General features: G+C 30.5%; 5 protein-coding genes and 1 non-coding gene across 6 annotated transcripts; 4 read left to right on the top strand and 2 right to left on the bottom strand.

The window, feature by feature from the left end:
- The first annotated feature begins 17,660 nt into the window (after positions 1-17,660).
- Positions 17,661-20,197, top strand: LOC115697611 (transcription factor TCP4). The gene has a single exon (XM_030624683.2). It carries the CDS (start codon positions 18,534-18,536, stop codon positions 19,695-19,697), a length of 1,164 nt encoding a protein of 387 aa, XP_030480543.2. The 5' UTR covers positions 17,661-18,533; the 3' UTR covers positions 19,698-20,197.
- A 5,102-nt stretch (positions 20,198-25,299) lies between these two features.
- On the bottom strand, positions 25,300-30,357 carry LOC115696251 (protein IQ-DOMAIN 10). The gene is made up of 6 exons (XM_030623160.2): positions 30,274-30,357; positions 29,830-29,911; positions 29,330-29,434; positions 28,541-28,855; positions 26,093-26,206; positions 25,300-25,977 (listed from the first exon to the last, which is right to left on the bottom strand). Exons 2-6 carry the CDS (start codon positions 29,878-29,880, stop codon positions 25,696-25,698), a joined length of 867 nt encoding a protein of 288 aa, XP_030479020.2. The 5' UTR covers positions 29,881-29,911; positions 30,274-30,357; the 3' UTR covers positions 25,300-25,695.
- A 963-nt stretch (positions 30,358-31,320) lies between these two features.
- Positions 31,321-31,394, bottom strand: TRNAI-UAU (transfer RNA isoleucine (anticodon UAU)). The gene has a single exon. It is a non-coding gene; the product is annotated as a tRNA-Ile (tRNA).
- Positions 31,395-33,726: 2,332 nt separating this feature from the next.
- Positions 33,727-35,819, top strand: LOC115696900 (sterol carrier protein 2). Its single transcript, XM_030623786.2, has 4 exons — positions 33,727-34,030; positions 34,121-34,181; positions 35,342-35,447; positions 35,534-35,819. The coding sequence occupies exons 1-4, from the start codon at positions 33,902-33,904 to the stop codon at positions 35,619-35,621; spliced, it is 384 nt and encodes a 127-aa protein (XP_030479646.1). The 5' UTR covers positions 33,727-33,901; the 3' UTR covers positions 35,622-35,819.
- A 3,089-nt stretch (positions 35,820-38,908) lies between these two features.
- LOC115697448 (T-complex protein 1 subunit eta) lies at positions 38,909-45,545 on the top strand. Its single transcript, XM_030624459.2, has 14 exons — positions 38,909-39,172; positions 39,296-39,556; positions 41,396-41,521; positions 41,607-41,810; positions 42,293-42,462; positions 42,553-42,688; positions 43,131-43,247; positions 43,349-43,468; positions 43,558-43,656; positions 43,761-43,850; positions 44,371-44,458; positions 44,681-44,769; positions 44,933-45,007; positions 45,206-45,545. Exons 1-14 carry the CDS (start codon positions 39,158-39,160, stop codon positions 45,305-45,307), a joined length of 1,692 nt encoding a protein of 563 aa, XP_030480319.1. The 5' UTR covers positions 38,909-39,157; the 3' UTR covers positions 45,308-45,545.
- A 2,573-nt stretch (positions 45,546-48,118) lies between these two features.
- Positions 48,119-53,260, top strand: LOC115698055 (protein SEEDLING PLASTID DEVELOPMENT 1). The gene is made up of 9 exons (XM_030625238.2): positions 48,119-48,649; positions 49,508-49,722; positions 49,871-50,021; positions 50,135-50,326; positions 50,562-50,724; positions 50,813-51,048; positions 51,368-51,550; positions 51,635-51,757; positions 52,757-53,260. Exons 1-9 carry the CDS (start codon positions 48,242-48,244, stop codon positions 53,081-53,083), a joined length of 1,998 nt encoding a protein of 665 aa, XP_030481098.2. The 5' UTR covers positions 48,119-48,241; the 3' UTR covers positions 53,084-53,260.
- Positions 53,261-72,089: the final 18,829 nt, after the last annotated feature.

The following is a 72,089-nucleotide window of genomic DNA, read 5'->3' as shown; positions in this document are numbered from 1 at the left end:
GTGTATGTGGAACAACCTAAAGGGTTTGAGGATCCACATTTTCTGATCATGTTTATAGGTTAGACAAGGCTTTGTATGGTCTAAAACAAGCACCACGTGCTTGGTATGAGCGTCTAACTGAATTCTTGCTTTCTCATGATTACAAGAGAGGAAATGTTGATAAAACACTTTTCATCAAAAACATTAACTCTGATGTGATTGTTGCTCAAATATATGTTGATGATATTGTGTTTGGCTCTACTTCTAACTACGAAGTGCGGGTTTTTGTTTCCCAAATGCAAAAGGAGTTCGAAATGAGTATGGTAGGTGAACTCACTTATTTTCTCGGTCTTCAAGTGAAGCAATCAGATGAGGGAACTTTTGTCACTCAAAGCAAGTATGCAAAGAATTTGGTGAAAAAGTTTGGCCTTGAGAAAGCCAAACATACCAACACTCCCATGAGCACAACTTTGAAATTAAGCAAAGATGAACAAGGAGTAAAGGTAGATCAAACTTTGTATCGAAGTATGATAGGAAGTTTGCTTTATCTTACTGCTAGTCGTCCTGATATTTGCTATAGTGTTGGTGTTTGTGCACGTTATCAGGCTAATCCCATGGAATCCCATCTTTCTGCTGTGAAAAGAATCATTCGCTATGTAAATAGCACTATTGATTTTGGGATTTGGTTTTCAAAAGACACTAATTCTAACCTTGTTTGCTTTAGTGATGCTTGATTGGGCGAGTAATGCCGATGATAGAAAAAGTACTAGTGGTGGATGTTTCTATCTTGGAAACAATTTGGTTTCATGGCATAGCAAGAAGCAAAACTCAATCTCTCCGTCCACAAGCAGAGGCCGAGTACATTGCGCGGTAGTTGTTGTACCCAATTGTTATGGATGAAACAAATGATGGCAGATTATGGGTTTGATTTGAAAACTTTAACCATCTTTTGTGATAACACTAGTGCTATAAACATTTCTAAGAATCCTGTTCAACACTCTCGCACTAAGCACATAGACATTCGTCATCACTTTATTAGAGAGCTTGTGGAAAATAAAATTCTTGTCTTAGAATATGTTGAAACTAGCAAACAAATTGCAGATATTTTTACTAAAGCTCTTGACTCGGTCCGATTTATTTCTCTAAGGAAATCCTTAGGGGTTTGTACTGTTTAATGCTTTTATTTTTCCATAATCCTTGATATTTGAGTTGTCTTAGAGTTCATAATGTCTTGTCCTTGTCCTAGAAGAAATTTTCAACCTTATAAGAATTTCAGTCATTATTTTATTGCTAATGTTGTAATATTATGATGTCATACAGGTTTGTCAGGAAAATTGTCCACTCCTCACAGGAATATTCAGGTTCATCAAACAGTGTTATGTAAGCTACCATTTTCGAATGTTGTTGTTCAAAAACTGTGTGTTCAAGCTCCATTGGATGAATAGAGCTACCTATCTCAATGTGTGAAAGCCATCTCTGAGTAAGTTGGAACTATGTAATTAGGAGTTATGTAGAAGATACGCTACCATTGAAAAGGGCTACCATTGAGGTAGTGTGACAGCGTCTCCTATGGGTACAATTTATCAGAAAAAGTCTTTTTGACAAATTGGGCAATGTTCCCCGCTTACACTTTCACACACTAATGCTTGACACAGTTTGTGGTAAAATTTGTTTATTCTCGAAAATGGTGTTATAAAGCTATTACATACTGTTTGATGTGCTTTAATATTCTTGGTGATGGAGTCAATTTTTCCTGTGAACCGGTATGACGTCATTCTATTACTTCATTAGTTTGATAAATTAATTTCTGATTATTCTTATGAGTTTGATTTTTTCATCAGGGACAAAGACAAATGGACATTGTGAATTCTAGTTGCAAAAATATCAAGGTTATTCTATTTTTCTGTCATTTAATCAAAAAATACAAAAAAAAAAAAAAAAAAGGTTCGTGATCGAGTAGTCAAGTGAGCTTTGTTAAAAATTTTGTTATTTTTTTTGTTATGTTTCATTATGTTCTTAGACACATTTTTCTGCTCTTAAGTGGTGATTAGTGCTTTTGTGTCTTGGTGTGTTCTCTTGTTCCTTATTTGCAATTTTTTCTTTGGGGGGCATTTTCTGAAAAAATAAAAGAAAAAGGGGGGCATATTTTTTCGAATTCATTTTCGAATCCTTGTATATATTTTTTCTTTTATTTTTTTTTATTTTATGGAAACATGTTTTAATTGTATTTATTTATTTAGAATGTTTCCTTTATTTGTGGAGATTTGGTCTTTTTGGTGCATATAGGAAACTTGTTCTTAAATAATTAATTTTATTTTTGGTTTCCTTTTTGGTGGCATTTTCGGATTTGGTGGGGTATTATTTCTTGGATTTTGTGGGAATATATGGTTTCCTTTTTCATTTAAGGAAACATTGACCACATTTGAAAAACCTTTCTTTGGTTTCCTTTTTTTCTTTCCACACGTGGGTCAAAGGTAAGGAAGTTACCTTCCTTTTCAGTTTTCTTTTTTAAATTTGGGCATTTAAAATTGGAAGTTATATATTCTCAACTTCCCATTATCCCACGATCACATCTCTCTCTTCTCTTTTTATTGTTTTCTCTCAAAGGTCTAACATTGTTCAAAGTAAGAGGGTTTGTGTTCTAGGGTTTCAAAGAAAAATGGCCAAAACTAAGAATGCCCAACCATCCAAGAAGCCCACTCGTGGATCTGCATCTGCTTCACCGGTGTCACCGCCTGCGCCGCCTGCTCCAGCAACCGGAGCTTCTGGTTCGTCTTCTGCTCCGACGAAGTCTGCCAAGAAATCGAAGACCCAAGCTCGAAAATCAGTGGCAAAATTCTCATCTCCTCTTGTTGGTGCCTCTCCTATTGCTTCTCCAACACCTGGGTTGGGTGATCATGATGAATCCCATTCATCCGATCACACATTGTCGAAGTCCTCTTCTTCGAATGGTGCTCCTAATGTCGACCAAGCTTTGGTGACTTTGCCCACGGTGAGTTCTCGAACAAGGTCCAAGGTTTCCACTCCTTCAAAGCCTCAAGTGGTTAAACCTAAAATTGCTTCCAAAGGGAAAAAGGTGGTTTCTTCATCTTCAAAGGCCAAAAATCTCAAGGAGAATCCCCCTTCGGTCTCTTCCTCGGATTCTGAACCAGAAGAAAGTGAGGAAGATCATGATTCAGAGGGCTTGTCCGATTCAAGTGAAGAATTTGTGCCCAAAGATCTTCCTGTTGTTGATGATTCTGGATCCGAGAGTGAAGAACCAGAAACTGAGCCTGTCACTACGAGAATGCCGCTCCGGTGCCTCCCGCTCGTTCCAAAGAAGGACAAAGGAAAAAGGCCCATTGTCTCTAATCTGTTCTTCCACGTAAAAGAAAGAGGCCCTCTGGTATTTCTCTTGATAACTTCAAGCCTCACTCTCATTATTTTTGTTATAATGATCATGCTAGAGATATGAAATTCTATGAGAATAGGAATTTTACTGTGGAGAAAAATTTTAATGTTATTGCTCATAAGCCTTTTGGAGTGTATAACATGTTGAAAGAAAGACAATGGGTAGATACCTTGATCGGTTTTGATGGGTATGTGGATAGAATTGTGAAGGAATTTTATGCTAACATCACTGATGAGTTTCTCGATGAGGACTCTTTCATGTTTGGCAAAGTTTTTGTCAGAGGACACTGGTATTCCTTCACTGTGAAGGATGTTGCTGAGGCTCTCAATTTGCCTATGGGAATTGAGCCAACTGATGTGGAGTTTGATCGTCAAAAGGTGTTCGGTTATCTCTCTGGTGATGATGAAATTGAACTTTCCGACACCATGCACATGTCTCAACTCACCTATCAACATGCTGCTCTCATGAGGTTTGCACTATCCAATTGGTTTCCTTGCTCCAATCCGGTAAATGTTTCAAATGAACTTGCTTTCTTTTTGTATAAAGTTTCAATTGGTGCTAAAATTGATTTGGCTGACATGATTTGGGAGCAAATTGTCTCTCTTCGAAAGGGTAAGAAACCTAGGCTCAATCTCATTTTTCCTCACTTAATCTATAAAATTTTATCTGATCAAGAGGAATTGATTCTTGAGAATGAATCAATTGAGATGCCTGCTGTTGGAACCTCTTTCAAAATTCCTGAGAAGCCTCCTCAAGGAAAAGCTGCTCAAAGAAAGGCTCGGTCTGCTTCCCCTGGTCTTACAAATGATCCCGTCGTCCGGATGCTTCCACTTCGCTCCTACGTAAATGGCGAGAATTCAACTTGCGTTTGGGAAGAATGGAGACCGGAGCCTTGCTTCTTAGGAAGATGGACAGCATCATGAAGTACTTCCGACCCAATGATGATGAATAAGTGGTTCAATCTTTTATCTTTTGCTTTTTATTAATGTTTATTTGAATTTATGACTTTGTTCTTGTTTGTTTTTGTTATCTTTGGCTCCTTGATAGACAAAAAGGGGGAGTAGTCATATTTTTTTGGATTCATTGAACTCTTTGTTACAACTCTGGACCCTTGGTTTTAGGGGGAGTTGCTTGTTTGTGGTTTAACACTTTTCCGTTTAAAAAGTTGTTTGTGGTTTAACACTTTTCCATTTAAAAAGTTGTGTTCTTCGGTTTGTAAGCTTTTCCGTCCAAAAAAAGTTAATTGTTTTATGTGTTAGAGAGCCTTCATGCAGGGGGAGTATTTTCTATACTCTTGTATCTTTAAAAAGCTATTTGCTTTGGTTTCTAACACTTGATGCAGGTTTTCTCATAATAAAATATTTTGTCAATCAAAGTGCCAAAGGGGGAGATTGTTAATTCCATTTTTGGCATATTTAATTGACAAAAATATTTTATTATTCATTGTATATTTTCAATTTGGTATACATTAATATGGTTTCCTATTTGGTGTATTCAAACTTGAAAGGAAAGTTGTCTAGCTTTCCTATTTTTGGAAAAAAGGTAAAAATGGTAAGTTTGGTTACCCATTTCGTTTTTATCTAACCAGCTGTATAATCTGATCTTGTGTTGAGTTTCCCATTTTCTTAGATCAGGTTTCTTGAAGAGAAAACCGGAGCTAGACTTTCCTTTTCTATAAAAGGAAAGTTGTAGTTACTGCCCACGATTCTGTATGTACAGAAACGGAAATTCCTGGACTGTTTGAAGAATTATTTTAGGGAAGTTTCTAGTGGGTTGAGGTCTTGTTCAGACCGAATGTAAGCTGTCTATGAGATGTATATTCATTATAAATACATCTCATAGCTGCTAGGCTTTGTATCTCTTTCATACACTTAGAATAACTTTCATATCTTAAGGAAAGAGTGTCTTTGTTTAGTACCTCTCTTGGTACCTCTCTTGTGTCTTTGAATTTCATTCATATCTTTAGAAAAGAGAGTCTTTGATTTGTAGAGAAGAGTTGTTCTACTCTTACTCTGTTTATTTGTTGTTTGTATTGTCTTGAGTCTGTATTCAAGTCTACAACGAAGAAGAACATCAGTGCACCTTCGGGAGAAGGGTATTTACAAGCTTTCGGGAGATTGCTTTTGAAGTCTTGCATCGGGAGGATACAAGCACACAACCTTCGGGAGATGGTTGTATAGGCTTTCGGGAGATAGCCTTTAAGCCTTGAATCGGGAGGATTCAAGCACTCTTCAAGGTGATCGAAGGGAGTTCGAGCACTTGGAGTTTTATCAAGATTCGGTTAGTAGGTGGAATACATCAAGCTTGCGGCATACAATAAGAGGGAGTCTATTTATGCATAAGTCAATTACTTTGTATTTTTGATACCGATCTAATGAATCTTATCTCTGGGCGTGGCCCCGTGGACTAGTAACAATCTGAAAGGATTGTTGAAACCACGTACAAAAATCTTGTGTGTTTTTACTTTTATGCACTGTTTGTTTTTCTGGGTTTCTCTGGAGTTACGGAGTTGCATTCTGTAACTACAGAAAACTGTTTTCAGTACCAGTTTTATTATTCCGCATTTAATTAATCATTTAATTAAATAATCAAACTGGGAATATTAAAATACGGAATTTCATTATTAATAGGTAAAAATTTAATTTTTAAACTTAAAATAATTATATACTTAAAGTAAATTAATTTTTTTTATTAAAATATTTTTTGCAACTAATATTTATAAATATTTTTTATTTTTATTTATAAAAGAATAAATAAAATCATGTTAGTATCAGATTACATGCAATTTATTAATTATTTTTATTTAATTTTTAAAATAATAATAATAATTCAACAATTAAAATAAATGTAACTATCGTAATTATATATTTAATATAACTATTGAAACCTAATCATAAAAAATGTAAAAGATTATTTAATGGATCCAATAATCCATACTCTTAGTTGCAAATAAGTATTGGCTAAAAAATAAGTATTATTAGATCTTATATATTTAAAGGTAAATACTATTTCAGACTTTGTATTTTTTAAAAAATAGTACTCTAAGTTAATTTGTTGTCAAAATAAAAATTAATAATAATCTGATTTAGAGATATTACGATAAGACTGATTATATTTTCTACATATGTTCATACTAGAAATTATCTTTAAGTTGGTTATATTAAAAAAAATATCTAAAATTGAGTTTATAGTACTTTTTGTACCATTTTAAAAAGAGGAGTATTACTGTTCGCATCCTGTTATAACCTCTTAGTCAACGTTTACTTTAAATTTTTTCATGAGGGTGTTCGTTATGCTTACAACATCATCCCTGTACATTTTGTAAAATTTTCGAATAGTTTACAGTGTTGAAAATACGTTTGAAGTTTTTTAAACACGCGTGGTAAACTGGAATATCAGGAACTCTGTTTTCAGTATTGTAAACTATTCAAAAATTTTCAAAAATTTACAAGAATGATACTGTAACTATAACGAATACCGCTATGAAAAAAAAAACTTAAAAAAAATATTTTGATATGTGATTTCGGACATAAAGTTTGTAATTAACTCTCCTCTTTTAAAAAATTACAAGGTTCAATTTATTATTTAACAAAACAAATAGTCAAATCGACAACTCTTATTAAATGCATGGTTCAAAATAGTTTTAACCCTATATTTAAATTCAAATTAAGTTCAATTAAAACATTATAAAGGTAACTAAGTGAAATTGTGCTTCTTAGGTGGAACCACTATAAATTTGATTCTCATTCTTTAATTCTCTACTTATTATCTTGTTAGAATGAGTTTATGAAAAATTACGTCAATAATTTTAATTATAAATAATATATATTAGGATCTTGTTTAACTTATAGCTTTGAAAAATAAAATTAGGGCTTTGTGGAATAGGAAGATCTTGTTCAATACACTTTCTTTTCTTAATAAAAAATGTTTTTTTTTTTTTTTTGTAACTTTTTTGGTATTTGAAAAATTGAATGAATTTCTATTTTTTTATTAATAAAATACATATTTGGTACTAATTTTAAAAATTGAGTAAACATTAGTAACAAACTAAAAAAATATAGTATTTATGTTGTAATCTTTTTACAATAAAATTTTACTTTTATTAATTGAAGGGATTGTCAAAGTATTTGTTTTTAGCATAATAATAAAAATTTAGGTGTGAAAATACTTTTTTTTTTAATTTTTTTAAATGAATGGTCTAATGTAGACCCAACATACATAGAAAAGTTTTTGTAGTTATCTATAAAAATTAGTACTTTTTATGGCACACAACTAATTGATATAGTACATATCTTTAAAATAATAAGGTTATTATATTATATTTTTTTATCAATTTTTTTATATTATATTGGATTAAGTAAAGATAATCCAAATCATAATTAATTAAAAAAAACAAAAATAAAAGAAGAAGAAGAAGAATAAAAGAAAGCATAATAAGTTTTGAGTGAGAAAAAGATTGAGGAAAACAAAAGCAAAAAATAAAATTAAAAAGAAAAAAAGAAAGAAAAGTGTTGAGATGCCAATTGAGTAATAATCAAACCAAGTCAGAAAAAGATGGTTTGAAATAAGATGATGTTGTTTCTTTTTAAGCAAAAGACAATGAAATAAGAGAAAAAAAAATAAAGTTATATATTTATTTATTGATATATTTAAAGGGTCATTTTCAAAAATAAAAAATAAAAATAAATAAAAAATGAAGGTCATGCATGGACTCATCTCTATCTCATTACTCATTTTTCCATATGTAAAAAGAAAAAGGAAAAAAATCTAAACATTATTATATAATAACTAAACATAATAACATCAGAAGAAGAAAAAAATAATCTATAGTGTAAATGCTCTCCATTTTTATCCTGTTGTCTTGACTAGTTTTATAAATAATAATAATTAAATTTTTATTATTTAATTTTTCACAATTTTTGTTAATTTATTTTATATTAACATATAATTTTTTTGGAGACCTATATAAAATTTTCATTATTAAAATATGTATATTTAATTTTTTTAAAAGTCTATATTTGAAAAAATTCTATTAATTCCAATGAAATCAGCACTATGTAAGCTGTTGGAGGCAAAAAGCTGGAACTCGATACTATTCTGAACTAAGTGGCACCACGTGAATTATTGGAGGCCTATAAAAAAAAGTTGTTAATCGCACTTGTAAACGAAAAAAGTTAAAGTTCGGTAGACAAATTGTAAAAAAAAATTATTTGAGAGGTAAATATAAAATAATTTTATATATTTTTTTTTTGCATATATATATATAAATAAATGAGGGAGGGCTATAACCCCCTTATGTGTGTGACTGGCTACTCGATAACTTTTGCATGCTTTCAATTACTCACGTGGTGCCATTTAGTTCGGTTTAATTTAATCGTGACCCAATACATTGTTTTAGCATTAAGTTTGTAACGCCCGCATTTGATAATAATAAACTCGGAAATTAATTTTAATAATTTATATATTAATAAACATGCGGATCGGGATCCCGAGTATCAAAATACTAGTTTAAAATATTTTACTAATATGTACATATACATATATTTTTTTAAAAGTTTAGCGGACATGCATTTCCAAAATACAGACTCAAAATAATATAAGATCGAAACCCTCCGGGTTGCACTGCCGCGATATGTACAATCATGTCGAGTCCCGCCTCACTGTTCCTCCAGCTTTGCCTTTCCTTTACCTACACAAGGTAGCAAACTGATGAGTCAACAGACTCAGTAAGATATGCAAGAAAAACATGAAAGTAACATGTTGTCAGCTTTATGATCAAGCTGCCCTGAGCTTAACAACGAAGCTCCCCAAATGGTTAAGAACGTTCTTAAGGGTAGCACGACTACTGTACCATATGCACTAAAGTACCAAATTTGTACTTGTGTTGGTAAAGTCCTAACTGTACTCCCGAGAATTTACTAAGTGTTGTACCACGATCTCGACGTACCCTGGGTACTCGTGATGGTAACACCGTAATTATATTAACATCCAAAGCAAGCATAAACATTCATATATATATTCTTACGCTATCTTACCTCGTTCCGTGCTCAAGTGTGCCGGTCAGCCTGAGTGGAAGTGCAGCTCGACGTATAACAGGGCCCTTGATTCAAAGTGTTCAATATCTTGCTGAGATTAGAAGACTTAAGCAGAGAACAATCCTCTCCTTGCTGGGATGATTCGAAAGAAAGAGAGGGAGAATTGAGGATTTCCTTTTAATTTTCTAACTTTCCTTTCACCATATATCTTGCTCAAGCCTCATTCTCTAACTTAAGATAATATATGGCTGCATCAAGAGCCTACTACAAGCCAAAATAAAGAGGAAAAGACTTAAATGCCCCTTGACCCTAATAAAATAATTATAAACCCTCAAGGGCAAAATGGTCCAATATTAATCCCCGAACATTCTAACGCCTCTACCATATAACGATAATATCCCGATAATAAACTAAATTATAAAATGCAACTCTCTAGGCCCAACGTCGCTTTCCACAGCTTCCGAACACAATCACAGAAATTAGGTAATTAAGTATAAAATAGCATAAAAACATATATGATATATAAAATATATTTCTAAAACATGCATTCCATAATTATTAATACATAAACCTTAAATAATTAATAATATAAAGTACTATTCATAGGCGGTCTTTACAATTATCCCCCCGTTAAAAAGGATTTCGCCCCCGAAATCTACCTGAATAACTCAGGATGTTGAGTCCTCATATCAGATTCAAGTTCCCAAGTGGCCTCTTTCACTTTACTGTTTCTCCAAAGTACCTTGACCAAAGATATGGTTTTGGTTCGGAGAACCTTTTCCTTTTTATCCAGAATTTGCACTGGTTGTTCGTCATATGATAAATCAGGTTGCAATTCCAATGCTTCGTAACTCAAAATATGCATTGGATCAGACACGTACTTCCTCAGCATAGAAACATGAAATACATTATGTACTGCTGATAATGCTGGAGGTAAGGCTAACCTATAAGCCACTTGCCCAACTCTTTCCAGAATTTCAAAAGGTCCAATAAATCTAGGGCTCAGTTTACCTTTCTTTCCAAAACGTCTGACTCCCTTCATCGGGGATACACGCAAAAAGACATGATCACCAGGTTGGAATGTAACATCCCGTCGCTTGGGGTCTGCATAACTTTTCTGCCTGCTTTGAGAAGTAAGCATTCGAGCTTTGATCTTGTCTATTGCTTCATTCGTTTTCTGGACTAATTCAGGGCCCAAGTATTTCCGTTCTCCTGTTTCGTCCCAATGAATTGGGGAACGGCATTTTCTTCCATAGAGCAGCTCATAGGGAGCTATGGTACTTTGATAGCTATTATTATAGGAGAATTCAATCAGGGGCAAATACTTACTCCATGACCCTCCAAAATCCATAACACAAGCTCGTAGCAAGTCTTCAAGTATCTGGATGGTTCGTTCGGATTGACCATCTGTTTGAGGATGAAAGGCTGTGCTGAACTTCAAATTAGTTCCCATAGCCTTTTGCAAACTCATCCAAAACTTCGAGGTAAATTTGGGGTCCCTATCTGAAATGATTGACTTCGGTACCCCATGAAGACGAACAATTTCTTTCACATACAAATCAGCATACTGATCCACTGAATAGGTTACCTTAACAGGTAAGAAATGTGCTGACTTTGTAAAACGATCCACCACAACCCAAACTGAGTCGTACATTCCTGTGGTTCTAGGCAAGCCAACCACAAAATCCATCGCAATGTCTTCCCACTTCCATTCCGGAAGCGTTAACGGTTGAAGTAACCCTGCCGGTCGCTGATGCTCGGCTTTGATTTGCTGACAGGTTAGGCATTTAGTGACATAGTCCACTACATCCCTCTTCATCCCGTACCACCAGAAATAGGGCTTCAGATCTTGATACATTTTGGTGGTTCCCGGATGTAATGAGTAAGGGGTAGTATGAGCTTCTTCTAAAATTTCTTTCTTAAGCTCAATGAAATCAGGGACACACACCCGTGCCTTAAACAACAGCATTCCATTGTCAGCAATGGAGAAGTCCTTAGCTTTGCCCGCTAAGACATCTTCTCGAATCTTAGTCAATTCTGAATCTTCTAACTGAGCCATTCTGATTCTTTCCAACAAATCTGACTGAAGTGTCAGATTAAATAATTCCTCAATCACCAACTCAATGTTTGCTCTAATCATTTCCGAGGCTAGCTGTGAGGAAATCATAACCATGTTGGCTATTTGATCAGGTCCTTTTCTACTTAAGGCATCAGCCACAACATTTGCCTTTCCAGGATGATACAAGATTTCACAGTCATAGTCTTTTACCAATTCTAACCACCTTCTCTGTCTCATATTCAAATCCTTCTGAGTGAAGAAATACTTGAGACTCTTGTGATCAGTGTAAATCTCACACCTTTCACCATATAAGTAATGTCGCCAAATTTTCAAGGCGAACACCACTGCTGCAAGTTCTAGGTCGTGAGTTGGGTAACGCTGCTCATAATCTTTCAGTTGCCGAGAAGCATAAGCTATGACTTTATCTGCTTGCATTAACACACAGCCTAAACCCTGCCTTGAAGCGTCACAATACACCACAAACTTTTCTTGATCAGAAGGCAAGGCTAGAACAGGAGCTGTAATCAATCGTTGCTTCAGCTCTTGAAAACTCCTTTCACACTTATCTGACCATATAAATCGCTGATTCTTCCTAGTTAACTCAGATAACGGCATGGCAATTTTGGAAAATCCTTCCACAAAACGCCGATAATAACCCGCCAAACCGAGAAAACTTCGAATTTCAGTGACTGTTTTAGGTCTAGGCCAATTCTTCACTGCTTCAATCTTTCCTGGATCAACCATAATTCCATCTTTTCCAACAATATGCCCCAGGAAAGACACTTGTGACAGCCAAAACTCACACTTTTTGAACTTTGCATAAAGTTTATGATCTCTAAGTCGCTGCAGAACCATTCGAAGATGTTGCTCATGCTCTGCTTCTGACCGAGAGTACACAAGAATATCATCGATAAATACAATTACAAAATTATCGAGGAAATCCTTGAATACCCTATTCATGAGATCCATAAAAGCTGCCGGGGCATTTGTTAACCCAAAAGACATAACCAGGAATTCATAGTGACCATACCTGGTTCGAAAAGTTGTCTTCGGGATATCCTCTTCTCGAATTCTCAATTGATGATACCCAGACCTCAAGTCAATTTTAGAGAATACAGTCTTGCCCTGAAGTTGGTCAAACAAATCATCAATTCTGGGCAGAGGATACTTGTTCTTAATGGTTAACTTATTCAGCTCCCGATAATCAATACACATACGAAGAGTTCCATCTTTCTTCTTCACGAATAGCACAGGGGCTCCCCAAGGTGACACACTAGGCCGAGTAAACCCTAGATCCAACATCCCTTGGAGTTGTATCTTTAGTTCTTTTAATTCAGCAGGTGCCATTCGGTAGGGTGCTTTTGAAACAGGTTCTGCCTCAGGGATTAAATCAATGATGAAATCTATCTCACGATGAGGTGGTAATCCCAGCAATTCCTCTGGAAATACATCCAGGAATTCCTTAACCACATTAACTTCTTCTGGCCCAAGTAACACAGGTTTACTGGAATCCACCACCACTGCGAGAAATCCAACACATCCATCTCGTAATAAATCCCTAGCTTTCAATGCTGAGATTCTAGGGACACGAGAACCTTGAACCGAACCAACAAAAACAAAAGGTTCCTCATTTTCCGGTTCAAAAGTCACCATTTTCCGTTTACAATCAATACTAGCAGAGTATTTAGACAAAAAGTCCATACCAAGTATAATGTCAAATTCGGCCAATGGCAACTCCACGAGATCAGCACTCAATTCTCTATCTTCAATTCTAATTATTACGGATCTAATCCACTTTCTTGAAATAATCAATTCCCCATTAGGCAACAGGGTTCCAAACCCCGTCTCGAGAATCTCACTAGGTCTAACAAACTGATCTAAAAGTCTTGATGATACATAAGACCGAGTAGCACCCGAATCAAATAAAACAGTGTAAACAAAACCATTGATTAGAAGCTGACCTGCAACTACTGAAGGACGCGGCGGAAGATCCGCCCGAGTAATAGCAAAGACGCGTGCGGGGCAGTATGTGTCTGACCTCAGGCTTTGGTTCCTCTTTCTTCAACTGAGGACAGTCTTTCCTGAGATGTCCCACCGAACCACACTGAAAACAAGCTCTCCGGTTACAAACCCCGGGATGATGCTTCTTGCAACGCGGGCACTCAGGATAAGAATAAGTCTGACGTCCTCCTCTATTCTGGTTTCCTCGAAACCTTTTACCTTGCCCTGAACTTCCCAAAGATGGAAAAGTTCTTTTCTTCTGTTCAAAGGTAGAACCCCCACTCTCTTTCTCAGGACCCGACATAGGGAGAGTAGTAGCCCCACCAACACCAGAAGACTCTCGGGTTTCTTGTAAAAATTTGACTGCTCCTTCAGCTCGAAGAGCCTTATCAACCATTTCTGCATAGGTTGTGGTATCACTTGTTGTAATAACCAAGTCATGTCTGATTTTGGCATTCAGCCCAGCCAAATATTTTTCTTTCTTGCTGAAATCCGTTGGTACAATTCCGGAGGCCAACTTGGCCAAGCGATCAAACTTGGTGGTATATTCGGTCACTGACATATTCTCACCTTGTACCAACTCAATAAATTCCTTCCGCTTTGCACTGCGGACTGCCTCGTTGTAATACTTGGCATTAAACAATTCTCGAAACTCTTCCCAGGTCATTCTAGTTACATCTCTGGTGAGGGATACCATTTCCCACCAGATCAGGGCATCTTCTTGAAATTGAAATGTGGCACACGCCACCCTATCATTTCCAGCTACTCCCATAAAGTTCAATATTTTCTCAATAACGGTCAACCACTGCTCAGCTTTTACCACATCAGGGCCTCCCAGAAATACCGGAGGCGCTTGCTTTCTGAACCTTTCATACAAAGGTTCCATGCGGTTACCAGCAACATCTTGCTCGAGTCGGCACCGCAGGGGCTGCAGGAACTGCAACAGCCGGTTGCAGGGGAGGCTCAACAGGGGCATCCCGTTGCCTGAGTCGCCGGATCTCTTCTTCTTGTTGCTCAATTCTAGTTTGCATCTCAGCAAACCTTTGTTCCCAATCAACAGGGGCCTGAGGTGGATTCCCCTGTCCACCTCTAGGGACTCGACCGCGGCCTCTACCGCGTCCACGGGGGTTTTGGGGATTTCTACCACCCCGACCACCTCCGGTCTCAACCAATTCACCCTGCCTTCTAACGTTTCGCTGGTCGTCCATTATTTAGGACTTAGCCTGCGAACCCACAAGGCACGTAGGTCAGACAGTGGTCAAATATTTCAGGACCGCAATTAATATTTATTTAATCATATACACAGCACCACATATCTTAAAACAGTTTGCAAAAAGAAATAAAGCTTACGGAACCGTGAGTTGAACTCGACACTGGCCTTGATTGTACATATCTTGACGGTCATCAGTGAACAACCCGGTGGCTCTGATACCAAACTGTAACGCCCGCATTTGATAATAATAAACTCGGAAATTAATTTTAATAATTTATATATTAATAAACATGCGGATCGGGATCCCGAGTATCAAAATACTAGTTTAAAATATTTTACTAATATGTACATATACATATATTTTTTTAAAAGTTTAGCGGACATGCATTTCCAAAATACAGACTCAAAATAATATAAGATCGAAACCCTCCGGGTTGCACTGCCGCGATATGTACAATCATGTCGAGTCCCGCCTCACTGTTCCTCCAGCTTTGCCTTTCCTTTACCTACACAAGGTAGCAAACTGATGAGTCACCGTACTCGCAAGATATGCAAGAAAAACATGAAAGTAACATGTTGTCGGCTTTATGATCGTTCGCCCGAGCTTAACAACGAAGCTCCCCAAATGGTTAAGAACGTTCTTAAGGGTAGCACGACTACTGTACCATATGCACTAAAGTACCAAATTTGTACTTGTGTTGGTAGAGTCCTAACTGTACTCCCGAGAATTTACTAAGTGTTGTACCACGATCTCGACGTACCCTGGGTACTCGTGATGGTAACACCGTAATTATATTAACATCCAAAGCAAGCATAAACATTCATATATATATATATTCTTACGCTATCTTACCTCGTTCCGTGCTCAAGTGTGCCGGTCAGCCTGAGTGGAAGTGCAGCTCGACGTATAACAGGGCCCTTGATTCAAAGTGTTCAATATCTTGCTGAGATTAGAAGACTTAAGCAGAGAACAATCCTCTCCTTGCTGGGATGATTCGAAAGAAAGAGAGGGAGAATTGAGGATTTCCTTTTAATTTTCTAACTTTCCTTTCACCATATATCTTGCTCAAGCCTCATTCTCTAACTTAAGATAATATATGGCTGCATCAAGAGCCTACTACAAGCCAAAATAAAGAGGAAAAGACTTAAATGCCCCTTGACCCTAATAAAATAATTATAAACCCTCAAGGGCAAAATGGTCCAATATTAATCCCCGAACATTCTAACGCCTCTACCATATAACGATAATATCCCGATAATAAACTAAATTATAAAATGCAACTCTCTAGGCCCAACGTCGCTTTCCACAGCTTCCGAACACAATCACAGAAATTAGGTAATTAAGTATAAAATAGCATAAAAACATATATGATATATAAAATATATTTCTAAAACATGCATTCCATAATTATTAATACATAAACCTTAAATAATTAATAATATAAAGTACTATTCATAGGCGGTCTTTACAAAGTTAAAAAAAAATTGCGGCTAAATTTTGTAAACTAACATTCCACTTGCAAGTAACCATCCAAGCTCAAATTTTAGTACTAAAACTCTCAAAATTATTGAATTGTTAGCAAATTTAAGATGTCATCTAGTTTTCACAGTTAACTGTCAATATGAACGGCTTATGTGTACACTCTTGTACACGTGGCACATTTATATTAGTACACCTAATATTATTATTTAAAATCATAAAAAAATTATTTCAAAATTTATAATATTTTTTATTTTTTAAATATTTTATAATTTTATCTAATTTTGAAATAATAATATTAGGTATACAATATAAAAGTGTCACGTGTACAAGATTGTACACATAAACAGTCTATAGTGACTGTTAACCAGATGCCACCTTAAATTTACTAATAAGGTTCAGTAGTTTAGAAAGTTTACCACCAAAATTTGAGCTTGAAGGGTTAAAGCATGCATATCCAACCATGCTCTTTAAACATATTTTTTTAACTAAAATAAAGTGATGCTTAAAAAAATAATCTCCAATCATACAAAAAATAATTCTCTATAGTAGAAAATGAATACGAAACTCTCTAAATATAAGAAGCTCTCTACTTTTTTGCTTATATTTTTTTAGAGTAAATAGCGGCATAAGTACCCAAAGTTTTAAGTTTGTAAGTGGCATAAACTCAATGTTTATTTTTAGCGGTATAAGTATCCAATGTTTGTAAAACTATAATTTTCCTCCAGTTTTACGAGTACAGACTCTGTTTTGAATATATTAAAGGAACATTTGGAAGTTACTGATACTATATGTTTTATGTCTAGACCCAATGATCAAGAATCTGGACATTATATGTAGCATGTTTAAGAAAATAATAGAGCTTGTACTGACAAAATTAGAAAAAAATTTACAGTTTTACAAACATTGGGTACTTATGCCGCTAAAAATAAACATTGAGATTATGCCACTTACAAACTTAAAACTTTGAGTACTTATGCCACTATTTACTCCTTTTTTAATATTATTGTAATTAAAAAAATAATTATTTTTTTAATAAATTTAAATTATAAAATATTATTAAAATAATTAAATATAAATTAAAATAAAAAATACCATTCGAAAAACAATAAAAGTAACTCTCTATTTTAATTTTTTAATTATTTTATTTATAAAAATAAAATAAAACGATAATTATAGAGTTTAGCCAGTAAAAACTCATTTTCTTAACTAAAAACTCAAAATCTAAAATGTAACCTACCAACAAAAAAACACAACAAGTTAAGTCACAACTCAACTCCACTAACTAACCAATAGTTTCAACTTGTTTTTGTTGTAACTACAAAAGTAAAGAAAGAACAATTAAAAAAATAGACTAGACTAGACTACTACTAGAGTGAAAACTGTGAAAAAGTATCAAAAAAAGTGGATTAAATAAATATTTATTATTTTTCAATTTTTTTAAATAATAATAATAATAATAATACAAAAAAAAATTAGTACTGAAAATGCAGTGATGAGGTCACAGAGATCTTTAATCCCCTTTCTGACCAAACACTGTCACACCCTCTTACCACTGCCATCATCAACACTCCTTCTTCTATACCCCAAAATTAAACTATTTCTCTTTCTCTCTCTATATATATATATTTATCTCTTTCTCTTTCTCTCTCTATATTTTTTTATATATATATTTACTATTTTGCCATTTCTCAACACACTAAACAAAAAACACTCTTTCTTTCTCTTTTCTCTGAATTTTTTTTGGGTTTGGGAAACAGAGAAAAAGATCAAAACTTTACTCTCAAAACAAACCTAAAAACCTAAAGAGTGTTTTTTTGCTTTAGTTGGGTCAAGTGGGCATTTACTTATCTGAACCAATATACAACCTAGAGAGAGAAACTAAAGAGGAGAGAGAGAGAGAGTGAAATGGGTTAGGCTGATTTTTTTTTTTTTTTTTTTTTTGGTGAGTGAAAATGGAAGTGAAAATTTTGATTTGGAAAGAAGAAGAAGAAGAAGAAGAAGATTATTCAGCTGAGAATTATTGTTATTTATAAGTAATTATAATAATAAAGCTGGAGGAAGAAGAAGAAGAAGAAGAAAAGCAAAGAAGAAGAAGAAGAAGATTGAGTCTGGATTCTCATAATAATCATCATCAATATTTTCAACATCTTCACTATAATAATTACCTAAATCAAACCCAAAATCCATTTTTTCAGCTAAACCCAATATTAAATCATGTAAGAGAAGAAGAAGAAGAAGAAAAGGAAGAATCTTTTGGGGTTATAAATACCCAAACTCAAAAAAAGCATACATCTTTATCACACAACAACTTTCAACCTTCTTCTTCTTCTTGTTTAAACTCAGGTGAAAATCGAATCGAATATGCAAGAAAAATGGAGGACTACCCTCCTTCTTCTTCACAAAAATCAGTCATTCCAATAACACCATCAAGATTAGGAACACGTGGTGGCAGTGGTGTTGGTGGTGGTGTTGGTGGTGAGATTGTGGAAGTTCAAGGAGGACACATTGTAAGATCAACAGGAAGAAAAGACAGGCATAGCAAGGTGTGTACAGCTAAAGGACCAAGAGATAGAAGAGTGAGACTTTCAGCTCATACAGCTATTCAATTCTATGATGTTCAAGACAGATTGGGTTATGACAGACCAAGTAAAGCTGTCGATTGGCTTATAAAAAAGGCAAAAGCCGCCATTGATGAACTCGATGAGCTTCCCGCGTGGAATCCCTTAATAACTTGTCAAGCGGTAACTACAGAGAATGCCCAGACGATTGTTACAACTGGTGATGTTAGGCGTTTGGATTCTAATTCAGTAACGGCGGCTGCTGATATGGTTGAAGTTGGTGGTGGAGGGTTTCTTCCACCGTCTTTGGATTCTGATTCAATTGCTGATACTATCAAATCTTTCTTTCCAGATCAACCCCATCAACAACTCTGTTCATCGGTTAATCAATTCTATAATAATCCACCGGATTTGCTTTCCAGAACAAGTAGTCAGAATCAAGATCTGAGGCTTTCTCTTCAGTCTTTTCAAGACCCAATTTTTAATCATCATCAACAACAACAGCAACAGCAACAACAACAAGGGTTTTACTCACCTGGGTTTTCGAGTTGGTTAGAGCATCATAACCAACCCCAACAACAAAACCCGAGTGGTTTTCATATCAATGGCGATAACAACAACAACAACAACACCACTGGGTTTGTTTTCAACTCATTCCCTGTGGTGAATCCACAGCCGTTTTTCGGCCGTGGGAATAATCACCAGTTTTTTACACAACAACAGAGGGGACCCCTTCAGTCCAGTAACACGCCCTCGGTTCGGGCTTGGATAGATTCTTCTTCACCATCCATGGCGGACCACAACCACAACCAACAGCAACAACAACAATACTCATCAATGGGATTCATTGGTGGTGGAGTTGGAGGTGGATTTTCATCCCCCGGGTTTCATTTCCCGGCGAGGATTCAGGGCGAAGAAGAGGAGCACGACGGCATTTCAGAAAAGCCGTCCTCTGCTTCCTCTGATTCACACCATTAACCAAAGAAATTTGAATCAAAATCAAATAAAAATCAAAGCTTTAAGACACCCCACACAACAGTTTTTCTAATGCTGTTTTTACTTAATTGGCAGATTTTTCGGGTTCTTGAAGCTTTTTGGAGAAGACTTTGATGATGATGATGATGATGATGATTCTCATTCTCTTTGGTTCAATGGGGCATTAAACAAAAGAAAAGAAAAAAAAGAACAAAAACCAAATTTGGGAAGAAGAAAAAATTTCAGGTTTTTCAATTCCTTTTGGTTTTGTTTGTTCTTTTTATTTCTCTTATCAGTTTGTTATGTATTATTATCATTATTATTAGTTGTAATTTAGAACCTTTTGTTTGTTTGAATTGTTATTAAAGGTTTGAGCTTTTTTTATATATATGAAAAAAGACTCAAACTTTTATGCTTTGAATTTATAATTTGCTTCTGCTTTTGATGTTTTGATATGAATTTTGAACTATTTGAAGTTTGATTATTTGGGATATTTTTGAAAACCAACAACTAATATATATTTATATGTTTGTGTGTGTTTGAATTTGATTTGATTTTTTAACATCTTTTTCCTTGCTATAAATTTGGGAGCATAAAAGGAAAAGTCATTTTCTGATGAATAGTGAAACTTGTACTAGAAGAAGAAGAATAAGTGGATTTACTTGTTTATTTTTTGGGCTGCAAAATTAGGCAACTTCTATGAGTTTAGAAGAAGAGGGATCCTTTCTTTTCTTTATTATTCTTTTGAAAAAATATTTATTTTAACTACCCTTTTGTTCCTTCCTATTATATATTCTCTTTTTATGCATATATATAATGAGTAGTAGAATATGGAATGTGACCTAGGATAGAAAGAAATATGCTAAAGAGTTTTGATAAGAATAATATAAGGAGGGGAAAAAAGAAAAGAGAGAAAAAGAGATATGAATCTTATTGACCAAACTTTACCCAATTAGTGTAAAAATATTTTTCAAGAGAAACCCATTTTGGCTAATTGTTAACTTAGCTCTATTTTACTTAAACTACCAATATCTAAGGTTACCCTTTTTTAAGGGAAATTACATGCTTTTTTTTCTTTCTTTCTTAAGCTACTATAATAGAATAAGCTTTTTTTTCTAACATTATAACATGAGATGTCATGATCTATGATCACTTGTTGTGAGTATGATAGGTGGTAGATTTAGCTGGCATGACATTACCCAAGTGGGGCTCATTGGTAGTAGTGGTAGGGTTTTCGATTCGATGCCATCTAGTGGTACAATTCCAGTTTGTTATGTACCAAAAATTATATTTTATGTTCTTGGTACGTAACTGGAACAATCCTCTTATTGACAACGAATCCAGAACCCTAATCTAAGGTAGGAATTCGAGATAGAGCTAACGGTACGGTTTGGTTATGTACCAAAAGTTATGTTTTATGTGTTGTCGATAGTAATAATGAATTTACAGAAAATGAGACATAAAATATAATTTTTGGTACATAACGAAACTAATAACCTAGCGACACCTAATCCGACAGAAACCAAATTATATGTTGTAGTAACTATATATTTTCATGAAAATGAAGCATGAAATGAAAGATGATGAGGAGAAATAGATTGATTGGTGTTGTAGCATAACAAGCTCCAATAATGGAAGAAAGAATACTTACATATATATACATAGGGAGATGAGATTGAGAAGATACCTCCAAAATGTGTTTACTTAGCCATCTGTCTTTTATGGTCCCCTACTAATAGTAGTAGTACTACTACTAACACTATATACTACTATACTATAACACTACAAACACCTCTAAAATCTCATTCACTTGATCAAAAAGAAAAAATCTCATATGGGTCTAGCTGGAAATGAAGCCTCTTTCTTAGAGAAAAGAAAAATACTTATTAAGCTTCTTAGTGAGAAAGTGACATTTGCATATTATAGTTGTCGGTACTTGGTTTATGGTAGCATGATAGTGTACTACTCACCAAAAAAAAAGCACAATAGGCTTTTATGACACTGCATAAGAATGATTGATAAAAAGTATTACTTAGTGTCTAGTTTCGATGTTATACAATTATTGGTATAATTAAGTATTGTGTTTTATATAATTTAAGAAAATAATTTTTAAGAAATATCGTTCACTAATCGTGGGGCGTTACTTATAGAAAATGTTAAGTACTACTGATATCTAATAAGAATATAAGAATTTTAGGTGAAAAAGATTTGTTTATTGATTTGAAGGAAAAGAAAAAAGAAAAAAGAAAAATTAAAGAATATATTGTGTTGTACAACATATGGTCATAAAATGTCATGCCCTCTACAAATATCTTTTGCTATTTTTTTCTTTTGAATGGTAGCTCTCTCTCTCTATATGTCCCTTTTGATTTTTTTGGGTTCTTTGTTGCTTTTTATTCACATGGTGAAGAATAAGCTTTAACTAGTGGAATCTAAAAGGGTAATAAGCAAAATAGATTTTTTCCTATGTATATATCATTATTTGCATTTTTCTCAAAAAAAAAAATATCATTATTTGCATAATATATTACACAAGGGATTGAAATTTTAATCCTTATATTTAGGTGTCTTTATATTTAAATATTATGTAATATGAGGTGATATTCTAATTCATTTGTTTAATTTTTATGGATTGGGGATATTAGAACATATAATAATGAGAATGAATCAAAAAATAAATATGAGATGGGGAATTTGAGTATTGAAATGGGTAAATACCATTTTGTACCTTGTGTTTTTGCAAAACTTACTAATTGGACTCTCTATTATGTTAAACGACAAAATGGACCTTGTATTTTTCAAAATTGTACAGATAGGACCTTGAACTAATTTTTTGTCAAAATAAAATTTTATAATAATTTGATCTAAAAATATTATGATAAAACTGTTTACATTTTCAGTATCTGTTCGTATTAGAAATTGTCTTAAAGTTGGTTATATTAAAAAATAAAATTGTTGAAAAGTAAGCTCAGGGTTTTATTTTTACCATTTTAGAAAATATAGGGTCTATTTTGTCATTTATCAAAACAGAGAGTCCAATTGGTAACTTTTGCAAAATACAGAGTCCAAAATGATATTTATCCTATTGAAATTGAAGATAGGAAAAAGTGAGAAGATTTATTTAAAGAGAAATTCTTAAGGATATCACTAGTATCTAACATTATCTAAAATTAAAAGTGTCATAATGTTATTATTGTAATTTAATATTAATTTTTGTATATTTTAATTTAATTATTGTTTTAAAAAATTGTGAAGTAGTACCATTGCTATTAGTGTGTCTAATTATAAAATGGTAATAGTATTGACAACAGTATTATAACAAAATTGCATGATTTTGATTTGTTGTTGGAATAAATATTAGAATAGGTGATAAATTTATAGTATTATTCTTACTTTAATATTAATATTTAAATAAAAAAAAGGGGTTAGAGTTATTTTAGTTTTAATTCACTTAATCATTTATAATGTAATTATTATTGCATTGTAATAATATTATGTCATTTTTAAGGCAAATCAAACATTCTAATGGGTATCTTGATGAAAAAAAACTATATTTTGCACCATTTTTTTGTAAGAAAAAAAAAATCACATTTCACTATAAAAGTAATTAAAGATAAATATACAATATTTGACTTTTCATTAAAAAAAAACATGTTTACAAACTTATAATCCGTATTTTTGTAATATGCCATATTTTTTATATTTTTTTTAAAGTTCTTGGATATTTTTGTAATTTTCCTATTATTACTTACAACAAACCAAACTTGCTCTTAGAACCCAAGTGCAAGGACATGTAATGTAATGATTGTTAAGTTACTAAATTTCATTTAGGCAAGTGAGTTGGACTAAATTTTAAATTTCCATATATATATATATATTTATATAAAGAGATTGATATTAGATATTAGTAGAGTTCAATATTTGTATAAGTATATATTTATGATTGGTTAATAATATTTTTTAAAAATTATTTTCTAAAGTTATATAAAACTAATACTTAATTATACTGATAAGAACGATGAGAATGATTAACACCAAAAATATCTTTTTAACATTTTTTATATATAAATTATTATTGGTTTAAAGGAAAAGAAGAAAGTTCATGAGTTTAAATATTGACATTATGGCACGTTTACTATACAGTAATCAGAATCGGAATAAATTAATGGAGAAATGTAACGGAATAAATAAAAAATAATCGGAATCAATATTTGTAATATGTTGTTTACTAAAATTTTTTAGAAATGGAATAGTTGTGATTTATCTTGTTTACTTTATTAGGAAACGTAATCGGAATGCTTAAATTGACTAAATTGCCCTTTTGAGTTAAACTATATTATATGGTAGTTATTTTGCAAGACATATTTTAAAGGACAAAATTGTCATTATATATTTAATATTAAAAAATAAAATAAAAATAATAAAAATTCATTACCCTTAATGGCATTCCTTACAAAATTGGTGGGAGAAGTTCTCCCTTTCTTTTCTCCCTTATTTAATCAACTTCTCCCTTTCCTAATTTTAATAATGCAAGTAAACAAATGTAAGGAAATGATTACCTTACTATTGATTCCCATTACTTATTAGTAAACATGCCATAAATGTAATTACATAACATGACAGCAATTAGCTTTTTCAATCTTTTGATTTAATTCATTGATGCCAACATTCCATTAGCTAAAAATTAATTAATTGTGATGTTTGATGTGTGAGAATCCAAATATATTTATGGTAACATTTATTATTCTATTTTCTTTTTTCAAGAAAACCTCCAAAAATAGAGCACTTTTAGGGTCACTTTGGTTAAGCTTTTAATTTATTAAGCAAAAAAAGTATATGGTAAAATACAAAATTATTGTATTTATTATTAAATCCATACCTAAATTTAAAGTTATAGCCCAAAATAGCTTTTTCCAATTCACCATGAATCTTCTCTTTAGGTTTTAGGGAAAACTTTTAAATTAGATTAGTAGTAAAGTTTATGGTTAATAGAATTATGGTAAGGTACTAAAAGTAAACCAAAAAAAAAAAACCTAGGCTTATTATTAAACATCTTTATAGCTAATGTAATAACTTATAATTTGGCGAAATTTACAATAGGGTTAGATAATATCACGATCGACTCAAGAGTGAGAGAGCATGGGCCCACGCCCAAGGCCCCCCACCCAGGACCAAAAAACCCTTTAATAAAAAGGCTCCAAATTTATTTTTTAAAATACTATTTCTATATTTTTATTATTATTTATTAAATAATATAACTATTTTTTAAGAAAAAATACTTCATTTATTTGTAAGATACTTATTTTTCAAAAGAAAAATGATTAATTATATTTTCAAAATACTATATTTTAAATTTTTACTACTACATATACACAAAAAAAAAAAAAAAAAAAAAAAACATACAATTTTTTCTATAAAAAATTCCAATTTGATTTTTTGGCCCAAAACTTCCAATTAACTTAAGGCAAAGCTAAATAATATTAATAATTGGAGAGATAGATGATGAGTCGTTTAAAAGTTATTACTTTGAATTAATGAAAAGAATCATTTTCTCTCTAAAAAGAAAAATTATTGTGTTTACTACAATGGGAATGGTAAAAAAAAAAAAGTTAAGTTTGTTACCATGGTACTCATTTTTTATTTGAAAAATAGAGAAAATAAATAATAGTTGTCTCTTGCTTTTTCTAGTAACAACTATTTGTTTTCATTAATTTAAAGTTGTTGGATGCATTAAAGAGTGGGACTTATCCAAGAGTTTGTCCCCTTCATTTTCACTTCATCTTTTCCATGCATACCAAACACAAAAACAAACAAATATAAAAACACTCTTTATAAACATCCAATAATAGTTTTTTTGTTGTTACACTCTTTCATCATCATATATTCTCACCCCAAATTCAAGCCAAGGGAAACAAAACAAACAAAGAAAATATATAAACTTAGAAAATTTTAGAATTTTCAAGAACCGAAATAGGGTAGAATCAATTCTGCGATGGCAAATCTAAGTTTGTTGTGGATGTGTAGTCGAGCAAGTTTTTCGGTTTTTGCAGTTGTCATTATGTGAAATGGAATTATCAAAATTTGAAACGTTATTCTCAGTATGGTTGAATGTATTCTGATCATGTTTATTCCCTTGAATTTTTTTCAAGTTTGTGGGATAAGAAACTACTCGAATTTCCCACGGTCTAGCAGCCACCCAACGCTCAACCCAACTCCATCCCCAATCTTCTTTCCCTAGACCGAAAGAAACTTGTCCAAGATATTGACTTGAATTAGCCCGCCACTACAAAAAGAAGAAAAAAAAAACCATATATGTAGTAGGGTAAGATTTTATTGCACTCGAAAATAGTAAAAATCAATTTAATCAGTAATTAGATTGATCGAACGATTAAAAAAACCTGATGAAGAAATGCATATGCCATGGCTCTTTCCCTCTTGATAGCAGCCTCTTCTCTTTGTTGAATTCTGCTTAAGATTTCCTCCATAGTTTCAGACCCACCACACCATTCAACCTACTCATAATTTCAATAGTGTTACTAAGCCAAAATGAGAAATATAAAACATATTTTTCAATATCTTTTTTTAGTCACTAAAATCTAACATACAAAATCAAAAGGTTTTACATTCATTATATTGCATTGTGTTGCCAAAAATTTATTTTTCTACAAAATGATAAAGGAATATTGCACTTCTCTTATAGCAAATCACGTGACTAAATATCTTCATTTGAGTAAGTCACACGATAATATATAAGAGATTGTTGTATGGTGTTAAAGACATTTCATATAGATATCATTATGTCATTTCTTTCGTGAATAAGATAATTTTTTTCTAATTATTCCCTAAGGTACCTAATCTTATGTTGATTCACTACCAAAACTTAGGTTTATGAAAGCTCAAGATAATCTTGTTTCCACTCATTTGGAAAAACACAACCCAATTTTGTTTGTGGACAAAAATCATTTTCTTAGTTAATTTTGTCATGTTTATAGTAAATGTAACATGAAATATGTTTTTTAATTTTCGTTTTATAAAATTTTTTCATATAAGAGAAATTGATACTAATTAGTTACTACTACATTAATTAATTATTAGTGTCGAATTAATTATTTAAAAATTTAATGCAGTGGTAATAGTTACAATCTTATCATATATTTACTTCAAAAAATCTCATAAAAAAGGCTTATTTGTGGTGAAACATTCTTATGCTTTGATTTTATACATTTAATTCTTTTATTCTTTTTGTTTGTGACAAAACTCCCTTAAATAAATTTGAGGTATGAGCTGAATATTACTGTATTGATTTTGAAGTTTTACTTTTATGTATACACAAGTGTACACAGTAGTTATCTAGTTGGTATTTAACAGTGATATTTAATTGATGCCTCAAATTTACAAAAAAAAATAAATTTTTTTCACAAAAGAAAAAAGATATAGGAGTTAAGTGTATAAAAATTAAAATATAAGAGAATTTTGCTGCCAATTACTCTAAAAAAAGAATTTAATTCTACTATTATTTTATGTCTATATTTTATAAAAGCTAAGTTTGAACTTCTTATAGTTTTGTAATTTTTTCATATATTGAGCATATTTCATTTTTTTAGGCTAATTAGAATTTTCATCTTTTAAACTTTGATATTTATTAAATTGTGTCCCTAAACTTTTTAGGTTATTAAAATTTCTTCTAAACTATTAGATTTTAGATTTAAGAACTTTCGTCTAATTTAATAATAAAATGGTACCACTTTCAATTTTTATTATGATAATTTTCTAAATATGACATTTTTTTAGTTCATTATTTATATGTTATAATTATTTAAGATTATTTATAAATTTTTAAAAAAAATCAATAATTTACCATATGAAAAATAAGGTTTAAATATTTTTTTAAATGCATGACTAATTATCACAATCAAATGAAAAATATAATTATATATATAACTATAACATAAAAAATATGTTTATAAATATTATAGCTTTAAAATTTGTAATGTAGGTCTTTTTATTAGTTAAGAGTTAAGAATATCCTTGCATCCAAAACTAATTTATCTAAATTTCTATTTATATATATAAAAAAAATCTCCATATTTTTCTTATCTATTAAAGTAATAAATGAGACTATTTATTTAAAAATAAAAATAAAGTCTTGATTGAGAGAACATTCCCATACTCCTTTCCAAAAATACCTACTTTGGCATTTTGTTTAAGTAGGTCTTATCCAAGAAGAATAAAATATATATGACAAAAAAAATATATAAAAAAGATACCAATTAATAATAGTGGGAATAATAAGTCATGCTATTCATAAAAACTTTGCATAAACTTACACTTACATAAGAGATTATGTCACACTAGAATCATATGAAGAAATCTTATGTCCCTTTTTAAAATTAAAAAAATAAATGGATATATACCTTATTGTCTAACCTTGGGAAGCAAGTTTAAGAAGGTGACACCATTTAAAAAGAAAGAAAAAAAAAATATTTTTCCAACAAAAATAATAAACTATTTTTTTCAATTATTTTACATTTTAATTATAATTATCTTTTTTTTTTTAATTATTTTATAGTTTATTTATAATTAATTTATAGTTGTGTGAGGTTGATTTCTTGGTGTTTTTAGTTATTTTCTTACTTTTTACTAAAAAATATGTATTTTTGTAATTTTAAAATTTAAAAAAAAAACATTTTTATAAATAAAAACTTTAAATCGTGAAATTATAAATAAAACATAAACAATTTGTATTTTAAAAAATTTCCTAAAATAAAAGAAAAATAAAATAAATGTAGTAAAACTAAATGAAAGTAACAATAATTAAGTTACTAATACTAGCTAGAAATTAATACCTCAAGTTGGTGAATTTTTGCTTCAAGTTTTATCTGATTCTCCAATTTCTTTTGTTTAATTCGAGCTTCTTTCACCATACAAAGTCTCCGAGCCCTAATTTGGTCTTGTATTCGACTCCATGAATGTATGTGATTCAATGCAGACATTGTTTGATCTTTAACTGTGTGAACTCCAACAAAATCGCGAATTTGGACAGTTCCCTTTATGCCACTTGTTGTTGTAGACGTGGATTCATCGTTAACCGTCTGATCTTGATCAAACTCCTCTTGAGTTTCTTTTGCCTTGCTCTTTAGATTGTGCAATACTTTTTTTGCCTACAAATACAACTCTCTTGTGTGTAATCACTATGCCTATAATTTATTTTTAGTTTACAAAATAAATAAATAAATACAAAAATAAGGGGTTCAAAATGTAGTTGGTTTAAGTAGAATAATTAGTCAAAAAAATTAGTTTGAAAAATGATATTCTTTTTGTTCTTGAACCAAAGTAAAATGTTTTTAGAATATCTTCAATGAAGAGCTATAAATGTTAGTACATTGCTATTTTTTTTTTTTTTGAATATTTTACTAAAATTTAAATGTAAAATATATGTTAAATTTGATACAAAAAATATTTTAAGTTAAATTCAACTCAAAATATGCATCATTAATTAGAGATGTTCAAGAATTTTGACCTTATGTAAATATAATATGGTATTTTTCTAAAACAAAAAAAAAATCTTTAGTATAAATAAAATATAATAAGATTTTTAGACCCTAAACACAGATTTAACTCGCCTTAACCCTTACCAAAAAGGAACGAAAAACGGCTTGAATCTTAGTGGCAGCTGTCGTCTCTTGATTGGATAGCGTTAAACTTTCATCGACGGCTGTTTCATTGGTAACCAAATCTTCCTATTTCAAAAACACAACAAAACAATGTAATTATCTATCTAAGAAGTTTTTATGTCAAAATCAAAATCAAACCATTATTTTCACAAAAATCAATTTCTATTTACTTAATTGGGATAGTGAAACTTTTCCCAAGAAAAAAAATAAAAACTTGCAATAAACCAAAAATAGGACTAAAAGTGGTATAAATATAAAACAATATATAGTAACATATATTTGTAAATATTGGTAACTAAACATTCACAATCACTATTAAACATGGATTTTTCTTTGTTCTTCAACTTTTTAAAGGGTATTTTTTTTATAAATATCAAACACTTGAACTAATACAAATGTAAAAAACAATATAAATATATATATATATATATAATAAATGATTAAGAAGTATAATTACTTACCTTAACTTGCTTAGATTTCCTTCTTTTAACTATTTTACTTAAACAACCCATTTCTAAGATCAAATGCCCCAAAAAAATGAACCTGTTACCAATACAATTACAGATCATTCATATAATATTCTGTCATATATATAATATATATATATATATAAATCAATATAAATTATAACTTAATTATGCATTTAATATTTATAAAACCGTCCCAAAATTTGACCTTCAAAGTTAATGCAAATTAGAAAATTAGCAACAAAATTAATAACTTAAAAAACCTTAAATTATAGCATGATCAATTTTTCTCAGTTGAATATAAATTATAAACTAATTTTAATTTTTTATATGTATATTATACATACAGAATTTAAAATCATACCCAATAATATGTATATAATATAATTATTCTTCTTTAAATGATAATAATAAAAATTTGTAATTAAATTTAATTACCTTCAGTTTCCCACTTTTTGTGTAGCACTGTAACTTCTCATCAACTGTTGAATAAAAATAATTGATCAGATCATCAAGAACATATCAATGAATATATATATATATATATATAAATATATATATATAATTTATATTTATATAAAAAAGGTGTACTACTTAATATGGTGATGGGTGATAATTGAAGTTGAAGTAAGAAAGAGATATCATTTCTTTTTTTTTTTAAAAAAATGATTAAATAAAGACTTTATAATATTATATTGGTAGTGGGGAGATTTCTTATGAGTAAGGATCTACATGGCACGGGAAATTAACAGAGAGTATTTTCCTATTCTCATTCTCGTTAAGAATTTTAATCTTTTTTTTTGTTTATTTTTCATTAAGGACGGGGTAGAAAATCCCTTAATGGGGGTAAGGGCGAAAAATCTCCTAATAAAAGAATAAAATTTATAATAAAAATTTAAATATATAAAAATATTAAACTACATAAAAAGATATTACACATTAATTATTATTCAATAAACTAATTATTATCCAAAATAGAATTTAAAATTCATAAAAAGATACTAATTTACTATAAAAATACAAATATAAATTATAAGTTATAAGATATTATTAGAAATATAAGAAAATACTAAATGGAGCTCTGTCAAGAGTGTAATTTATGTCCTTATCCTGTTTAACATTCGAAGATAAAAAATAATTTCTGTCCCCATCCCATTAGGGGCGAGTCCCATCCTTATAGAAAAAATGTGTATTCCTACTAATGAGATGTTTAGTTTATGCATTTAGTAATTAAAATTATTATAAAAAATAAAAATTCTTTGCAAAATAATAATAATAATAATTAAAAGGTAAAAAGTGATATAAAAGCAAACCAAATTAGAGAGTTTGTATATCTAAATCACTTTTATTTGTGTTATTAACTATCTTTCACTTGACAAAAACTCATTAACTTAAAATAATCTGATTTAATTATTATTTCAAATAAAAATAATTAATTAATTTTTTAAAATAAATAAAAAATAAAAATTTAAATGAGCCACATTTTGGTCCCGGCGGGGCTCGAACCCGCGACCTTCGGCTCATAAGACCAACGCTCTAACCAACTGAGCTACGGGACCATGCTTGGTTTTATTTTTATAATTATTTTATTTATTCTTTATTTTAACTAACTTATATAAATATTATATATAAATACTATTTTTTATTGGATTATTTTCAAATAAAGTTTAAAGGAGTAACATATGATAACAAAGAGTATAATGGATGAGTAATTAATTTTATTTTTTTAAAAAAAATAAATAGTAGCTTTTTTTTGTAAAAAGAAAATATAAATATTATTCTTATATTTCTGTATTGTTGCATTTATGTTTGGTATTTTTGTGTCCACAATTAATTTTAATATGTGATACTCTATTTAAAATGTATATTATATATTACTATTTATTTTGATCAATTAAAAAATTATACATACAATATACTTTTTAAAAGAAATACAATAGCAATGTATTTTATATATTTTACTCATATACTTATTTATATATCTGTATTTATTTTTAATAAAAGGATGATCATTCAGTAAATAAACATTCACTTAGTCTTTAAAGTAGAAAGAGCATTCAATTCACTAAAAGCACAATTTGACATAAAACCAAAACTATTTAATATTAAGCCTTCTCTACCTTGCAAGTAGGAGTCGGCATCCTATCTAATTTAATATTTTATTTCTAATCTGATTCAATCCAATTAGTAATTAGATTTAAAAAATCATCATCTAATCCAATCTAATTAGATTTCAAAATCTAATCCAATTCAATTATTAATTAGATTTGATCAGTTTTTTAATTGGATATCCAATTATATACCTAAACTTTAATATTAACTTAAAAATATGAATAAAAATACATAAAACTAAGTATCAGTCTTTATATAAGTTTAATACTTCATAAACATACAATCGTTACAAGTATAATGCAACTTAACGTTTTTAAATAATAAAATAGAACAAAACATTATAAAAATAAATACACAAAACAACCAAATGTTACAAATTGAACACAACAAAAAAAATCTAATAAAAATATAATTAATACATATTATATTTTTCGATCTTTTATTATATAAATAATTTTTTAACATATATAAATGTAATTGGATTGGATCGGTTTTTAATTGAATTTTGAGATTGACATCCAATAACTGATCCAATTTAATTAGAATCCAACTTTTAACATCCAATCCAATTGTAATTGGATATTTAATTTTTTGTAATTGGATTGCATTGGATCAGTTCAGTTCAATTGAATTGAATTGGATGTTGTCCACCACTACTTGCAAGTCTCCTCCCACTTTCTTCATCTTCATCATCAAAAGTCACACACTTTTCTCGTTAAGTCTTAGACTTTTCTCAACCCTTATCAAAACCTATTATAGAGTTTGCTACTCATAATTTGGGCACCACCGATGCTTCTTCTTGCATTAGAGGTGCCCTTATCATGAGATTGCGAGGTTGGGCTAGATAGAGGGGTTGGTGCTTCTTTTTCGTCATTGTTAGTGCTAACGGTGATTGAGACTTTATGCTTCTAGTCTTTTACAACGCGATGGATGGTGCTTCGTGGTATTTTTTCTTCATTTTTCTTGTGGTCTTGAGTTCAATTTTGGGTTGCAAGGTAGAGTTGTTTTAGTTGATGCACTTTCGTATCTAAATTTTCTTATTAGTATATGGCCGAGGATTTAATTGATCAATTTTTTAGACTCTATGTTTTTGTTAAAAAAAAAACTTTGAGTAAATTTAACAACACATAGACAAATTTAATCGTTAAACAAACGACTACACCAAACTTCCCTTAAAACTTATTTGAAAAGTATTTTCACTACTAAAAAATAATTTAAACATCACTAGTGTTTAAGACAATCACAAGATAACTGTGTTATAGTGGTCAGTGATATTTCATAATAAATATTAGATTAAAATATATAAAATCTATATTAAATTATAGAGTAAATGGCGGCAAAACCTCCAAAACTTTTATTTTAGTTTCACTTAACCCCAAAACCCAAATTTGGGCGGTAAAACCCCCAATACTCGTATTTTGTTAGCAATTTACCCTTTTCGTCCATTTTAGGTGTTAAGTGTCATGTTGGACTGGACACAGTGTACACGTGGCACAATATTTTTCTCCTACCATTCACTAAATTTGCTCACGTGACTATTAACTTGACACTTAACGATCAGATACCTACAGAAATTTCAAAAATATAATTTAAATATTATTACCATAAAAATTAAATTTAAATATCAATTTACTTACGAAATTAAACTTAACTATTTATTCCGAAAAATACTCTTAATAATAATACTAGTGTACCAACAAAAATTAATTACATATGACATTGGTGCATGGTCTTTTCCCTTTTCCATATCACCATACTAATCTTAACAAAACTCAATAAAAGCAAGTAGGTATAAAGTTGTTGTGATTGAATTTATGATAAACCAACCAAAAAAAATCCCATCTTTATAGGGTAGGGAAAGGATCATGATGATAATGATTCAGTACGGTAAGGCTCATATTCATTAAACTACACTAACAACAACAACAACTCAAATTTCTCATCGGAGAAGACAATGGCGACCTCTCTTCAGATAAAGCCAGAGACTTTGTTCGATTTGATGAAACAACATTTCGAAACCCAAGAGGGTAAACAGCTCTGCAACAAAGTCAATCTCGTTTTCCAGCTCAATCTTGCACCAAAGGTCTTATCTTTACACTTAATTTTATTGTTTTTTCAAAAGGGGAAATTTTGACCTAATTTTTGATTGTATGGTTTTTGGGGGTTTTTGCAGAAGATTGGGGTTGATGAGATCTCTTATATTATTGATTTTAAGAATAGGAATGTCTTCAAAGGTTAGTTCTTTTTTTGTTTTTTTTTTTTTTGGATTTGGGAATGATAAAGTTAGGAATATTTACATGGTATACTAACTTTTACTATTTTTTTACAAAAATGCTGCCAGGCGGTATTTTTTACTTTTTTTACTATGTTTTTTTTATAAGTTTCGTACCGCAGTATACTGTGTTAAGTTTTCACTGGTGTTGTACTGGTGTTTTACTAGTGTTCTACTGTTGTTTTAAGTTGTTCTGATTTGTGTTTTACTGATGTTTTATAAAAATACAGTATTTTTGAAAAAAATTCCGTGTGACAGTATTTTTATAAAAGTTAACCAAAATTTCAGTATTTTTGTAAATTTTTCTAAAGTTATAGCATAAATGTATAATTGGTTGGTTTTTATATTTTGTGAGAAAACCCTTTTTATTGTTTAGTTGTTATTTTGGGTTTAGAAGGTTTTGTTTTTGTCACACTATTTGGTCACCAAACTATGATTTGTTGTATATATTGGTAAGTTTATGCTTTTGCAATAAAAGTTGTAAGTTTTTTCTTTTGGATAACAATTATGTAAAGATCTTTTTTAAAATGAAAAGTCATTTTCAAAAGTTTGGATATTTATTAAAAATGTGAATAAATTAGAAATTATTTAATTTAGAAAACAACTTCTTAAGAGTCTTTTTAAATGAACTTGTTAAATTTTAGAAGCTAGAAAAAAACTTAAAGAAGCTTAGCCAAACGAGATCAATATATAAGAAAATTCTTAACTAGGTCATCACTCTTTTGTCTTTACGGTGCGAGCATTTTCAATTTTCAATACTTGGACAGTCTTTTAGAAATTTTAGATTGAAAACAGTGTTCAAACAGTTAGTTGTACGTACTTATTTGGATTTTCTAAAATACGGGAAAAAAGTTAGTTTGCACACAATTATTCTATTCCAACAAAAATTAGTGGAAATCTTGCTATAACTACAATTTATATCATCATATAAAACAAAGTTTTATTATAATTTTTCTAAATACTAATAATAATTGAAAAAAATATCCCTAAAAAGTAACAAAAGTGATGTTCTTACTTAAAAACTCCCTTTGTAATGAGGAAATAAACCATTATTTTTAATCCCACTTTGCAAAATAATTTAATTTTATAAAGTAACACTCTTTGATTTTGGTGAAATTTAAGGAAAATTGGAAGGAGAAGAAAAGCCAGATGTAACATTTTCATTCAAGGAAGATGATTTTATGAGAATTGCACTCAGAAAATTGAATCCCCAAGTTGCTTTCATGAGGTTGGTTTAATTATTAATTACATCTCTCAATTTTTTTTTTAATTTTTTTTTGTATTTTTCATATATTTTTTTTTACATTAATGCAGGGGATTAGTGAAGGTTAAGGGTAGTCTTACTGCAGCACAGAAATTCTCACCAGAAATTTTCCCTAAATTTCCAGTTTCGAAGCTGTGAAAAAATAGAGCTATTATGGTGATAATAAGTTTGCATCTTGCTTTGTTTATTTAAATTTGAATATTTAAGATGTTTTGATGAACTAGAAGAAAAATATGTAGTTGTGGGTCTGAAGTGATTTGTATTGGTATATGAAACCAAGTATCAATAACATTAAGTTATCTAACTACTAGTTGATATAACTTTTAATGACCTAAAGTCTTGGAGTAGGCTTTAACTTTTCTTTTTATGCTATGATTTATTTGGATGGATGGTTTTTTTATTTACTTTTAGAGTGTTTGGTTATGTGCACACAAGGTTTGCATAGGGTTGGGCCTAGACATAGGCAATAGGACTGAACATCGAGTAGGTTGATCGGGTTTTGAATTCGCAAGTTTCAGGTTGAAAAAATTGTACCCAAACCTAGGTTGTTCACATATTACGGGTTAACTGTTTTTGGGTTCACGAGTTGGTGGATTGGTGGGTTCGGGTTAAGCGAATTGACCTGGTCAACTTTGTCAATTTTTTTTTTTACACTCACCTAATTATCTATAAACATACCTAATTATATATAAATATATAAACTTAAACATACCTATCCGTAGCTCTGTGGTTATGCTTTTCTTGTTTGGCAAAGTTGTTAGTGATTGCAAGTATTTACTTAGTATTTTGCGTAATGTTTCTTTCTATTTTGTAAAACGATCAGCAAATGTAGCGGCGTAAGGGCCTCTATATCTCACCCTGATTGCATTTTCAATTTGGACACTGTTCCGGTTGAGCTGTTACCGAATTTGGTACGAAGTTATTCGTTTAATATATGATGATTTTCATTTTCAAAAAAAAAAAAAAAAAAACTTACACTTTTCTAGTTATATATAAATATATAAAAGACCATTAAATTTAATTAAACATACATATAAACTTTTAACATCGAATAAGTATATGTATATTATATCACGTAACTTTTTTTCTTTTTTAAGAATAGTAAATATTATTATATTTTAAGTCCAATGTATGTAAAGTATAAACTTTTATTATTATAAAGTTTATATAAGAGTAACAAAAAAAGGTTTACAGGCAGGTTCGAGTCCAACCCGAAACTCGATCACTTGAAAAATCAAACCTGAACCTGGTCACTTGAAAAATCAAACTGGAAATCCACCAAAAAGGTGTACCAGATTGAACTTGACCCGCCCGAAGTGAACGAGTTTCTTTAAATTTTCGGTTTGGTCGGGTCGGGTCGATGTGAGTTGGTCGGGTTTGGGTCAAACTTGATAAAAGAGTTCAACTCTAATATGCGGGCTAGGCCTGTGCCTAGGACCCACAACCCACATTTTATGGAAGCCCAAAATAAAAAATAAAAAGCCTCATTAGGTATTTATTTGAGCAAAATTAAGTGTATTTTAAACAACACATATTCACAGTTTGGTTGATTGAGGTGTATGATTTATTACACAATGGTGTGGGTTTGAGTCTCATGACACTCTTTTTCAATATATATTTTTTTTATATATTTCTGAAAGTGAAGGCTTCAAAATTTTAATAGCCCTTAGGTTTATATATTCTCAAGGTCGGCTTTGCATCAAGTTTTTGCGGAAATGATATGACATGTTTGGTGTGTTTAAAAATTTGGTGCTAAGACAGGCTAGGTTTATGCTTAGTGCTCACCCAAACTCATGGCCCAAATTTCTTATACTCATATAAGGATATGTATGAGAAAAAAAATGGTAGTTTTGTGAATATTGTTAAATAGGCCCAATAATACTTAAACACACCCCATTATCGAAAGTTATTTCTTAGGCCCACAAAATATCAAGGTCGAGCCTAGTGTACATACTCGAGATCCTATTATGAATGTTATTTTATAAAGAATTATCAAATGTTAATATTGATTTTCACTAGTTACTCTTAGTCTAATGTTTATTTTGTTTTGGATGTTGGAGTTTTACTCTTAATCCTAATCCTATTCTCATTGAGTAATTAGGTTATAAATCCTAATAAACTAATTTGAAAATGACATTATTTTTACATTGTTAGAAATTTTTATGGGGCTAAGTTTGCAATGAATTTATATTACAATGAACTGCCTCAAAGACTTAAAAAAAAAGTTTGGAATTGTGGTGTTTTGGAGAAAAATCACATAATTTTCAAAGATAAAAAGAATTCGAGAATTGCCAAAAAATATTAGCAGTATATTGATACGTGAGGTGTTATAATGTCATGATTCGTTTTAATATTATGTTTTTTTTTTTTTTTTATGAATCAGCGAGATTATCATTACTCCAAACATCCATTTACAGCTTAATAGCATCTCAATCGAGACCTGAAAATAATCTATACATCAACAAATATGGTTATGTGTGTTTCTTTCCAACTTTTCAAACCATTACCTGTTTTTGGCACTAACTTTCTTAGGCCAAACACTTTTAATTCTATACAAGATGTATATTTTTGTTTTACTTACTATTTGAGTAGTTTGCACACTATTCCCTTCCCAAAAAACTCCATTTCGGGCTTGCCAAATATTGTATGCTAAAGCTGCCACAACAGCAGCATACACTCTCGTCTTGAAGTTGTTTGCTTTGTGTCGTTGCAACCATTTCACTACTTGTTGAAGTGTACTTGAGCAGATCTGCCATTGCAGTCATTCTTTGAGCTGCTGCCAACAACCTGCTACAATATTGCAGCAGAAAAAAAGATGGTCCAACTTCTCTTTGTCATTCCTGCATACCAAACAATCATCATTTGGTATGACATTAATCTTACATAGTCTTTCCCTTGTTTTAATATTATGTTTAATATATTTTAATTTGATAATTATTATAAAAAATCGTTAACGACTTGTAAAGTGTTATCTTATGGTAATATATATTTTTTTTTTTGATTTAAACGTTCATATATTACAATCATGTATAACATGAGACTCGAACCCAGGACCTCCAACACACACACACCCTCCTATGACCACTTGAGGCTAGCCTCAAGTGGTTATCTTATGGTAATATTGAACATTATTGTTATCGACTTAAGTTGTGGGATGTAATTTGGCTAAGCAAAGAACGAGTTGTAAATGTCTCTAATGCCAAACATTAGCTGACCTATCTTCTAGAAGTTTATTTTTTTTGGAGAAATATATTACATACAGAAGAATAATTTGCTGCAAAATTCTTATTCTTTTACAAAAGTTACATTTGAGTTCTATCAAATTTATTTTAGAAATGAGATTTTTTAATTAATTAACACATAATCTAATAACTACAACGTACACGATTATATATAAAAAAATTAAACTAAATTTTTTTCAGAGATGGGGTGCATTTATGCATCTATTTTAACACTGTGCATTATAAAATTTTCCAAAAAAATATATTTAAGAAAAAAAAAGAAAAAAGAAAAAAGAAAAAAGAAAAAAGAAAAAGAAAAATAAAAAGACTTAGAAAGCCTAGAAAGAGCGGGCATTCAAAACCCTAACTCAGCCTCACTCTCTCTCTTCTTCTTCTTGTACCTCTTGCTTTCTCTGATCTTGCAATAGCTTGGACCTTTTATCATACTCAACAATGTCAGCCATGCTGGTACTCTCTCTCTCTTTCTCTCTTTTCATTTCATTTCCTGTATTCATTTTTTTTTTGTTTGTATGTAACTGACTCTGTTTCGCCAACTGTTTGTGAAAATGCGTTAATGGAAAACAACAACAGCAACCCCAGATCTTATTGCTTAAGGAAGGTACGGATACTTCTCAAGGGAAACCTCAGTTAGTGAGCAATATTAATGCTTGTACTGCTGTGGCAGACGTGGTTCGGACCACTCTTGGTCCCAGGGGTATGGATAAACTCATCCATGATGATAAAGGTAGTGTCACTATTTCTAATGATGGTGCTACTATTATGAAGCTTCTTGATATTGTTCATCCTGCTGCTAAGATCCTCGTTGATATCGCCAAGTCTCAGGATTCTGAGGTAATTTTTGTATTTGGTTGTGAAAATGGAATCTATTAACTATCTTCCCTGATTTCAAGTTTTGTTTTTGAATTCCTTATTTGGGTTTTCTGTGGTTCTGTTGTTGGGATTTTTTTTTAGTTGGTTGTAGAAATGGTGGAAGTAGAATTAGATTGCTATTTCATTATCGTCATGTTGTTGTGTGTTGGAATTGGAAAAATGACTGGCTTAAAATGTAAGTAGCTTTAGTTTATTTATGCTAAGATCCTCGTCGCCATTGCTAAGTCTCAGGATTTTGAGGTAATCTTATGTTTGTTATATTTGGTTGTGAAAATGGGATCCATCAACCATCTGGGTCTTTTTCTTTTACTGTGTAGTGATTTCAAGTTTTGTTTTTGAATTCTTTATTTGGGTTTTCAGTGGTTTATTTTGAGGATTTGTTTTTAGTGGGTTGTAGAAGTGGTGGAAGTAGGATTAGCTATTTCATTCTTGTCATGTTGTTGTGTTGGAATTCAAAAGTTGACTGGCCTAAAAGCTAAGTAGCTTTAATGTGAGTGGAGAATACTTGGGCCCTGGATATTAACAAGCTTGTTGATATTGAAAATTTAGTAGCTGTAAAAGATCATCAAAGGGATGTTTTTCTTAGTTTCTATTTGAATTCACGAGAAGGTTTTTCTATTTTGTTAGTAGTTCATATAGAGAAAAAAAGGTTTGAAGTAGAATGGGACACAAAATTCATGAAATTTCTACAATTTTATGTCTCTCGGGATCATCTTCATTGCTTCTTAGACTTAATAAGACCGATTTGGGTAAGTGTTGTTTATATAATTCTCCGATTAAGAAATTTTTTAGAAGTTAGGTTAGTAACTTGGAAGAGAACTGTTTCTGATCACTTGCCTTTGGTTTGGTTTCAAGTCCCTTTAATTTCATGGTATTCACAAGATCGTAAAATGTTCAAGGATGATAAGTGGCTTTTGGTAGATTTTTTTTTTCAAAAGTAGAGAACTGGAGTGATAGCTCTTACAAGAAAGAAACTATGAAGGGCAGGAATAAAGAGTGGTTGATGATGGTTGGGCTTTTAATGTGGTGACTGACCGTTCTTGTAGAAGCCTTGGAAATTTCTTATCATGGCATGGGGATTGTTTATTTCATAAATAGTGTCAATTAGTTTGCTGGAATTAAGAAATAGAGATGATGTGTCTTTGGGACGGACCTTGGTGTGTATTTAGCTCTCTTATTTGTGCTAGTTACCAACGTTTGTAGCATTTTTCTAATCCCATATCTTTGGTAGTGTTCTTTTATGTGATTCAGTGATTGTGGTGAACACTTTTTTTTCCGGTCTCTTTTTCAAAGGTGGATTAGGTCTAGTGAAATTGTTATATGTTATTGAAGATTTTTTTCCTACTTTTACTTTGTATTGGCAAGTGCATTTTGAGGTTCACCTGGTTCCAATCTTTGTCAAGCATTCTTTCTTTTCTTCACTGTTAATGGTACTCCTCTGTTTAATCTTTCACTTTCCCAAATATCGTGTGTACCAACTAGATTTTAGTGTTTGCCTGGAATCATGGATAACTGCTGTAGTCTTGACAGTTTTTGCTTGTTTAGTTGATGTAGTCTTCATACAATTTATTTTAAAACATTCTATTTTAATGGATAATGCATTTATTATTGCAAGCGTCCAGTGCATTTCATTTATTGGTTGTATGGGTGGACGGGAATAGTATAGTAGTGCTTGTGAGGAAATTTCTTTGGGTTGAGGTGGAGCCTTTGCTCATTAACATTGTTTAGGTGTGTCATTATGTGTTCGCGGGCACGATCTTTACAAAATTTGACCTATTTTCATTTTATATTTTTGTGTAGGTTGGAGATGGGACCACCACTGTTGTCCTGCTTGCAGGAGAGTTTCTAAAGGAGGCCAAGCCTTTCATAGAGGATGGTGTCCACCCCCAACTTCTGATTAGAAGTTACCGTGCTGCATCCACTTTGGTACCGGAGCTTACCTATTTTCTTTTTTCTATGAGCATGGACTATTATCTTTTATCCTGAATGTTATGAATAATGTATGGTGTAGGCAATTGAGAGAGTAAAAGAACTAGCAACTAGCATAGAGGGCAAAAGTTTAGAAGAAAAGAAAGGCCTACTGGCCAAGTGTGCCGCTACAACACTCTCATCAAAACTCATTGGTGGAGAAAAGGAGTTCTTTGCATCAATGGTTGTTGATTCTGTTATTGCAATTGGCAGTGAGGATCGACTGAATATGATTGGAATCAAGAAGGTATTTATTGCTGTCAACTATTGTTTTGCTAATTTGTTTTGGCAGTATTCTTGTTGGCTTGCTATTTCTTGTATATTATTATTGTGAAACATTAACTCAATTGAAAAATGTACTAGAGGAAAGTAGTATTATAAACTTGGAGATCATTTGATCATGAACTTTATTTTTTTTTTCCGTAAATCTGATTTTTGCTAATTTATGTTTCTTTCTGCTTCTATTAATCAGTTGTGATTAAGTTTTGTTTAAATATATATATTTCTACAAAGATGAAGAAAAAGGAAGAGGTATATCCATGGCCACCAATTGCTTCGAACCCCACAATTCATGTCCTCTCTTAATGTCCAAAAACTTCGAATTAATGTTTCATTACTCTCCCCAAGTTTCCAGCTAATTTTGTCATGGAACTATAGAGGAGCATATTATTTCATGAAATATTTTCTTAAAAGTTATTCTAACGAGAAAGTTTGCTTGCCCGTCTGCAGGTTCCTGGTGGCAACATGAGAGACTCATTTTTAGTAAATGGTGTTGCCTTTAAGAAGACATTTTCGTATGCAGGATTTGAACAACAACCAAAGAAGTTCCTAAATCCCAAATTACTTCTACTAAACATTGAATTGGAACTGAAATCTGAGAAGGAAAATGCTGAGATAAGGTAAGTTGCTTTTGTGTTATCTTCTTTAAAATTCAATAGTTTCCTTCTTCTAAATTACTTGAAGGAGCAACTTTATCTCTTTTCTTGCAGACTTACAGATCCATCACAGTATCAGTCCATTGTTGATGCGGAATGGAATATTATTTACGACAAGTTGGATAAGTGTGTACAGAGTGGCGCCAAAGTTGTTCTTTCTCGGCTGGCTATTGGTGATTTAGCAACACAGGTTTTTATTTCCTTCTACATTTATCTTTGCTGATGTTATCTAACTTTTCAATTCTTACTTGTGAAATAAATTAGTGTGTATTGTGGACTCTCTTTTAATCATTCTTTTAAATAAATACAACCTGGGCATTATCGAACCAAATTGATAAATGTTGATTCATTTATCATCCTTACATATATCCCCACTTAATCTTTCACTTAATAACCTTCCAACTTTTAAGAAAAAAGAAGAGGAATATTAGTCTCTTTCATATGAATGTTTGAATTATTGCTTTATAAATGGTTTGAAATGATATATTTGTAAAACGGTGGTTGTCCTCGTGTAATTTTATTATGGTAATCTATATGTATACTTTCATTGACTAGCATTAATTCACATATAAGACTGAAGAGGTTGTGTCATATCCGTTGACGGATTTTTGTTTTTTTTCTTTGGTGACCAGTATTTTGCAGATCGGGATATTTTCTGTGCTGGTCGTGTAACTGAAGAAGATCTGAACCGAGTAGCTGCTGCTACTGGTGGAACAGTACAGACATCTGTTAACAATGTCATTGATGAGGTCCGTCCTGGAGTTTGTCATGAACACTAGCTAGAGTCCAGCCTTCACTGTTTGTTTATTTGTTTTAAATTAACTAACTCTTTACCGTTATCTGGTTCAAGGTCCTTGGAACTTGTGAACTTTTTGAGGAAAGGCAAGTTGGAAATGAGAGGTTCAATATATTTAGTGGATGTCCTTCAGGTAGAACAGCAACTATAGTTCTTCGTGGTGGAGCTGATCAGGTATTATTATGTATAACAAACTTGGGTTTGACATGTTATTTAACTGCTGAGTTGCTGACCTTTTATTTATCTTCGATACTTCTGTCCAGTTTATAGAGGAGGCCGAGCGAAGTTTACATGATGCAATCATGATTGTTAGAAGAGCATTAAAGAACTCTACAGTAGTTGCTGGTGGTGGTGCTATAGATGTATGTGATTATATTTCTTTTATGTACAAAAAAAAAGATTAAAAGTAATTTAAGTTTCTAAATATTGCTTTAGCTCATGTTGGCACAATGCTTTATGGTGGTAGATGGAGATAAGCCGATACTTGAGGCAGCATGCTCGCACAATAGCTGGAAAGTCTCAGCTTTTCATTAACTCTTATGCAAAAGCTCTTGAGGTATGCATTTTTAAATTGCTCCAAGACATATTTATATCTATACGAAAATATGGAAATTGAAACACAACTTTGTTGAAAGCTTCTCTTATGGTGTTTTTTTCTCTATGATTTCTAAGTCTCGAGTCATGTTTTCTAATGAGTGCTAAGCTTTGGGTTAAATTGTAGCTTAGATATTATTCCCTTTAACCGTTTGAGGACCAATCTTGTGTTACTTAAAAATTTAATATTAGTCTTCTAGGGTATAAGCAAGCAGTTAAACTTGATAATTGAGTTTGGCTTTCTCTTTGTGGAGTCAATTTTTTTTTTGTTAACAAAGTTCCAAAGTCTAATGTTCTCTTTGAGTGTATTCTCATTCTTGGTGAGAGGTTATGAAATGTAGATGGAATTGGAGACCATTGATGCTTATGCAAATCTAGAAATTAAATCGACACACGTTTCTTTCTTTGCTTTGCATCTTCTTCTCTCTCCCCTTTTTATTAATTGAAAATTTCTCCTCATTGATTATGGTATAATGTTGCAGGTTATCCCACGACAACTCTGTGACAACGCTGGTTTTGATGCAACCGATGTGCTAAACAAATTGAGACAGAAACACGCTCTTCCCTCTGGTTGGCATTTAATTGATGATTAGCTATTTCAATTTTGCCTTCTAATAAATAAATAATTAGTGAAAATCATCACCGAGTTTCCTCGTGCATGTTTTGGAGTTAAACCTATGAAAATTACTTGAATATCCATATTTTCTTGTTTCCCCAGAAAGTAGGGTACATAATTATGGTGACAATTGTGATTTGTTTTATTCCCTACTCACTGGAGTTTTCTTTTAACAGGTGAGGGTGCTCCTTATGGAGTGGACATCAACACCGGTGGAATCACCGATTCATTTGCCAATTTCGTCTGGGAGCCAGCAGTTGTAAAGGTATCAATCATTCTTTAATCTTTTATGTTATTCAATAGTTAAGAGACGAGTTTATACCCATGAGGGGTAGTTAAAATGATCTGATAGCAATTGTGTGAGACGAGTTTATACTAAAACAATATGAATATGAATGAGGATGATTTTATTTCCTTCTCTTTTGTAGATCAATGCTATAAACGCCGCTACTGAGGCAGCTTGCCTTGTTTTGAGCGTGGACGAGACAGTAAAAAACCCCAAGGTAAACCAATATTGCACTTCAAATTTCACCGGGCATGTTCCTCTTTCTCTACGTGTCTTTTCAGATTGTTGTTTCTGTTCTAAATCCGTTTTCACCCGAGAAGTCCTTGTTTTTTGTTTTTTATTTCATTAGCTAGGATTTACATACAAATGTCGTTTTTATTCAATTTGTTTGATTTCTTACGTTTAATGTTTGCAGTCCGAGAGTGCTCAAGGAGAAGCCGCTGCAAGCGCCATGGGTAGAGGGCGTGGAGGAGCTGCTTTCCGCGGTGGTCGGGGACGTGGAATGCGTAGGCGATAGGGATTTAATTTTTGGAAGTTAGGAAACTTGCATTTTTGGGAGTATGAGAAAATGGGCAAGGTTTTGTTTTGTTTTATTGTTTATGTTTTTGCTCAAGTCTTTGTGATTGGTTATGTTGTGTGTTGTTGTGCTTAGTTATTACACTGAAATTTATTATGAATTCGTTGGAATATATCTTTTGACTGACCCAATTTAGAGTTGAAATTGAACACACAACACACTTTGTTATTTTTGTTTAGATTGGGTATCTCTTTACTTTGTTTATATATCTCTTTTAACTACAAAAATTGAATGAAAAAAATGATAGTTTTAATTATAAAATTTATCCTAACTTTACCGATTGAACAAAATGATATTTTTTTCATTATTTTTAGGCCAAAGATTAAAGAAAGATATTGACTTGTTTATTGTATTTAGTACATAACTAAGTGTTCAAGGTTTTATATTTAAATAAAAATGTATCTAAGTTTTAGTGACTTGTTAAAAATGTGGGATGGATTAAAAGAAGTTTTATAAGTAAACAAGTATATGATATTTCATGTAATTTTAATGACTTGTGGATTTGGTAATAAATTTGTGAGAAAATTTCACTACATTAAACAAAGCATATTAGAAACTTTCTATACTGTAGTAGTGATTGCTTTAATCAATACATATTAGTTCATCTTCAAGTTTTAAATAAATTTGATGAAAAAAAAAATTATGTTATATTTAATCTACTATTTACAATTATGCTCTAATGCATAAGAAATAAGTAAAAAAAAATAATTAATTATATAGAATCATATGATATTTTATAAAGAATATATTTTTAAAATAATGATAATATGTAATTAACAAATGTCATAAAAGTTAATAAATTATAATAATTAGTGTAATAAAAAAATAATATTTAATTATTTATTGTAGTTTAAATTTGATACAATTCTATATTTTATATTAAATTTAGCATGATTTTTAGCATGACAAAATTGACCCTGTATTTTTTAAAATAGTAAAAATAGGATCCTGAACTCAATTTTTGATAATTTTATTTTTTAATAAAACCAACTTTGAGACAATTTATAACACGAACAGATACAAAAAATGTAACCAGTTTTACCAAAATATCTCTAGATCAAATTATTATTAAGTTTTATTTTGACAAAAAAATAGTTCAGGGTCCTATTTGTACCATTTTAGAAAATACAGGGTCCATTATATCATTTAACAAAATAGAGGGTCTAATTGATAACTTTTATAAAACACAGGGTTCAAAATAGTATTTAGCCTAAAATTAAAGTGTTACACGTGCTACAAATTATTTGAACTGTGTTAAATTTTTTAGAATTTTTCAAAAAAATTTAGAAATTTGCACAACACAACTAAATTAGTCTAATTTTTTTTTTATATGCCAAAATAAATAGATATCGGTATTAGGATTGTTCATACAATCCACAATTCGTGATTTTAAACTCCAATTAGTTCAGATCAAACAATTTGAGACAAGACCAAATAAATATGGCGTTAATAATTTGGTCAATCTAGAACATTTATAGTTTTTTAGTTCGTTCACGATTTAAAAATTCTCGCCCACTGATCAAACCAAACTAAATTGCCTAATTTTTTATATACTTAATATAATTTTTTTATTGAATATTAATATTTAGGAACAAATTTAGACATAATATTTATAATTATTTTAATATTGTTTTAATAATATATTTTTCTATTGTTATTTACCTATTATAAGTTTTTTAAAGTAAAAGAATTTAGTAAAAATAAAAATTAAAACATTTACAAAGGATAAATTGTGGTTTCGAACTAAATTACTCCATTGTTAAGTTAAGTAGGTTGGTTTGAGCATTTAATTAGTTTGGTTCTATGAACAAATGTTGTAGTTAGTGTATCCATTTTATATTGAGCATTACTATAGGCAGGACCGATCTTGAAATTTAGTGGGCTATAGGAAAAAAAATATTTTTGGGCTCTCATTTAGAAAAAAATGTGATATTTTTTAAAATTAAAAAAAAAATGTGTAATTTTAAAAGGAGAATTTTTTTTTTGGCCCCTGAGCTAGGGGGGCCCTAGGCACAGGCCTAGCCTGCCTATGCTCAGGGCCGACCCTGACTATAGGGTACCAATGGTGCTTAGTATGTCATTTTACAATTAGTTAGCGATACTTTCTAAAAGTTATTATATTATATTATATAAGACTCGATATTTAATTGTACCAATATCAATATTTACACGTATGAGAATGCTAGACACTGCTGATAACTTTTAGTGAAATGCTAAAAGTCACCACTGGTGCCTAGCATCCTCCTCAGTGTCATACCACTATTGGTGTAATAGCTTTTAGGAAATATTGCTAACCAATCACCGGACGCCACCTATAGAAAGTGCTAGGCACCATTAGTACCTAATAGCAAGAGAAATACTACAAGACAACTAGTGGTGTCTAGCACCCTCCTATGTGTCAATATCACTATGAGTCCAACTATGTATCAAGTCCCATATAGTTTAATGTAATAATTTTTAGGGAGTATTACTAGTTAATCCCAAGACGACATGTCTAGAAGTGCTATACATCAATAGTATCTAATATCAATTGCTATTGGGCAACAGTGGTGTCCAATACATTCTATAAGTAGCGCTCAATGATTGGTTGTCGATATTTCCTAAAAGTTATTTTCTTAAGTTTTATGAGACTCAATACTTAATTACACCAATAGTAATAGTCTGATACCGAAGAAGATATTAGACACCATGAGTACTTTTTAGCATTTCTCATATTTTAGAGTGCATCATAAAATTTTAAAAAATTATATATAGAGAAGAAAAAGAAAAATAGTAAAAGGTGAAATATATCTCCATTGTTGAATGCTTGAGTTTGAGTGACTACACTAACACTACTCCTACATAACACTCTGTACGTTATCTTCTTCCCGCCAAATGCTCTGCTTTCCTCTTCTTCACTTCTCACCATTTCTAACTACTTCTCAATTAGCTTTTCAACCCAGAAAAATCCCATCTTTATCTCTTCAAAGATGCCCCCTTTTCTCACCCTTTTCTCACTTTCCAAACACAATCTCATCTGGGTATCCAAGAATTTTTCTGGGTTCTTATTCTAGTTCTTCTGGTTCTTCATCTGATGATGATTTGGAGATGGAATTGGACCGTCTTTTGGCTCTTTTGCCTGAGGAAATGAGGGTTAGAGTGATTGAACACACAGAGCTTCATCAATTGATTGAAGTTGTTATGGATTTGGGTCGGAAGCCATTAGCTCGATTCCCATCTGGGGATTTTGTTTTGTCAGATTCTCCAATTACTCTTAAGGATCTTGAGTATGCTACTTCCCAGGTAAAGTTTGATACTTTACCACTACTGATTGGTTTTGGAATTTTGTTTTAGATTGTTCTTGAGATTTATTTGGAGGTTATATATTTGTAGTTAAGCAAAACTTTTGCTGAATAATTTGAACCCAAATTCTCACTATTCATTACCCAAAGAGGGTTAGCTTTTAGAATATGGAAGTGTGGTTTAGAAAGTAGGATGTAGTGAGGTGTATAGTAAGATGTATGGGATTCTTATCTCAAAATTAATTGGTTAGGAGTATTATATATCATGTTAAGTTTCCACATATTATTAATGTGAGACTCTCTAACATCTTCTTTCATGATAGTGATTATTTTAGCTCACTAATTTTGGACGACTCGATCACAAGTGGTTCTTTTTGACTTACTATTTCCGAATCACAAGTAGTTTTTTCGACTCTAATTTTTAAAGTGGTTTTTGGATTTTTAAATCGGATACTCGTTAAAGTTTTTGTTTGGATCTGATACTATATTAAAATATGAAAGTGTGGTTTGGAAAGTAGGGGATAGAGTGAAGTGTATGGTAAGGTGTACGAGGTTCTTTTTTAAAACCAATTAGCTACGAGTAGAGTAGTACTACTCTATTCCATTGTTCATTGCTTGGTGGGGAAATGAATAATACTACTCTATTCCATTTTAGCTCATATGAACCTCAATCAATGATGTGTTGTACCATGCAATAAAAGTTCATTGTTTAAGTTTAACACATTGGTGGCCATTTTTCTTGCTAAACCCACTTTTTGGACACCAACTCTTCATTCTCTTATGATTGATTGTATTATCTTACTTTGTTATGTATGGTGGAAAGTCATGCTTGATGCATTCTTAACTGTACTTTTGTTAGGTTGGTGACTTTGCTATCGATAATCGAGCAGGCATCAGCAGGACTTTGCATCGAATTAGTGCTGTCAGAAATAGAAAGGGTGCCATTATTGGTTTGACTTGTCGTGTTGGTCGAGCTATATCGGGAAGTGCTAATTTGCTGCGGTATTTGGTCCAGGATGGTTCTTCTTTGTTGCTCATCGGGCCTCCAGGTGTAGGGAAAACCACAATTATCAGGTTGGTGATTTTATCCCAATTCAATAGCTGGAATTCACCAATGATGCGAAATCTTAGAATATTGTTGTGTATGCATATTACCCGAAATTGCATTTCGTAGCTGTGTATGGATAAGTAATCTACCTATGTAGTGAGCTCTAATTTGCAGGGAAATAGCTCGAATGCTTGCAAATGATTACAACAAGCGTGTTATGATTGTTGACACCTCCAACGAGATTGGTGGCGATGGTGATATACCTCATGCTGGAATAGGTAATGCACGTCGGATGCAAGTGCCAAACTCAGATTTGCAACATGAGGTATGATTCAAAAGCTTAGGATATCGGCCACATAGTTAAAATCAGGCATTGGAATGTTCTCCATCTTCTGGATGTTTATTCATGATTCATGTCCATTATATTGATTTGTTCAGGTACTGATTGAAGCAGTTGAAAATCATATGCCTCAAGTGATTGTAATCGATGAAATTGGCACAAAACTCGAAGCTATGGCCGCTAGTACGATTGCCCAACGTGGTATTCAACTAGTTGCTACAGCTCATGGAGTGACAATCAAGAATTTGATTATGAATCCTTCCCTAGAAATGCTTGTTGGGGGAATACAGGTGAGTTTTCATTACAAGAATCTCACTGGAAATAAGCTAAGTATGAATTTTGATAACCAATTATTTGCAGAAAAAAAAAGCTCAAATTTGACTTGAAAGTTAGCATTTGGTTTCCTTGGGGTCCCTTATAATTTTATGGTCTTTTATTGAACATAATTAGCTGGGGTCCCTTGTAATTTACCATAGAATGTCTACCTTCATGATTGTCGGTTTCTTTAATAGAATTATGTTTCAGAGTGTGACTCTAGGAGATGAAGAGGCAAGCCGACGGGGTGTCCAGAAATCAGTGTTGGAAAGGAAAGGTCCAGCAACATTTAGTTGTGCCGTTGAAATAGTTTCTAAGAGAGAGTTGAGAGTTCATCGCAGCTTAGATTCAACCGTGGATGCAATTCTCGCAGGTAAACTTTCTTCCTCATCAGTTATAAATCTTCATTACGAGATTCGAAGTGTATAGTCTTGTTCATGTTACTCTCCTTTCTAGTATAGGTCGTCAACCATACGTTGAAGTTCGCAAGATAAACTCTGATGAATCCGGTGAAACTTTAGAAACCGAGCCTTCAATTGGCACTTCATCTGATACAGAAAGTGATCTTATGGATGAAGAAGATCCAGAGCTGATCGAAAATGGAACTCCTTACAATGACTTCGTTTACGAGCCCTCCCAAAACACGAGAGACGACTCAGGGGATGGAAGGATGCCACTTCACCTCTTTGTTTACGGGGTAATGAGTAATTTTAGCATTTGAAATTTTACATACAAATTAGTATTTGCAATTTGTGAGGGTCGTTCTAACTATATATGAAATTCTTGAACTCCATAAAATATAGATTATAGATTCATTGAACCGGTAAGCTCGTAAGCAGTAGAGCCGAACTTATTCCAATTCAATGAGCATTCTTAATATTCATTATTATGCCTTAAATGAGGACTTGAACCTCCACACTCTTCAGCACGAGATTTTGAGTCTCGGGTCTCTAAGTTGCTGTTCTTGCCATTTTTACTTCTAATATAGTGACTCACACAACAAGTGGTTATTCTAGATCCTCGAGGCGAGTGTGATACAAGGGATTAAGCAGTTAAAGATTGAAGATAATACCAGTATTAGCTTAACCAACAATATCAGCGAAGCAGACGCAGTTCTTGCCTTGCAATCGAAGCTGAAAAAGAATCCCCGAATTCAAGCTGCTTTTAAATCTCATAATATACCAATCTACATGACAAAGGTAACAAATACATTGCTTTGTTCATCTTATAGTCTTGATCACATATCACCAGCTTTCTCTATTGAATTCTCCTGTCATTTCTAGACTAGCTCATTGGTGCAAATAAGGAAGGTGATTCGGGCATTACTCGGTGATCATGAAGAGGGTTTAAAGGATTTTGGATCAGTTGAAAAGGTGAAACCATCTGAGAAAACTGATGCATTAGAGGTAACAATAAATCCCTTATGTTATTTTTGTTGTTCAAACTAGTTTTGTCATTTAATCTTTGTCAAGATGCCTAGAATGTTATCGAGTTTTGGTTACCGTTAGTAGGATAGAATGCCGAATTCTCAGGATCTCACGACGTCATGTTAGTTCACTTTGTTCAAACTCGGCTCTAACTGAAAGGGTTCTGTTAGGATCTCGCATTGACCAAGTATGGTAATAGTTAGTAGTAAATAACTTCTTTGGTGTCCTCCCTCAGCCTAGCTTTGATAACACTCGATCTACTTGGATAGAACTCACTCCCGAAAACTAGCCTGAGGCCGAAGTGGTTATATTATATATACTACTAACCAATTTCATACTTGGTCAATCTGGGATCCTAACAGGTTCCAAATCATTTTTTTTTCTCTATACAAGACACCCAAATATCGAAAACTATCATTTTATATATCTTGTTAGTTCAATTTAGTTTTAAAGTTAACAAAGCAATACGATTTAATGAACTAAGAACACGTTTACTATACAGTAATCAGAATCGGAATAAATTAATGGAGAAATGTAATGGAATAAATGAAAAATAATCGGAATCAATATTTGTAATATGTTGTTTACTAAAATTTTTTAGAAATGGAATAGTTGTGATTTATCTTGTTTACTTTATTAGGAAACGTAATCGGAATGCTTAAATTGACTAAATTGCCCGTTTGAGTTAAACTATATTATATAGTAGTTATTTTGCAAGACATATTTTAAAGGACAAAATTGTCATTATATATTTAATATTAAAAAATAAAATGAAAATAATAAAAATTCATTACCTTTAATGGCATTCCTTACAAAATTAGTGGGGGAAGTTCTCCCTTTCTTTTCTCCCTTATTTAATCAACTTCTCCCTTTCTTAATTTTAATAATGCAAGTAAACAAATGTAAGTGAATGATTACCTTACTATTGATTCCCATTACTTATTAGTAAACATGCCATAAAATGGATTGTATTTACAGGAGGCAAGATTAGCCATTGAGCAAGTTGTGATTCCAAAAGGCGAACCGGTTGAACTACTACCAAGGTCACCGCGCATCATGTCTCTTCAGCTTGACCTTATTCGGAAATACCAACTGGAAGCAGAACAAATAGGCTCGGGCACAGATACGCAGCTTCGCATCCTTCCTTTCGGTGCTCAGACAACTGAATTCGAGGAGGAAAACGGCGAACAAAATCCCATTTTCGATGATGATGATGATGTAGGTGAGTTCGTCGATGATGATGATGGTGGTAACTCTAATGGATCTCCCTACTTGGTGGACAGACTACCATTACTACCAGAGTAATAATCATAGAAGTTAAATTGTAGAGATTTGAGTCATTGCATACACTTTTATTATAATTGTTTTAGTTTGATTTTGGTCATGATGTAGCTTTTTATATTTATTGAAGTAATGTATATAGGGACATTGAAAATTTTCAATTGTAAAAAAAATTTAAAAAATATCCTTGGGCACACAAAAGACCAAGTATTCTTCTTTTATGATAAAAAAAAATAGTAAATGTCATATATATAATGATATTCTTTTAAGGATAATTGTTTAACCCTCAATTATAGATAAATATTTTTAATTTTTGACGGTAATAATACTTAAATTATATTTTTAAAAATTTCGTATATACATTAAGTTAATGGTCCATGACAGTTTTTATTTAATTCAGGTCATTAAATTAATTTTTTTTATTAAAAATTTATTTAAATATATAAATAAGAAAATAACGTGTGGATATTAACTTAATACTTAATAGTTAAACAAAAGTTTTAAAAATATAACTTACGTATTATTATCGTTAAAAATTAAATTTAAGTATTTATTTATAACTGAGAATTAAATTTAAATATATATATTTTTAAGGAGTTTTTTTATTTTTACACTTCAAAACTATTTTTTTTGCATTTTTACGGAATTCTACATAGAAATCCCTATTGCAACTAGCGCTGCAACTTAAATTGCAACAAAAAATCGTATAGAAACCCCTATTGCAACTAGCGCTGCAACTACTTTAAAACTTAAACCGTAAATTTGAAATAAAAAATAAAAAAAAACAGTATATAGGATAATTCTCTTATTTTTAATTACAATTGTTTGCTTTTAGCCTTTTTAGATTCACAATTTATATTACTAATATAAGTTTTTTTTTTTTTTTTTTTACTTTTCTTAGTGCATGCATGTCAAGAGATTATATTGATATAATCATGTTACTAATGGCGCCATTAATGTGTTTGTCATTCAATATTTACCCAAATTCATAATTATTACTTAATTATATTCTAATATATTTTAATAAAAAATATTATTATTGGGTACTAGTGATTTTTAACACTTTTTATAAGTGATGCCCTATAATTATAATTGGTTAGTGATATTTTTTAAAATCTATTTTAAAGTTATATGAGACTCGATATTTAATTACATCAATAGCAGTATGACATTAAAAAAAAAATGCTACACATTAGTAATAATTTTTAACATTTCTCTTTAATAATTCACTTAACTAATGTTGGCCATGTGAAAGATAGTAGAGAATTGCTAAAAAATATTATTGGTGTCTAGCATATTTCTCGATATTATACTGTTATTGGTATAATTAAATATCGGGTCCTTAGAGAATATTATTAACTAATCGTGGAACTTCACTGATACTCAATAACAATACTAAAAACAGTAATACATTATTAATTACTATATATCATGTTGGTGCATTAATATATAAATATATATAAAAACTATATCCATTTGTAAGTGAGAGTTTTTAAGTTAATTTTCATGGCTGTAATCACAATCTTTATGTTCTTTAATTTAATTATTTTAATATTTTTAGTTTATCTTAACTCTTTAACTTGATTAAGTGAATATATATTAAAGTATAAATTAATATTAAAATAAAGAATAAAAACAAAATTTTGTATAACTTTTGTTTTGGTTGAGGTACGGATCCTAATTAATTAATCAAAGTTGAATATTCTAGTCTTGATTAGGACCTTAATTGCACACTATGTGTATGTGTACTAAATTTTAATAGATATTTTAAATAAAAACTACATTACATGATTAAATATAAAAATTAAAAAAAAAACCACCAATTAGAGAAAATAAAATATTTCTGTATATCTTTTCTATATAAAATGTAGGTATGTAATAGAATTTTAAGTTTAATAGGATTTCTTAATTTTCTACGTTAACTTTAACAGAATATTCTAATTACTTAACAAAATATTCTTTATTAATTTTATAATATTATTATATTTATTTAAATATTTAAAAATAAAATTTACATCTATATATAAAAATATATACATTTAAACCTTAATTTCACGACAACTTTTTGTTTTAAAAATGAGTAATGATATGTATACGCTTCTAATAATTTATACACTTTATTATAATCACACTCTCCTAATTATAAATTAAAAATATTGTATCTATCAATATCATTATTTTTATAAAATATATGTTTAGACATTATATATAAAATGAATTTTGAAAGTAATTAATTCTCTAATTAAACTTAAATTTTGTCAAAATATTTTATAATATAATCTTTATATATAGAGAGAAATATAAAATACATATAAAATACGTATAACAATTAAATTTATTCTTTTATATATAATAACATCTAAAGAGCATACCAATGTAACCGCAATAGCTAAAAAAAATTCTCAAAGATCAAAATTTCAAATACTATTTCAAAAATTAAAAAATAAAAATATATTACCTAATTAAAAAAATTGAAAAAAAAATTAATTATACGTACATTGCACGTAACATCAACGTAGTATATTTAGATAGATATATAAATTTTATTTTTCCTATAAAAATATATTAAATATCATTAACCAACTCATATATCTATCTATTATTTATTAATAAATTATATTCATCTTGAAAACTAACTTTTATATAATTTTTTTTTGATAGAAATAGAATTTTATTAAGAAGTTAATTAAATTGTCTATCAACATAGACTTAAGCATAGTAGAAATAACACTTGAAAATTCAATTTGGAAACAAACACGAAGTTCTAACAAAACTATCAGTTACTCTATTAGCAAAACGATACACAAATAATAAAGAGATCCGCTCATATAATTAATCAAATGTCTATAGTCATTAACAACTAAACTAAAAAAAAAAGTTCATCACTAATTAATTGTGAATAGCCTCTACGGCCACTAAGCAATCTATCTCAAGAACCATTATTAACCAATCTTTTCCCTTGATCCAACTGAGAGCCCCATAACTTCAACCATCTCTAAAACCACATCACCACTAAGCCCAAATAATCGCGAGCTATGAATAGCAGCAAACAATGCATCATCGACATTTTGATTTGAATCTCATGAGGCTTTACCTTACAATGGTGTATAATCATCATTTGTTAGAGCATTCTTCTATTTTTCAAGATACAATTTTGTTGACGTAACTACATTATTCACGCTAGGAATTTTTTATTCCAAATAAATTTATTTTAAGCTCGCCAAATACCCCAACAGATCACCACTACCTCGCCTTGCTTCTCCTTACCAATAGCACGAGCCAAATATTTGAGCAGAAAATGAATAAAGCACTAGATTGTGAACAATAGTCTCATTAGATCGCAAAACAAAGAGGACAATGCCAAACAATAAAATTAGATATAAACAATGTTGATTATACGATATTAACAAAAAATAATATATCATGCCAAATAATAACATACTATATTTTTTTCTTCTAATAAAATTAAGGGCATTATTATTATTATTATTATTATTATTATTATTATTATTATTATTATTATTATTATTATTATCTAACTCTGTGTTTTTTTTCTACACATTTTTGAAGGCACAACAACGTCTTCTATACAATTATTAATTGCATGCATGTTAATTGTAATGTCTCTGTTTCAAATTTTTATTGGACCCTTACACATATAGAATCATAGCTCTTATACATGAGTACGTCACTCTGGCTACTTCCAAGAATGATGACTGACCCTACAAATCAATACGACTATTTCAAGCGTACGTTGTCCTCACTCGCATATTTTTTAGGAAAACTTCTTAAGAAGTCACTCATTTTGAAATTACCCAAGGTCAAGCACGCTTAACCATGTAGTTCTTTCGTGATGGGCTACGAGAAAATAAGATGCACTTTATTGATATAAGTAGTACCAATCAATCTATTTAAGCTCTCTTCAACTATGTAGTCTCATACCTACATAGTCTTAAGATCATCACACTTAACCATTTCTAAACGATGTAGGATTACACAACTCTTGATCCTTTCCCTTCAGATCATGGGACTCTGACTGCCACATTAATCATGCATGCAATTGAATTATAATATATGGTGATGCAGGTCCATCTCTGAATATAGGCGGACTAGGCATGTGCATAGGCTCACCTAGTTTAAAGTTCAAAAACAGTTTATCTTTTCTTAAAATTACATATTTTTTTATTGATTTTTAAAAATACTACATTTTTCTCTAAATAAAGGCTCAAAAATATTTTTCTTTTCTTATGGGCCACTAAACTTTAAGACTGACCCTGTGTGATGACATGACTATTAGCCACCTTGCCATCGAATAGCATTGATCTAAAATAAATAATTATTACTTAATTATGTTATAAAGTGTAGCATTTGAAATCCAAACTACTCTTATATTTGCTAGTCATGAAAAATAATACTCTTATTACTTATTTTGTAGCATTATACACATTATACATGTATTAATTATCCTTTTCTAATTGAGGGTTTTAAGTTTTCATGGACAACTTTGTTTATGCTCTTTTATTATTTTTTTTTTGAAAGGTTTATATTTGGTTCTTTAATTTAGGTGAAAGATACATTAAATAATAAATTAACACTTTTTTTTTCTTTAGTTGAGGTACGGATCCTAATTAATTCATTATTTAATTAATGAAACTTGTCTTAATTAAGACTTTTTCTCGTGATTACAATGTATTCATCATCAACATTTATTCACCAACTTTTTCTTTTTAAAATTAATTTACTTTTTTTTTTTGTTTTTTTGTTTTGTACATGTGCTCACTAAGAAAAAAAATCACTATAAAATAGGGGAATAGTGTTATTAAATTATAAATAAAAATTAGACCAAAATCAATAAAAAAAATAGTGGAATAATTTTTATTAATTTTTTTTTTGGCTTTTAAACATGACATTATTGTGTCATATTTTGGTGCATCTACCATTTCTCATAAATCTGATTTTAGTGTAAAAAAGATTTTGTTGTCCTTTTGTATTGTACTCTTAATTATTCCATCTTTTATTGCTTTTTTGCTTTTGCTTTACAATAAGTTTATATAATAGTACTTATTCTTGATTATTATATAGTTTATATTGTTTTGTTAGTTTGTTTTCATATTTTTATTTATTGAAATTTTACTCTCTACATCCTATAATTTTCTACTTTTTAGTAGAGAGATGACTAGTTATATATATATTGTTTACATTGTAAATGTCGTTTGGGAATGGTGGTTTGTGATTTTTCAAGTTTTGTTGTGGTTTTTACTGTTTGATTTATCTTGGGTGGTTTCTCTCTTAAAATGACAGAAGTTTTAGCTTTGAAAAATACAATAATTCAATGTTGCATGTTGGTTTTTCAGAATATTCTTTTTGAATCTAATTGTGTGAATGCGTCTGAAGTTTAATAACCATGTTTTTTTGGCTTCTTTGGGATTGGTTTTTATTGGATAATATTGTCCCACATGGATCAAATAATGTAAAAATATTGAGCCATATATAAGAACATGAGCTACTCCACTCATCACCAATTGGTTTTGAGATGGAACCCCATGATTATCAACATGGTATCAGAGCCATATCCCTAATGGGCTTTCGATCCACACCTATCAAAGAGTTAGCCAGTCGCAAGCGAGCAAAATAGTACTCCCAGCCGCGAACAAGAATAAGCGAGCAAATAGAACTCAGAGCCGCAAAAAAAATGGCACTACTTATGATAAGGTGATTCAAGATTGGTGAGCAAAAATAGCCACTATCTTGAGGGGGAATATTAGATAATATTGTCTCACATAGATCAAATGTAAAAATATTGAGCCATATATAAGAACATGGGCTACTCCACCAATTAGTTTTGAAATGGAACCCCATGATTATCAACATGGTATCAGAGCCATATCCCTAACGAGCTTTCGATCCACACCTATCAAAGAGTTAGTCAGCCGCAAGCAAGCAAAATGGTACTCCTAGCCGTGAACAAGAACAACCGAGCAAATGGAACTCCCAGCCGCAAAACAAAAAAAATAAGTGAGCAAATGTCACTACTTATGATAAGGAGATTCAAGATTGGTGAGTAAAAATAGCCACCATCTTGAGGGGGAATAATGGACAATATTTTCTCATGGATCAAATGTAAAAATATTGAGCCATATATAAGAACATGGGCTACTTCACTCATCACCAATTGGTTTTGAGATGGAACCCCATGATTATCAACAATCTTAATAAACTTTAGGAATAAACTTTCATGAATTTTATTATGTTAGTATTTTTTTTTGTCCTAGATCTATTGATGTTGTTACTTATTCCTTAGCTAAATATGCATTGTCAGAAATTATTAATAAGATTTAGTGGCCTGGTTATCTTTCTTGTATCCATGATCTCATTTTAAGTGAATATAATCAGTGTCTCCTTCCCTTTCATTTAAGCTATTTGCTTGAAACATAATTCTTTTATGGTTTTTCTAAATAAATAAATAATAATCATTCAAATTTTGACATATTATTAATATTCTTTAAATAAATAAGTAATTTTATTCAATAGTTTTGTTTTTCTTCTTTAAAGTTATCACTTTTGCTGAATTTTGTATATCTATTTTACCAAAGACAAATTTACAAGGGAAAAAATAGAAAAATCCAAAGCCTCATAAATTTAGATGATGAATTGAATCTTAATTTGAATTCATGACCTCTCCTCTCTATAAGAACAAAAAGTTAAACATATGAGGTTGAAAATCTCATTTGATTCTTAAAAGACATTTTACTATTAGCTAGATTGAAGTATATAATAATAAAAAAAAATGTATTAATTAATAGAAAAACTACTTGAATTATACATTTTGTTATACTAAACAACACAAATTGAATTTTTAGAGGAAAAACCCTTCAAACTTTTTTTTGGTATTCATTATTCTGTTACTATAAGGTGTTGTTGAATGCCATAGGCATGCCACAACGTACACAGCTGTACCCATGATAAATTTTTAGTGAGACATGTAATTTTAATCATTTAAATATTATAAAAATAAATAATAGTTAAAAATATATAACATAAAATTTAAAATGTTAAATAAATAAAATATTTTTCCTATTTCTTTTCTATTTTCTTCTTCTTCTTCTTCTTCTTCTTCTTCTTCTTCCATTGCCTGATTCTTCTCCTCCAAAAACCCTAGCTGCCTCCACCCTTCTAACTTCTCTTTACCTGAGTTATTATCCTCATCTACCTCTTTCTCTCTCGCATATGCCCTCTCACCTTCTCACACTACAAAAAATTTCACTTTTATTCATAACAAAACTTGTGACTAGCTAAAAGTAAAATAATTGTGACTAATTATAAATCGTCAGTCTTATATTGTGACTAAAAGGTAGGGGTAAAAATCAGTCGGTTATGGTCAGTTTTTACAATTTTATAATCGACCAATCGGTTACGGTTTTTATTTCACGAAAACCGTAACCGACTGTTTAGAAATTATAACTGTATAAAACCGACCGTATAGTTTTTGGCGGTTTTTGGTTTGGCAGTTTTGAGCGATTTTTAGCGGTTTTGACGGTTTTTTGGTCAAACTATTTTTTTTATTTCAAAAACCGAAACCGACCGCCATGTCAAAAAAACCGAAACCGAAACCGACCAACAAATTCGGTGATGACGTGGAACCGAAAATTCGGTTACGGTCTGGTCAGTTTGATGGTCGGTTTCGGTTTTTCGGTTTTTATGAACACTCCTACTAAAAGGTTCGTGACTAAAGGTATTAGTCACAAAATCGCAATTTATTGTGACTAAAATTAAATTAGTGATAACTTGTATCTAAATACTAAGTTTTTGTGACAGTCAGTAGTCCCGTGATCTGTAAGGGGAAATACCGAGTAAGCTGTACAATCCCACATCGCCTGGGAAGGTCAAGTGGGATGATTCTGAGACTGTGTAGGTACGGGACTACACAGTTGAAGAGACCTTAAATGGATTAATTGGTACTATCTATATCAAAGGTGCAACTTATTTTTCAGTAGCCCATCACGAAAGAACTTCACAGTTAAGCATGCTTGACCTGGGGCAATTTCAGGATGGGTGACCTCCTGGGAAGTCTTCCTAGGAAGCGTGCGAGTGAGGACAAAGTACACTGGAGACACTCGTGTTGGTCTGTAGGGTCAGTCATCAGTTCATGAAGCAGCCAGAGTGACGTACTCGTGTATAAGAGCCATTATTCCGTGGGTGTAAGGGCCCAATAGAAGCTTGAAGCGGGGACGTTACAGTTTTAGTCACAAGTAATTTTTTGTTATATAACTAAAAGTTACATTTAGTCACAAAAAAATTATATTGTGACTAAAAAATTATCACTAAAAGAAATTATTTTTTGCAGTGTTACTATTGAAATCGTGTCGCTGAGATGAAACTCAGCCCTGTTTCTTAGAAGAGAGAGTTCAGAATAAGAAGGAAAAGAAAATCCATTTTGTAACGACACCAAAAATTTTAGGAAAAAGGGAGGAGACGATGGGAGGCATGTAGGAAGATGGATTTGTCTTTTGTTGATTGTAGTTGGTGGCAATTAATGGTGATTATTATGTTGAGAGAAGAAGATGAAGAAATTAATTCTATGAAAAAAGAAAAAGTGAAGAAGAAGGAAAGAAATTAATTATTTTAAAATTATGTAGACCACTCAAATTTTAATATGTGTATATCTGTGTACACTATGGTATAGCAAAGTAATAGTGAATATCAAAATAAAATTGACTTTTGAGTATAATATCCTTAATGAAAATTATGAAAAATAATTATATAAAAAAATAAGTTGATAATTACAAAAGATTATAATATTATTTGTTATTGTAATTAGATAAGATATAAAAATATCTTCCCTTACCAATAATATAATTAGTATATATATATATTATTTTTATAATATTCTCTTAACATATGATAAAATTACATGATATATATTATCCACTTCAATATTTAATTCATTAAATCATTGTTAAGGTTGGCACAATTATATATGGTGATCTTCATTCACAATCTAATTAGTCTTCTCTCCTTTTAAAATATATACATTAATTAAAATAAAATATTATTATTAAATATTAGTGGTATCAAAAAACACCATTCAAATGTAATTAAATTATATGTGATCTTATATATAGATATTTAATTAGTATTGAGTAATACTCGTACCTTATAAATATATATATTTAAATATTTATATATGTAGATGATGATGTTGACAAACAAAACTCCAAAAAGACTTCTAATGAAATTATGAAAGCATGCATGTATAGTGTTACCAATCATGTCTATAGGTTTTGGGAATTTGAGTAAGACCATATATATATATTGATTATTACTCATTAAAGAGAATAAATCTCTCCCAAACCCATTGGTTAATTAAAAGGTAATTAATATTTAATAAAGCTATCTATGGCTATGGTTGTAGCTAGCTATAGGCATTACAAGAGTTAAAACTATAAATATATAAATATATAAATATTTATACCACATCACATTCACATGCAATGGTATATTGTAAAAATGAGTCATATTAAGTCCACCTTCAATCTTTCATTTGTTGAGGAAACTTTTGGAACATTGCTTTTGGTCCATATAAGTAACCATATTATATATTATATGTTTATATATTTTTTATTTGAAAAGGAACCAAGCTTTGTACAATTACAATAGATGATGATGATGATATATTTATATAACTAATTAATTAGTGATTTATTGTTAAGTTTTGACAAGAGGCGGCTATAAAATAATTATTTACATCAATCAACTTCAAAACATCTTTGTCCAAACTATATACAAAACACCAAAACCCTAATTTTTTTAAAGGGTCCAAACCCTAATTAATAATAACACATTTATTCTAGTTACTATCTTGGTTTCATTCAATATATTTTGTTTTAACATTTTTAATATTTTTGGTTTGAGGATATATTGAGAAATGTTAAAAGGTATTAGTGGTGCTTAGCACGCTTTAATATTATTTGTTGATGCAATTAATCATGTCTTATATAATTTAATTTAATATTTTTTACAGAATATTGCTAACCAATCACAAAATGTCACCTCTAAGTAGTGTTCAACATATATACAAGGCAAATATAATCTTAACATAGGTTCCATTTAATATAAAACATCATTAATGCAATATTATTTTTACATTATTTTAACTATATAAATTATGTTATAGACTATTTAGGATTTATGTCCTTGAGCTATAACATATGCATTAGTGCCTTTGAACTTTTTAACTGGTTACAAAGAGTTTTTGAACTATTCACAATATTGTAAATTGGTCTTTCTATTAAGTTTTGTCACACATGTCAAACAAAATGATGATATAGCTACTTAGCCAATTGTCACATCAGCTCCATGTGTATAATTTAACATTAAAAAAAAATAAAAAATGATGTGTTTTTTTTTTTAACAAATATTAAACTAAAAATCAATTAATGATTAAAAAAATTACTTAAAATTAAATTAAAAAAACGTGACGTTGACATGATACCGACGTGACAACTGACTAAACAACCATGTCATCATTTTGTTTGTCACGTGTGACAAAACTTGACATAATTAAAGGCCAAATTACAACATTGTGAATAGTTCATGGACCTTTTTTTTATAAGTAAAGTGTGAGACTAGTGTGATAACCGATTACATGCACCCAAACATGTAATTTTGCTAAAAAAATATCACGGGACTCGAACCCATATCATTGTATAATGTGTCATACACCCCAACTAACTAAGCTATGCATAATAGTGATAAGTCATAGATATTGGGGGATAAAAATCCTAAATAACCCATATTATATAAATATATATAAGGTATATGTAATCTCAATACAGGTTCTGTTTCATTCGGAGTAATATAAAACATCAACAACGCAATATTACTTTACATCTGTGATTGGTCCGGCCAATATATTAATAAAGTGAAAACATCCATCTTTTTCAACAAGAATACTAGTGATAGGATGAAGCGTGGTATTAAGCAAACTCTTGGGTTCAGCATGGGAGTGGGTAACATTAACTACCTGGATCTCCCGTTATTCCGAAGTCGTAAGAAAGATGTAGATTTTAATTTCATCATAGATAACTTGGTCTCAAAGTTGCATGGGTGGAAGTTGAAATCTTTATCTAAAGCTGGTCGCGCTACTCAGATAAAATCGGTGGGACTTTCTTTACCAGTTTATACCATGCAAACGATGAAGTTGTAGCTAAAATAGACGGCACGGTTAGAGATTTTTGGTGGGGGTGCAAACAAGGCAATCGTGGCATCTATCTTAAGGCCTGGGATCAGTTGTGCCTCCCTAACTTGATTTTCGGAGGACTTTGGAAATAAATCAGGCATTTCTAGTTAAATGGGGTTGGGCTCTCCTTACCAAGGATAATTCATTGTGTGGCAAAGTTTTGAGTGCTAAGTACCTAAAATGTATGTAATATCCCCGCTTCAAGACTCCATTAGTTCCTTACACCCACGGAATAATGGCTCTTATACACGAGTACGTCACTTTGGCTACTTCATGGACGGATGACTGGCCCTATAGACCAACACGAGTATTTTCAGCATGCTTTGTCCTCACTCGCACGCTTCTTGGGAAAACTTCCCAGAAAGTCACCCATCCTGAAATTGCCTCAGGTCAAGCACGCTTAACTGTGGAGTTCTTTCGTGATGGGCTACTGAAAAACAAGATGCACCTTGTTGATATAGGTAGTACGTACAAAACAATCCATTTAAGCCCTCTTCAGCTGTGTAGTCTCATACCTATACAGTCTCAGAATCATCACACTTGACCTTCCCCAGGCAGTGTGGGATTGCACAGCTTAGCCGGTATTTTTCCTTACGAATCACGAGACTACTGACTGTCACAAGGTAGACCTTTCTTGAAGTGTTCGTACAAGAATTTAGATTCGTGGTTCTAAAAGAATATTGTGAAGTCTAAAGAAATTCTTAAAGGAGCCTGTAAGCTCATATCAAATGGGAAAGATACAAACATTTGGGATGATCTATGGGTGATTCATTGTCAAGACTTTCATCTCCATCCTATAAACGGGTGCTCCAAGGGTTGGGAGAAAGTAGCAGATCTAATTACTGATAATGGGAATTGGAATGTTTCAATGCTCAACTGCATATTTGACCCAGAGACAACCATTAATATCCTCAAAGGGGGTAGGCCCAAGGGCAAAAGTAGTGATAAGTGGATTTGGACTAAAGAACCAACTTGTCCTTTTTCTACAAAATCTGCATGTCTTGCTCAGGCCTTGACAAGAGCGCCTTCATCATTGTTGCTCTCGCTCTTTGGAATAAACTTTGGAATTCTAGAATCTTAGAATGCCACAAAGTCCTTTGGTGGAGTATTTTTTCAAACGATGGTGATGTTTACGCCTCGTGTTTGGTCCCCTCGATCGATGGACGATTGGGTCAAAATTAACTGTGACGTTATGGTCGGTAGTGACTCAATGTGTGGTGGCATTGGCGAGAGATCATAAGGAGTCTATTTTGTGGGTGGCTAGCAACATTCTCAACTTCTCTAATCCTCTCATTGGAGAAGTGGTGGCCTGTTTGCTAGCCCTAGGATCAGCGACCCGTGGGAAGCATTTGTTTGTGATAATAGAGAGTGATTCTGAGACGGTGATCAACACGCTAATGGAAACTATTTCTATTTGGAGTATTAGTAACTATGTGATTCATTGCAAACTATTCTCAAACTTTTTGACTAGTTGTAGTTTTCAATTTATTTCTAAATTATGTAACTTTGCTGTTCATAATGTGGCTAAGTGGACTTTTTTTAATAATGTGACTGGTATGGTAGATTCATCTTCCACACTGAATAACTTAATTTATAATGACCACAATGTTTAACTTGTTAAGCTTTAATATAATTCCACAGTTTATAAAAAAAAATTATGAATTACTCCATAATAAAAAAATAGAGAAAAGAACCAACAAAATAAAAAAGTGACTACATCCAAAGCATATAAATGGTCTTAACAATAGGATTATATATGTAGATGGGTATATATATATATATATATATTAATTGTCTTCATTAGTCAGAAAATCACTTATTCATCATATGTTTGAAGATTAATTATTTAATCCCTATAGGCTGTGTTTGGGCGTGCAAATTAATGAAGTGTTTTATAATTAATTATCTAACTAATTAGCTAGCCTACAAAAACTTAACACTCATTAATCCAAACACATGCAATAGTACCAATAACAACACTAATCATATACACTTTTTTTTTTCCTATATATATATATATATTTATATTTATATAAAGTAGAGAATAAAACAGAATACATGAACGTGAAAGACACTATAAATCATACACTAATTTCCACATATTAATTTAAACCCTAAAATTATCTTTTGCTATGTCAATTTTTAGAGGTGCACTTAAAGAAAAGTGTACTAACACTAAAAATTAAATAAGGGATTATTACATTATCAAAAAGAAGCTATATATATGTGGTTGTTATGAACAATTAATATATATTTTAAATAATAATAATATAAATTAAATATAATACAATTTAATTATATAAAATTTATTTATAAGAAAATATATATAACTTATTTTATTAAACAATAAATTAATATTTAAATAAGTTTAGATATTTTAAGTAATATAACTAATAAATCTATTATAAAGTATGATTAATTAATTAGCATAATATCTAATTTAAATTTAAATTAAGATTTATATTAAAAAATAATGATCTAATTTATATTTTAATAAATAAATTAAATTTAGATATTTTATTTTTTAAAAAAATAATTAATTGATTGATTTTATGTTATTATTTTTAATAAAAATATTATTATATCAACGATTTCTATTAAATAAACACAGTACTTATATATATATACATATATTTATACGTATAGCATGCTATAAAGTATATATTAAAGCGATCGAAAAGAGTATAATAATAATAATAATAAGAATAATAACATAGAAAAATGCAAAATTTAGTTTAAATATACCCTTAAATATATATTTTATACATTATAACTTATTCTAAAATTTTTATACATATATATTGTGCTATATATGCATGAGATTCCTTATAGAGCTAACTTATTCTTTAATTAATTAGCTATTATTGGTTAAAAAGTAATGGTCTATTAGAATTAAAGTATCAAAGTGCTTATATATAACAATTAAATTAATATATAGTCACATTAGTGAATGATTATATTTAATTAAAAGGCTTCATTAATTCTTTGATGTTTAAATTATAAAGTCAAACCCATCAAACTATCCTATCGTTTAAAATGGTTTGGTTTTTTTTTTCTTTAATAGGTTGACCATTATTAATTTATTATAACTAATTCTTTAAACATACTTAGCTAACAAAGCTAAGTATATATACATGGAAAATCTTATAATTGTTTTCGAAAATTTATTATAATTATTTTAAATAATTTAAGAGCGTGAAAAACAAAGCTCAAATCAAATATTAAATGATTATTTGAAATTTTTTTTTTCACACTTTAAATTATTCGGATTTTTTAAAAAATTAACATACAAAAAATTCAATGTTGTAATTACAGTCCGTCATTAATTTAAAAATATGAATAATTTGCAGTATAAATATGAGTCGTGTCCTACCGTGCAACAATTTTATAGAATATGCCTTACACGGCTTGCAAATTTAGTATAATTCGTGTCGGGCCGACTCATTTTTCTTAAATAGACTAACTTGTTTATTGATACGAGCTCAAATTCATACCTTATATTTTTAGGTTTTTATTACACTTGATGAGCTATAAATACTAAAATATATGTGTATTTTATATTTTTAATTACTTTAATATTTTTTTTAATAATAATTCCACACAATAATATAAAAATAATTATAATTATTATAATTCAAATACTATTATCATTTTAATTAATAAATAAATATTTATTATTGTTATTATAATTATTAAATTATTAGACTTTTTAATGTCATGCTTTCGAACTAATTCATTTATGCTTACATACCGTGTGTCATGCCAAATAAGCTCATACTTTTCGTGTCATATCGTGCCTAAACACATATGTTTTACGTACCGAATTGTGCTCGTGCCAGTTTTGATCATGTCGTGACAAAAATCGGCCCATGTTTACAACACTACTCAAAAGGAAGAAATAAACTAAAACTCAAACATTTTTTTCGTGTTATTTAAAAAAAATTCTAAAAGTGACATAAACGGCCAATTAGTGTTTTTCTTCTTCTTTAGTTTGAAAACAAGAAATTAGGGTTTGCGCATGCACAAGTTTTATTCAGTGCCAGCTCAAATGATATATCTTCAATATATATAAATATATATATATATATATATTATATTTATAGCCTATAGCTATATATACCATGAACTCGTGCCTTTTTTCTCATGACAAAAAAAATAAAATAAAAAGTATATCCATTAATTTTCATGAAAGCAGAATAGCTTTAATTAATATGTTAACAATATTAACTAGAAAAAAGACAATACTTTATTATTATTATTATTATTATTATTATTATTATTACTCAAGACACAGTCACCATTAGCTAGAGGGATTCTCTCTTTTCAATTATAATATATTTTTTCTATACATGTACCTGGCTAACATTCTTTTCATAACCTATATGTATACATATTTCTAAAAATGATTGGTATAAAAAAAAATTTATTTTTAATCACAATAAAATTTATAACTAAAAGTGAAAAAAATACTTACTAATTCTTGTAACCAACAGTTTACGATTAAAAGTATTAGTCACAAAATTTATAATTTATTGTGAATAAATATATTTTTAGTCATACACTACAAGAAAAATAAGCTTCAATGGGGATAAATTTCATCGGTGAAGAGTGTCTTTTCCGTTAGCAATGTCAATGGGAACATAGATCGTCACTAAAAAATTGTTAGTGATAACTCATCGAAAGTAATTAAGTATCAATGACGATATTCAAAGTCGTCACTGAAAACAAACATCAATGACGACGATGTCTTCATTGATCATATATAATATGCAATTTTTTTAAAATGTTGGACTATTAGTGACAGTCGTCACTAATTATATTATCAATGATGACTAAATTGTTACTGATACGTGTCTATTTTAGAAAAAAATAATAATTATTATAAATTGAATTATTTTTTATTATATAAAAATTTGTATTCTTAATTTTCAAAACCCTAAATAAACACCTCATCTCTCTATTCCCGATTCCTCTCTCCTCTTCTCTTGCTTTGGGTGGCAGCGCCCATGCAAGAAACCAATAACCCCGACCCCCCTCACTTGCCCATCTCTCTGATATTCATTCTTTTGGACATTCTCTCTCTCTCTCTCTCTCTCTCTCTCTCTCTCTCTCTCTCTCTCCTTGTGCGACATCCCTATACCAGCTTTGATGGAGCTGCATCATCGCCGCCAGCTAAAGGTAAGGCCACACTTGAGACTAAGCAAATTATATTCTAATTAAAATTTTATAACTATATATAGAGGTACACTAGAAGAAAAAAAAATTAAAACACCAAAAAATATCCAATGTAACAACAATACACAATAAACAAATCTTAATATTATATATATCATAATAAAATTATTATAAGTAAATATAATAGTTGTACATGTGACAGTCAGTAGTCCCGTGATCCGTAAGGGGAAATACCGGGTAAGCTGTGCAATACCACACCGCCTGGGGAAGGTCAAGTGGGATGATTCTGAGACTGTGTAGGTATGGGACTACACAGTTGAAGAGAGCTTAAATGGATTGATTGGTACTACCTATATCAACAATGTGCATCTTGTTTTTCGGTAGCCCATCTCGAAAGAACTCCACAGTTAAGCGTGCTTAACCTGGGGCAATTTCAGGATGGGTGACCTCCAGGGAAGTTTTTCCAGGAAGCGTGCGAGTGAGGACAAAGCACGCTGGAAACACTCGTGTTGATGTAGGGTCAGTCATCAGTCCACAAAGCAGCCAGAGTGACGTACTCGTGTATAAGAGCCATTCATTTCGTGGGTGTAATAACCCAATGGAAGCTTGAAGCGGGGACATTACAGTACATGTATTATAATTTGAAATAAAATTATTAATTTTACATAAATAAATTTATAAAAACTAATTTTTATTGAGATATAATTATATAGATGTATTCGAGACTTAAAAAATGTATAACTAATTGTAATTTAGATGTTATTATTATTTATGATTTGCTCAAATTGAGACTTAATTTATTTATAATAAATATTAGAAATTTTTTAATAGAGTATTATTAAATAAACATTCGATTGTATATCATTAATTAATTTCATGAGTTTGGCTTCTATGCTTGTTTTATACACAAATTAATATGGATATATTTTGTATTGTTATTGCATGCATGTCCATGAAAGGTGTTCATATATATTATTATTGGTAATTTATTATATATGGCAAATTTACATGCACGTACTCTCACGTACGTAAATAATTAGGTAAAATATCGATGATTAGGTTTTTGTAGATTAAAATCGATTAAATAGATCAAACATTTCTTCTTCTTATTATTTTTTATTTAGTGGTCCAACCAACCATTTCATTATATAAATATATATTTTTTTGAAATTCTTTAATATGCATCATTTTGATTTCTATTTAATTAGGATTGTTAATTTTTATTTGCGATATAATCCATTCTTACTCAAAATTATCTCAAAGATATATATCATATTTATTGTTAGAGAATCTTACATAAATTGGAATATATATTTTTCTTGATTTGTTTTCAATATATTGTTGAAATATTCATTTCAATGATCGATCGATATATTAATATACATATGTTTTTATAAACATATAATTTTCACTATATATTAATCACTATTTAGTTTTATGATTATATATAAAACTCAAGAAAAAAAACACATTTTTATGATTGGTAAGTGATGAATAGAGTGCTATATATATAAATATATATATATTTATATATATATATACCTAATGAAATTAGGTAATATATTGATCATGCATTACATAGATCCGATTCATCTCCAACTTTCACATATATTTGTAATATATATATATATTTATATATCAAATCATTTGTCTTTCAAAAAACCAAATTAATTAGGCACATGATTTTTTTTAGTATATATATAGATTTATATAGAAGCCACCGACATATAAAATCATGCATGTCATATCATATATATATAAATATATACATATATATCTATATAATAAGATTGATTTGGAATATTGGTTTTTCCTCATATTCAAGTAACTAATTTGCTATTCCTCAAAAAAAAAAAAAAAAGTAATTAATTTGCTACCTAGCTTATAGTTACTACAAAAAAAAATTTATTTTTAGTCACAACAAAAATTGTGACTAAAAGTAAAAAAGTTGTGACTAATTATAAATTTTTATTTATATGTTGTGATTAAAAGGTCCGTGACTAAAAGTATTAGTCACAATATGTGACTAAATGTGTTTTTAGTCACAATATTTATTGTGACCAAAACTAAATTAGTGACAATTTGTAGCTAAATACTATATTTTAGTCATAAGTAAGTTTTTGTTGTCACCAAAAGTCACATTTAATCACAAAAAAATTATGTTGTGATTAAAAATTATCACTAAAAGTAGTAATTTTTTGTAGTGAGTATCACTACACTAAATATATCACAATTATTAGTGGTATAGTGTAAAATCATATAAACAAAATCTTTTTGTTGTTTTATGAAAAAGATTATTGATTAATTAAAAGGGAATGAAACATTTGTACTTGGTCAATTTGATATCATTTTCACTAACATTACCATATATATATATGTAACTTTTTCTTTGTCTTCCTTTTTCAAATATATCATTTTCATAAGTTACTTACACTAATACTCTTCTTTGAATTGAAATAGAATCTCTTTAGAAAGAAAATAATTTATCATATTTTGTATCTTTTACATAATTTTCATTATTGAGTTAGTCGTGTTAAAATTCTAAAACACTTGTATAACATGCAATTATGTTAATATTCAATACCATACGCAAGAGCACTATCTCGAAAGAGGCCT

The sequence above is a fragment of the Cannabis sativa genome, chromosome 7 (genome assembly GCF_029168945.1).
Source record: "Cannabis sativa cultivar Pink pepper isolate KNU-18-1 chromosome 7, ASM2916894v1, whole genome shotgun sequence".
Classification (NCBI taxonomy): domain Eukaryota; kingdom Viridiplantae; phylum Streptophyta; class Magnoliopsida; order Rosales; family Cannabaceae; genus Cannabis; species Cannabis sativa.
The sequence above is the reverse complement of the archived record's forward strand: the minus strand, read 5'-3'. Positions and strand labels throughout refer to the sequence as shown.

Coding starts and splice junctions, on each gene's coding strand:
- LOC115696251 (XM_030623160.2), bottom strand. CDS start 29,880: ATGGGTTGTTTAAGTAAAATAGTTAAAAGAAGGAAATCTAAGCAAGTT. Junction 28,856..29,329: donor CCGTTTTTCGTTCCTTTTTG/GTAAGGGTTAAG, acceptor TTGTATTTGTAG/GCAAAAAAAGTATTGCACAA. Junction 25,978..26,092: donor CATATGCATTTCTTCATCAG/GTTTTTTTAATC, acceptor TTCTTTTTGTAG/TGGCGGGCTAATTCAAGTCA.
- LOC115697611 (XM_030624683.2), top strand. CDS start 18,534: ATGGAGGACTACCCTCCTTCTTCTTCACAAAAATCAGTCATTCCAATA.
- LOC115696900 (XM_030623786.2), top strand. CDS start 33,902: ATGGCGACCTCTCTTCAGATAAAGCCAGAGACTTTGTTCGATTTGATG. Junction 34,031..34,120: donor AGCTCAATCTTGCACCAAAG/GTCTTATCTTTA, acceptor GGGTTTTTGCAG/AAGATTGGGGTTGATGAGAT. Junction 34,182..35,341: donor GAATAGGAATGTCTTCAAAG/GTTAGTTCTTTT, acceptor GTGAAATTTAAG/GAAAATTGGAAGGAGAAGAA.
- LOC115697448 (XM_030624459.2), top strand. Junction 43,469..43,557: donor TTCGTGGTGGAGCTGATCAG/GTATTATTATGT, acceptor ACTTCTGTCCAG/TTTATAGAGGAGGCCGAGCG. Junction 43,851..44,370: donor CTTATGCAAAAGCTCTTGAG/GTATGCATTTTT, acceptor ATAATGTTGCAG/GTTATCCCACGACAACTCTG.
- LOC115698055 (XM_030625238.2), top strand. CDS start 48,242: ATGCTCTGCTTTCCTCTTCTTCACTTCTCACCATTTCTAACTACTTCT. Junction 50,725..50,812: donor CGTGGATGCAATTCTCGCAG/GTAAACTTTCTT, acceptor TTTCTAGTATAG/GTCGTCAACCATACGTTGAA. Junction 51,049..51,367: donor TTCACCTCTTTGTTTACGGG/GTAATGAGTAAT, acceptor TGGTTATTCTAG/ATCCTCGAGGCGAGTGTGAT.